The sequence below is a fragment of the Chenopodium quinoa genome, unplaced genomic scaffold (genome assembly GCF_001683475.1).
Source record: "Chenopodium quinoa cultivar QQ74 unplaced genomic scaffold, ASM168347v1, whole genome shotgun sequence".
NCBI classification, from domain to species: Eukaryota; Viridiplantae; Streptophyta; class Magnoliopsida; order Caryophyllales; family Amaranthaceae; genus Chenopodium; species Chenopodium quinoa.
Genome location: NW_018742204.1, coordinates 11428713 through 11500801, shown reverse-complemented (window position 1 = coordinate 11500801; position 72089 = coordinate 11428713). Strand labels below are relative to the sequence as shown.

At 35.7% G+C, this 72089-nt stretch overlaps 6 protein-coding genes across 6 annotated transcripts; 2 read left to right on the top strand and 4 right to left on the bottom strand.

Annotated features, from left to right (window-relative positions):
* Positions 1-36946: 36946 nt before the first annotated feature.
* LOC110725280 (auxin-responsive protein IAA32-like) lies at positions 36947-38063 on the bottom strand. Its single transcript, XM_021904799.1, has 4 exons — positions 37973-38063; positions 37327-37605; positions 37132-37240; positions 36947-37010 (listed from the first exon to the last, which is right to left on the bottom strand). The coding sequence occupies exons 1-4, from the start codon at positions 38061-38063 to the stop codon at positions 36947-36949; spliced, it is 543 nt and encodes a 180-aa protein (XP_021760491.1).
* A 1744-nt stretch (positions 38064-39807) lies between these two features.
* Positions 39808-49263, bottom strand: LOC110718457. The gene is made up of 9 exons (XM_021897285.1): positions 48703-49263; positions 48524-48601; positions 45408-46085; positions 45037-45139; positions 42985-43085; positions 42711-42885; positions 41875-42045; positions 40608-40708; positions 39808-40412 (listed from the first exon to the last, which is right to left on the bottom strand). The coding sequence occupies exons 1-9, from the start codon at positions 48994-48996 to the stop codon at positions 40359-40361; spliced, it is 1755 nt and encodes a 584-aa protein (XP_021752977.1). The 5' UTR covers positions 48997-49263; the 3' UTR covers positions 39808-40358.
* Positions 49264-50396: 1133 nt separating this feature from the next.
* On the top strand, positions 50397-50855 carry LOC110725183. Its single transcript, XM_021904701.1, has one exon. It carries the CDS (start codon positions 50397-50399, stop codon positions 50853-50855), a length of 459 nt encoding a protein of 152 aa, XP_021760393.1.
* A 389-nt stretch (positions 50856-51244) lies between these two features.
* LOC110718445 lies at positions 51245-53128 on the bottom strand. Its single transcript, XM_021897277.1, has 3 exons — positions 52822-53128; positions 52593-52736; positions 51245-52361 (listed from the first exon to the last, which is right to left on the bottom strand). Exons 1-3 carry the CDS (start codon positions 53098-53100, stop codon positions 51384-51386), a joined length of 1401 nt encoding a protein of 466 aa, XP_021752969.1. The 5' UTR covers positions 53101-53128; the 3' UTR covers positions 51245-51383.
* A 34-nt stretch (positions 53129-53162) lies between these two features.
* LOC110718434 lies at positions 53163-55515 on the bottom strand. The gene is made up of 2 exons (XM_021897269.1): positions 55074-55515; positions 53163-54769 (listed from the first exon to the last, which is right to left on the bottom strand). Exon 2 carries the CDS (start codon positions 54766-54768, stop codon positions 53443-53445), a length of 1326 nt encoding a protein of 441 aa, XP_021752961.1. The 5' UTR covers position 54769; positions 55074-55515; the 3' UTR covers positions 53163-53442.
* A 3747-nt stretch (positions 55516-59262) lies between these two features.
* On the top strand, positions 59263-60227 carry LOC110725092. Its single transcript, XM_021904590.1, has 2 exons — positions 59263-59443; positions 59578-60227. The coding sequence occupies exons 1-2, from the start codon at positions 59263-59265 to the stop codon at positions 60225-60227; spliced, it is 831 nt and encodes a 276-aa protein (XP_021760282.1).
* The last annotated feature ends 11862 nt before the right edge of the window (positions 60228-72089 follow it).

The following is a 72089-nucleotide window of genomic DNA, read 5'->3' as shown; positions in this document are numbered from 1 at the left end:
TATGTCCAGACGACATGCCCCTATTGTGAGTAAAATACTCAATGGAGAGTAGCCGACTGTAAAGTTACAGACGGCATGCCCCTCTGAAGATAGAGTGAAAACTCAATGGAGAGTAGCCGACTGTAAAGGTACAGACGGCATGCCCCTCTGAAAATAGAGTAAAATACTCAATGGAGAGTAGCCGACTGTAAAGGTACAGACGGCATGCCCCTCTTTAAGTAAGAATAAAAATTAAACATGGAGAGTAGCCGACTATTTGTTAGTAGGCGTGCCCCTTTTAGTACAAAATTGAATAGTAAGTGCAAACTTTTATTAAGTAGCTCTTGACTATTTACATCATTCAAAAGAAATATTTCTTAAGATTATCTACATTCCAACTTCGAGGCAACGGTTGTCCGTCTGGTGTTTCCAGACGGTAGGTACCGTCCCTCACTTCCTCATAGATTCGGTAGGGTCCTTCCCAGTTGGGAGTTAGTTTGCCAGACTCATTAGCCCTACCAACTGCTTCCATTTTTCTAAGTACAAAGTCCCCTACTTTGAGTGGACGCCTGTGTACTTTTTTGTTGTATGATCTAGTCATTCTCAGGCGATAGATTTCATGGCGTAAGACAGCATTGCCCCTCTTTTCAGGAAGTGAGTCTAATGCCAGGCGCATGGCTTCCCAGTTTGCCTCTTCGTCATATAGCATTACTCGAAGAGTCGGCTCGTAGTGTTCTATTGGAAGAACAGCTTCCGCACCGTAAGTTAGGAGGAATGGAGTTCATCCAGTTGCCCCTTTTTTAGTCGTCCTAATGGCCCAGAGAACATGTGGTAGTTCATCCGCCCATAGGCCGCCTGCTCGTTCAATCTTTTTCTTGAGACCGTCTGAGATGATTTTATTAAAGGCTTCTACCTGGCCGTTTGCTTGTGGACAACCGACAGATGCAAAGTAGTTTGCAATTCCTTGGTCACCCAACCAGCTTTTGTGAACATGCGTCTCAAATTGGGGACAATTATCAAAAACCATAGACATGGGAACCCCGAACCGAGTGATGACATTTTTCCAAATGAATGAAATTACATCTTTCGTCTTGATTCCCTTTACAGCCTCCGCCTCTACCCATTTAGTGAAGTAGTCAACGGCAACAAGTATGTACCTCCTGCCGCCTGTAGCAGGCGTATATGGACCCAGAATGTCCATGCCCCACTTAGCAAACGGTAGTGGGCTATGAATGGTAGTGAGGTCAGTAGCCGGACGGTGAATTAGTTTGCCAAACCTTTGGCACTTGTCACATTTTTTCACCATCTCCATTGCATCTGCTTCCAAAGTAGGCCAAAAGTAGCCCTGCCGCCTTGCCCTTTGAGCAAGCGCCCTACCGCCTATATGAGAAGCACATTAACCAGAGTGAAGATCGTCTAGTATCTCTCGTCCCTTTTCTGGAGTAACACACTTTAAGAAGGGTTGAAGGTACCCCCTTTTGTGAAGTTCTCCCTTTATCATTTCAAAACAGGTGGCTCGTTTTTTCAGTGCTGCCGCCTGTTGGGGATCATCCGGCAGTGTACCGTTGGTCAGATATGCCCTGATTGAATCCATCCAGGTTGAGCTTCTGTCTAGGATTCCAATAGGGTTTTCCTCGATGCTTCTCTTCTCCATTACTTCCCAAAAAACAGTTCGAGGAGTATCAGAGGAGGCGGATGATGCTAATTTTGACAGTGCATCCGCCTGGTTGTTTTCTGATCTCGGCACTTGGATCAGATGGAAATCTTCAAGGGAGCCGACTGCTTGTCGGACTGCCTGTAAATACTTGATCATGGCCGGATGGGTTGCTTCGTATTCGCCATTGTACTGACTCACTATCAATTGTGAATCGGAACAGGCGTCTATTTTTCTTGCCCCTGCCGCCTTGCACATGCGGATCCCGGCTAGTAAAGCTTCATATTCTGCCTCATTGTTTGAAGCCTGAAAACTGAAGCGTAGAGCATACTCGTACCTGTCGCCCTCTGGCGACTGACATATGACACCTGCTCCACAACCATTTGAAGTAGAGCTTCCGTCCACATATACCTTCCATACTTGGTCTGGAACTTGAGAGTCAGGAGGACGAGTCATCTCTACAATAAAGTCAGCAAAGGCTTGTCCCTTCACTGCTTTTCTAGGCTCGAAAGTAACTTCGAGGCTCAGTATTTCTATGGCCCATTTGATCATTCGGCCAGACGACTCCATGATGGTAAGGGGCCGCTTGATAGGTTGGTCTGTATACACGACGACTGCATGTGTCAAAAAGTAGGGCTTCAATTTTTTAACAGCCATGAAGAGTGCAAGACCAAATTTCTCCACTAGGGGATACCTCAACTCGGCATTTTTCAGTACGTGACTGACAAAGTAGACCGGGAGCTGACAACCGTCTCTTTCAGCAAGGAGAACAGCGCTTAACGCATGATCAGAGACGGCCAGGTACATGTAGAGTACTTCTTTGGGCAAAGGGCTGACCAGCCTCGGCAAGGAATGCAAGTGAACTTTCAATTTCTGGAAGGCGGCCTCAGCATCCGGCCCCCATTCAAACCTTGCCTTTTTCTTAATTGCCTGGAAAAAGTATAGGCATTTGTCGCCTGATCGGCTTAGAAATCTTCCCAAGGCCGCCAGACAACCTGTTAACTTCTGAACCTCTCGGATGGTACGAGGCGACTGCATGTCAATGACCGCCTGCACCTTCTCAGGGTTCGCCTCTATTCCTCTCTGATTGATAAGGAATCCGAGAAATTTCCCAGACTCAACTCCAAATACACATTTCTTGGGATTGAGCATGACATGGTGCCGCCTGAGTGTGGCGAAAGTTTCTCGGAGGTTCGACAGATGATCTTTCTGAAGTTTAGTCTTGACAATCATATCATCAATGTATGCCTCGACGTTTCTCCCAATCTGATCAAAGAACACAGTGTTTATCATTCGCTGGAAGGTAGCCGGGGCATTCTTAAGACCAAACGGCATGACCGTGTAACAGTATAACCCCTGATCAGTGACGAAGGCCATCTTCTCCTGATCTTTCTTCCATAAAGGAATTTGATGGAAACCATAGTAGGCGTCCATAAAGCTCATCAAAGCATGGCCGGCTGTTGAGTCGACCAGATTATCAATTTTAGGTAGAGGGTAACTGTCTTTGGGGCACGCCTTGTTTAAGTCTGTGTAGTCTACACACATTCGCCAGGTGCCATTCGGCTTTTTAACAAGCACCACATTTGCAACCCAGTCTGGGAAGTAACATTGCCGAATGAACCCTGCATCAAGTAATTTTTTCACTTCGGCGGCTGCCGCCTGACTTCTTTCTTCGCCATGGTTCCGTTTCTTCTGTCGTACCGGTTTCTTTTTTGGATCCACAGCCAGTTTATGTACCGCCAGATCAGGACTAATGCCTGGCATTTCATGGACTTCGAATGCAAAGATGTCCTTGTATTCTTTCAATAGTTTGTGAAAGTCGTCACCAAGGTTTCTCAGAGCAGTCGTTCCAACTTTGACTGTTCGGTCAGGACGTGAGTCGTCTAAGATCAGGTCCGCATGCTCACCAGCCGGCTGAGGGCGGAACTCATCCGACCGCTCCTCTGCCAATGATTGCTATTTTCTTTCTTTTCTTGCGGCCTTTGTCTGGGATGCCTTTCTCTTTTTGCCGCCTGCTTCTTGAACAGGCGCACTCTCCTTGACATTGTCAAGATCTGTTTTTTCACCGCTTGACACAGTGGCCATAACAATGGGCTTGATATCCGAGAGATAGCACTCTCGGGCCATCCTCTGATCTCCCCTTAGGGAGCCGACTGTTCCATTATCCCTCTCAAACTTGAGCAACATAAGAGATGGGATTATAACAGCCTTGGAATTATTCAGGGTTGGTCGACCCAGAATCATGTTGTAGGCCGAGAGTTCTTCCACTACCAGGAACCGGACTACCATGTGTCGACCTTCCCCTTTTTCACCCAGGCGGATGTGTAAATCCACTCGTCCCAGTGGATGGACGACTCCTCCTCCAAACCCTACTAAAGGGTGGGAGGCCGGATGTATGCAATCAGTCTGATATTTTAGTTTCGACAGACATTTGCTACTGATGAGATCTGAAGAGCTTCCGGTATCTATGAGGATTCGGCCAACTCTCTGGTTGGCCACTTTACATTCAATAACGAGAGGGTCGTCATGCGGCCCCCTTACCCCTCCTAGATCTTCTTCAGTGATGACAATCTAAGGAAATGAATATTTGGACGACCGTTCTTGGTGAACGGAATTTACATCTAACCGCCTGATATTGTCTTTGTTTCCCCTAATAGTGGGGCCGCCCCCTGAGAAGCCGCCTGCAATGGTGTAGACGACTGCATCATCTGTATCAGAGCTGTCGGCCTGTTGATTCTTTTTGGCCGACTGCTTTTTTGAGGAAGTGTTCCCCGTAGATTTCTTGACATAAGTGGCAAGATCACCTTGCTCAGCCAGGCGGTCCAGATACCGCATGAGACTGATGCAGTCATTGGTGTGATGACCAACATCATCATGATAAGCACAGAATTTATCTTGGTTCCGGTTGTTTGCAGAACCCTTCATGGGGACCGGCTTCTCAATTGAGATCCGTCCCTTGATTTCTTTTAGGATAAACTGGTTATCCTTGTTAAACGCATACTTTGGGGAGTATGGTTTGAATTCTTTTTTCCTTTTCTGGGCCGGCTGTTTAGAGGAATCAGCCGCCCAGACCTCTTTTTCTTTTCTCATCTTTGTTTGACGACTATTTCTGTCGTCCCACTCTTTTGTCGAACCTTTTCCCGTCCGACTGTTTTACCGTACAAAGATCAGTCGCCTGTATATAGGCTTCTGCTTCAATCAAGGCCTCTTGAAGAGTCGCCACCCTCTTTCGAACCAAATCAAATTTTAAGGTAGACCCGTCTTTAAGACCTCTGAAAAAGTCAGTATAGGCTACCTCATCCGGTAACCCTTGAATCTGTATTCTCATCAGGTTAAACCGCCTGATGTAAGAACGAAGCCCCTCCTTCTCGCCCTGTTGAATTGTTCCCAAATCAAGGGTCGTTTTCTTCGCAGGGATGTTCATGGCGAAGTTGAAGGTGAATAAGTAAGCAAGCGTCCTGAAGCTATTTACACAACCAGCCGGCAGGTTGCCGAACCATTGTTGTGCGATTCCTTTGAGAGTCGCTGGGAAACACTTGCACCAAGTGGGATCATCCAACCCTTGAAGGTACATCAGGTTGGTGAATGCCATCAGATGGTCTTCTGGGTTAGTAGTGCCGTCATAGGCGCCTACTAGTACATTTTTCACTTTGGCCGGCTGAGCGGCTTCAGTAATTTCCTTGGAGAAGGCCGACGGCTGTTCACCAAGTCTAAGCAACCGTAGCTGCCAGTCCATGGGTTGGACGTTTTTTGCTGCAGGTCCACCAAACGGAGGTGGCTGCAAAAATACTGTTGTTGCGGCACAAATGGTAAGTTTGGTACCGCCTGGTCGCTATGAAAGCCGGACTGACGGGAGGTGCCGCCTGACTGACTCTCATGATACGACTGAGTATGCCTCATCGAGGCATTTCGTAGACTGTCTTGAAAGTTTGAAGTAGAGGCCGACTCTGACAACCGGTCACTCTTCTTCTGCTCTAGCAGTAGCCGAGCGTCTGTGAATGTTTGCTTCGACCCGTCCGCCTGAATATGACGAACAGGTTTCCTATTTCCTGTAGGAAAACGGAATTTTGTGAAATCAAGGGCAGGTGGCTCCCGCTTCCTAGATTTAGGATGAGGAGTCGCCTCTCGCCCTTGAACTGGCTTCCTCTTCAGTGAAGTGGAGGGTTTCTTAGCCGACTGCCCCTGGACTGGAGCAGGCGGCTTCTTGTTGATCAACTCTTGAATCTCTCCCTTGAAGTCCCTCATGAAGGTCATGAGTTCGTTCCTTGTGATGGGAGCAGACCCATCAGTCGGCTGTTGCCGAACAGGCGGTGCGCCTGCTGGCTCACTTCCAGTTTGAAGAGGTTCCCGTTCCCTCCTTTCGGTATGACGGGTACGTCGGGCCCTTAGGGTCCCGTCTGAAGCTGTATGAGTTTCAACTTCAAATTCACTCTCGGTATCATGGTCCGACTGAACTTGAGGGTCGTCTAGGGGACGCCTCTCTTCAGGAGTCGGTACAGACTTGGATGCCATCTCAGAAGTACTCTCCCCACAGACGGCGCCAAATTTTTCGGGGTTTTCTGATGTCCTGCGGGAGAGTTACAATTCCGAGACTGGAACCGGACGCCTGTACCTGCAAAATAACGGAGACTCCTGGGAGCTCCGCCTCCAACGGTCAAGTTAGTACTTGATTAAGGAGTAATTAATGCGGAAATTAAAGTGATTGGGTCTCTCTAGGTGAGAGTGATTAATGTAGGTAATATGCTTTGTTAGCGAGATCAGCCGGTTATTACTGTGTGTAATTAATGTGTTTTTTTCGTAATGTGTTTCGTTATCCCCCTTAATGAGGATTAAGGGAGGTATTTATAACCTTGGGAAACGTGCCCATCCTAGGTTTAGGTTAACCTAGGGCTGATTGGGCTTCCCTCGGAAGTTGGGCCTGGGTGGCCGGTTTCCCCATTAGGCATGGAGTATGCCACATGTCATGACATAACAGGTCCAAGGTGGACGAATAAGCGCGTGCCACGTGGCAAGCCCTGACAATTCCAACTGGGGGACACTTGGCGGGACCTGATTGGCCCACGTGGCGCATTCCGATTGGTGGGGGAAAAATCCCCTAATCACTAGGGTTTGTTATTAATCTTGTTAGTATCATGCCTAGGATCTTGCTATTTTTATTATGCTTTAACATGATTTATGACTATTTTTATAATTGTTATGATTATGATTATAATTATCATTTTGATTATTATTTTGATGATGATTATTATTATCATGATATTTATTATTATTATGTTGCTTGATTATTTATATATTTATTGTTATTGCTTGATCACGCCTTTAATGCATGTTTAAAGGTAATTTGTACTTGTAATCACGCTTATATAAGATAATTAATAATCTTGTTAGGGTTAATGTGATTATAATTTCAAGTGATCGCCAATAATAGATTTATTTGTGCATTAATATTCAACCAACATAGATAAACAGGTTTAGGGTTAATCCTATTGATTGCATGTTAGTCAAAAAGCGCACATGAATACGATCAGAATAAAGTAGAGGCCTATTATTAGGGCAGATTCAATCTCTTTTAGGTTGGATTTGTACCTTCATCCCCGAACCCTTATTTGGTTCTAGACCTTATGGAGTTGACGATCTCTTGGATCGTTAAGGGGTGTAACCTTCACCCTGTGAACAGTTTACAAGTTGCTAAAACTTGTTGGCGACTCTTTTGCTCTATCTTCTTCCCTTTTGGACGCCACCGTACTTAAATGTATGATCACATGCAGTGGGGTTCAAGCAAGGGGTTTAACGCTTGAATTTATTCCCTACAACGACCGTTAGTCATTAATGGCATTTGGTGAATTTTTTAACACTACAAGAAAATAACCTTTTCATAGCGATTATTTTACCTTTATTATCGATTGTAATTGCAACAAAAAGTTTTCCCAACGAATGGTCATTCGATACAATATCCCTCGTTGCCTTAGCCTTTAGTAGTGGTTTTCAATATCGCTGGGGTCGGCCTCAATAATCGATACGAAAAACTACATCCAATCGTGGTGATTATTGTAGCGATTACAATCGCTATAAATGTTTAATTCATTATCTTCAAAACAAAAAAAAAAAAACATGCGTATGATCTTTACAAGATTCAAACATGCAACCTCAATTCAAACTCTTATATTAAATGTTTAACCAATAAGCTATGACATATTTTATGTATTCTTTGTCAAACATTATTTATATATCTAGTGTTGAAAAGGTTTTTCGTATCGATTTTTAGGATTTAGTGGCGATTGTAAATGATACGATTTCTCAAAATTATATAAACGTATAAAAATAGTGTGGATATGTATTATTATGTTTTCCATATCAATTTTATATAGGAAACCATGGCGATTGTAAAAATGATACGACATCCTTAATTATTTCACAAACATACTTGCATATTGTAGCGAATGTACAATCGCTACGAAATAATCGCTACGAAAAGAGATTTTTCTTGTAGTGTAAAAGCTCGATGGAATTTGGTGAATTTTGAAAACCTTGATGGTATTTGGTGAATTTTTTAATTACTCAGTGGCATTTGGTGAAATAGCCGTTTATTAAACAATAATTTACCAAATTTCAAATTTTGTTTATATTTTGTAGGAATAGCATATCAAATTCATGTGTGTCACTTGATGAGTTGGATCCTAAATTGTATTCTTTTAAGTTTGAAAATTAATTAATTGTAATTTGGATATTCAACTCTTTTCCTTTTGATGTTAACACAAAGCTAATGCAAGTCGTGTAACAAAATATCTAAAACTTGAACAATATTCACAAAAACACAATGTAAGTCATGACACAATACTAAGAGACATGGTTATGACTTGTGAATATAAAATTTAAGTTTTATTGTGGTCGTACGTATTGATAGGTAACAAATGATTTTAATATTTAACAACATAAAAAATGGTCGATGATGAGATTCATGGCATAATAATTAGGGTTTTTAAACCATATATTTGTTCCATGTGGACATGGTTTTATGTATGTACCTTTTCCTTTGTGAATATTTTTTATTTTTAGAAAATGTTATTTTGCTATATTATATAACATGAACGTTAATTAACTTTGGCGGAACTTGATTTGATATAATTTCTTGCTTACTTTTCCTCAACAAAAAAAAATAAAAAAAGAATATAACATGAATGAATTTTTATTTATTTTTAATTTGGAATAACAAGAATTTACCTAATTTCAACTGATATTAGTCTTTTTTTCATTAAAAAAAGTGACAGTATTTTGCCAACACTCTAGTACCACACTAATAAATTGACAATTAAGCTATATTTAAAAAAATATTTTTTTTTATAATTAATGGTATTTAATTAAGTAAATTTTTCTGTATATAAAAAATGAAACAAAAGGTTGTATTGAATGATGGTAACCTAAAAAAATATTAATTCAATAGGTTGTTGTTTTATAATGATGACTTAAACGCATACTTCAAAGCATCAATTAAATTTAAGTTTTGTGGGGAATAGTTTCAAGCTTTAAAAATCCCACTAGCTTGAACCCCACTATGATCATACACTAAAGTACGGTGGCGTCCAAAAGGGAAGAAGATAGAGCAAAAGAGTCGCCAACAAGTTTTTAAGGAACTTGTAAACCGTTCACGAGGTGAAGGTTACACCCCTTAACGATCCAAGAGATCGTCAACTCCATAAGGTCATGAACCAAATAAGGGTTCGAGGATGAAGGTACAAATCCAACCTAAAAGAGATTGAACCTGCCCTAATAATAGGCCTATACTTTATTCTGATCGTATTCATGTGCGCTTTCTGATCAACATGCAATCAATAGGATTAACCCTAAACCTGTTTAATCTATGTTGGTTGAATTTAATGCACAAATAAATCTATCATTGGCGATCACTTGAATTATAATCACAATTAACCCTAACAAGATTATTAATTATCTTATTAAGAGCGATTACAAGTACCAATTCCCTTTAAACATGCAATAAAGGTGATCAAGCAATAACAACATAAAATAATATGTATCAAGCAACATAATAAATAATCAACATCATTAATAATAATAATAATATCAATCATAATCATAATCATGTTAAAGCATAGCAAGATCCTAGGCATGATACTAACAAGATTAATAACAAACCCTAGCATGTCACTAAGCAATAAAAATCAAATCTTTAACCCTAACATGATACTAACATGAATTAATATTAGGAAGAACATAAAAGGCATCATACTTTTAATCATACTTAATATTAAAGTTACCCTAAACATGATACTAGGAATCAAAATAACAATCTAAGCATGATTTCTATATCATAATATCAATTAAACCATTAAAGTACTTACTTGGATGCCTCGTACCTCTTTCTAATAATAAAATACACACGTTAGTAACTTCAAGGAAAATAATAATCAAAACAATTAAATTAAATAATTGAAAGAGAGATTTGGGACCAAACCCTCAAAAATTAAACCCTTTCACGTCTAGGGCGAAGGCAACTTCAAATATGGCTAGGTGTTTCTAGATCTTGCGAATGCCGAATTTTGTATTTGAGAAAAGGCTAGTTTAGAAAAAGAGAGAGAGAGAATAATCAAGAAAATCTTGATGAGAGTTGGTGATTGAAAAAGGGGAGATATGACCTCTATTTATAGGAAAAAAGAGGGTCGAAGAATTAAGAAAAGAATCCAAATTCGAATCGAAATAAAACTCGTAGACAGCAGTTTTTGCGGATTTTGTTTTTATCATATCTTTTGATCCGGGAATCGGAATAAGATGAATAAGATGTCATTGGAAAGATCTTGAAGTCTACTTTCTAACCCAATTAGAATCAGATTAAAATATGTTTAAGAATAAAAGAAATGAACGAAATAGTGAGACGGTGTCAGTTTTGGATAGAGTTTGATATCTTATTCATATCTTTTCCGTTATAGCTCGGATTTAATATTATAATATATCATTGGAAAGATAATTTAAAGATCTATCTAACCATATAAAATTTTTATAAAAAATATGAGGCACGAAAATAATATCTGACTGTCTTTGAACATGTTTAAATCCGAATAGAATTAGGACTTTAAAAAAGGAAAGTTTTATAAAAAATGAAAGTTTATATTTAAATCAAATTCCTTAATCTTATCTTCTCAAAAAAGGATAATTAAGATATTTTAGAAACTTATAGAAGATTCTAATCAATCCTAATTAGTTTATGAATAGGATTAAACCTTTGGACCCTCCTCATGATCATTGGGTCGTAGGTAAAATCCGGTTTGGGCCCAGTTTAGTATTTTGGCCATAACTTCCTCATTATCCATCGGAATTGGGCTTATAATATATCGTTCGAAAGGTATTTTCAAGCCCCATCCAACTACACCATTATTGGACCCTTATCATGGACCAAACTAAACTAGAATGGACGTTTTCATAAAATAGAGTGGGTTTTCGAAAACAGAAAGAAAGAATTTTAACAAAAACTAACCGCAACACTAGACTTTTCACACTTTCACCTCATTCGATTATGGTTCGACGTGAAAGGTATTCATCACTGGGTTTGGTTTTGGGGAGACACAAATGGGTGTCTACAAGTTCCTTTTATTTGTTATTAGGGTAATTATTAGTTTTATATTATTTTCTTAGAAAGTTTTTTTTGATGATCGAATAGGTATGACATAGACTAACTTTTCATATGGTTTCCAAAAAAAAAGGGCTAACTATTTATATTATCTTGTCAACTCTATTTTCTTACTACATATCTTTTGTCTAAATACCAAAAACCCTCATTTTTTTTTCCGAAACAAAATATAAAACATAAAAATAAAAGTTAAACAAAGAAAGTGTTATCCTCTCTTGTACGTCTATTGTAATTGATCTTTAGTTGCTGTAAGAAAAAATAAATTTGATCGTATTTTTACTCTAATGAGCACAGTGAAGATTGTTTTGTACTAACCATCTACGATGCAAGGAGTTATGGATGCTTCATCGACAAAGTATGGGTTCGTTTGGCATCGTATTCAGTTTTTTATTTTTTCAAAACTGAAAACTGATTTCAGTTTTTGATTCTTTGTTTCTAAAAATTGTTTTCATTTTTCAGTTTTGAGTTTACAATCAACTCTCAAAATACTACCAAATCATTTATAGCTTTAATCAACTATTATACTACTGATAATTTTATTGAATAAGGTCAGAAAAAAATTTCAAAGGAACAACCACGGAAAAAAAAAGTAAAAATAAAATAGTCAAATGCAATGTAATATTTATTTCTCGTTGAAGACTTTCATTGTGAATTTTGTCTTTCCCACAATCTTGTTGCCAAACAATCTTGAAATTGAGCCAATCTTTGAAGTTCTTGTTGACTTACAGAAAGAGTCACTAGGTTCTCAGATCCATTGTTGTTGATTGCATCATCTTCTAGTTCGACATTTTCATCCGCATACTGTTTGAACAAAGGATCTCCGTCCTTGCACATTTTTATGAAATTGTAGATAACACTATACGACAAAATTATATATTTTTGTCGTTTTAAGTCATATGAAGGCATCTGAGAATGGGAAATCTAGATTTTAATACCCCAAAACATCTTTCAATAACATTTTGCAATGAAGAATGTGTATAATTAAATATATCCTCAGGACCTTGTGAGCTTGTTGCTCCTCTATATTCACGCAAATGATATCGTTCTCCATGATACTGTGAAAGAAGTCCTAACATATTTGTATATCCTGAGTCTACAAGATAATACTTTCTAGTAAGAGGCATAGGAAACTTGGTCTCTTCTACATTTGTAATTGTTTCCCAAAAGATTCTTGAATCATTTGCCGAACCTTCCCACCCACCCATCACAAGTGTAAATTTCATGTCAAATGAGCAAGCACACATTACATTCATCGTAAGATTTTTTTTTCTTTTCCACGATAGGGAATTTGATCATCTTGTGGCATACGTGCTGATACATGAGTGATAGGCCGTCGTCGAGCCTACCAAATATAAAAACCTAACTTGGTCTCTCTAATAGGTAGAAAGGGAAAGTAAGGGTCGATCCCACAAGGACTAAGGGGAGCACTAACAAGTATCGATTTGTGATAAGCTAAGTCAAGTCTTTTTGGGTTTTGAGTTATAAAGAAAAACTACAAAAAATAATAAAAAGGATCTTGGGAAGGTATCCACCAATTAAGTCATTCACAAACTACAATTTAACATACAAAACATAGCAATTTGGGGATAAATTAGGGGAAGTCATCTAAGGCACCCAACTACTCTCTCAAGCTAGAGGGATTACTTGAGTCATGAATACAACCTACTCTCGTGGTTACAAAGCATAAAACAAGTGTTAAAGCATAATCACGATGACATAAACATTTCCTTGACTGGAAATTCCTATTCTCATGGCATTTCAAGTCAATTAAGCATAAGGGAGCAAACATAAGTTCATCTCTCTATCCTTCGTTGAGAAAGCTTAGATAAATAGTTCTAGCGATGGCCACTTACAAGAACTAACAATGAAACCACTTAAGCTCAACTAATTAACATCCCTAATTAGCTAAATCAACACATGCAAACAAGTATTTGTGAATTCATCAATGGTTTCAACCATCCCAGGTAAAAGAGCGCTACTCACAAATCATTATAAATTGAAAAACTAAAGTAGTTAACAACTAAAAACATGAAATCAAACACTAATTTAACATAAACAAGTAATCAAAACTAGAAAAAATAAAAAAATAAGCAATTAAAGCAATAAAATAAGAGAGAGAGAATAAGAAATTCTCATTGATATTGCAAGAAATAATCAAATCTTCAAGTCTCCTTCCTTCAATTCTTCATATTTCAAGCTTTCACCAAGTTTTTCACACTTTATCTCTCTAGAAAATGAGAGTCTCTCTATAAAAATCCTAACCTAAGCTAAATCTACCGTAAGAAGGTCTTTTTCTTCAACAATCGGAGCTAAGAAAGTATTTATATTACCCCAAATAAAAAGGACGGAGAAAACGAGAAAAAGACCCGTCTACAAGTCGGCACGGACGTGCCAAAGGTTGCACGGACATGCAAACCTGTTAAAATACATACTGCCTGACCTTGCACGGACATGCCGAATTTTGTATTTGAGAAAAGGCTAGTTTAGAAAAAGAGAGAGAGAGAATAATCAAGAAAATCTTGATGAGAGTTGGTGATTGAAAAAGGGGAGATATGACCTCTATTTATAGGAAAAAAGAGGGTCGAAGAATTAAGAAAAGAATCCAAATTCGAATCGAAATAAAACTCGTAGACAACAGTTTTTGCGGATTTTGTTTTTATCATATCTTTTGATCCAGGAATCGGAATAAGATGAATAAGATGTCGTTGGAAAGATCTTGAAGTCTAATTTCTAACCCAATTAGAATCAGATTAAAATATGATGTAGAATAAAATATATTAACGAAATAGTGAGACGGTGTAGTTTTGGATAGAGTTTGATATCTTATTCATATCTTTTCCGTTATAGCTCGGATTTAATATTATAATATATCATTAGAAAGATAATTTAAAGATCTATCCAACCATATAAAATTTGGATAAAAAATATGAGGCACGAAAATAATATCTGACTGTCTTTGAACATGTTTAAATCCGAATAGAATTAGGACTTTAAAAAAGGAAAGTTTTATAAAAAATGAAAGTTTATATTTAAATCAAATTCCTTAATCTTATCTTCTCAAAAAAGGATAATTAAGATATTTTAGAAACTTATAGAAGATTCTAATCAATCCTAATTAGTTTATGAATAGGATTAAACCTTTGGACCCTCCTCATGATCATTGGGTCGTAGGTAAAATCCGGTTTGGGCCCAGTTTAGTATTTTGGCCATAACTTCCTCATTATCCATCGGAATTGGGCTTATAATATATCGTTCGAAAGGTATTTTCAAGCCCCATCCAACTACACCATTATTGGACCCTTATCATGGACCAAACTAAACTAGAATGGACGTTTTCATAAAATAGAGTGGGTTTTCGAAAACAGAAAGAAAGAATTTTAACAAAAACTAACCGCAACACTAGACTTTTCACACTTTCACCTCATTCGATTATGGTTCTACGTGAAAGGTATTCATCACTGGGTTTGGTTTTGGGGAGCACAAATGGGTGTCTACAGAAGCCCCCACTTTGACTGAGTTTGGAGAAACACAAGTTTTGAAAACGAAAGTCAAAGTAGCGATAGGGACGGAGAATGATTCAGAACGTTCTGCGATCCTAAATCAATCTTGTAACACCGATACCTGCAAAACTAGCGTTAGTTAAACAGATAAAAGAGTTAAGAAACACGTATCTTGCACCGTCGAGCACACGTCTTTGAAAGTAACCGATTTGTTGTCGCTTTACTGTTGTTTTGATGACCTCCTGCAAGCTAGAGAATGCCATCCCGCTTGAAAATCGCTACGCCTGTAACTGCTTCCAAATTAGAAGGTTGCTTCGCCTGAAACTATCCTCCTCCGCAATGATAATATTCCACGTCCAAGGGAATACTATCGAAGATTGCTTCTCTTGAAACAATCCTCAGTTGTTTGTGACAACTCTCCACAATCTAGGGAACGCCACCTTGCTGTTTCGATGTTCACTCGTCTCTAAACAAAGAGCTTCTTTTTTATATGTTCACGCGTCTCTGAACAAAGAGCTTGATAAGGATTGTCCACGCGTCTCTGAACAAAAGAGCTTGAAAATAGGAAATGTCCACGCGTCTCTGAACAAAAGAGCTTTGATGATATGCCCACGCGTCTCTGGAGCAAAAGAGCTTCTGATGGAAATGTTCACGCGTCTCTGAACAAAAGAGTTTCGGTGCTTGAATGTTTGTTGCGATAATAGTCTGAAGAAAAATTTCCGAAGACCAACGTTTGTCGATCTCTAAAGCTCGCCTGAACTTTGCTTTCGCTAAAACCAGTATGTCAGTGTCTCCGTGATTAGGAGCTTTAAGCTAAGTGAGACGATTTTTCATCAGGTCGATCACTTATTGCAATTGTAATCAAACTGACTACTTAATCATGTCAAATTGCTTATAGGGGCTAACTAGCGTACCAAGGAACCCGAAATTTATGTATGAGGTCGAAATCACCTTTCTGGGAGGCTTCGAGCTCTGTCGTTGCTGAGATATTTCTGGCGCCAAGAATTAATTCTGTCGCCGAACGCTGTGATAGGGTCTCCCCTGTTCTGCTATACCTGTATTTATTTTTTACTATAGAAATTTGCCAATTTCTTTAATTGTCTTAGGGTTTACCTAAGGCTTAATGTCGCTTGACTCATCGACTTGACACGACTCAAGGTATAAACTTGACTCGCTGTGATTGACTCAAGGTTGACTCGACTCAAAGTGTTTGACACATGTGTTAGACTCAAATCAAAGTGATATGACACGACATGACTCAATGTGTACATGACTCATGTGTGCATTGTAATGTGATCGTACGACTCGAAAATGCAAAAAGCAAAATTTTCCGTTTTCCATCATTTTTGTGGAGGGTACCGACTTTCTCCCGAAAAAAGAAAGACGTGAAAAAGAAAATCAAAAGTTTGAAGATGCATGTTGAATGAGCTTAGTCAAATGTTGTTCGATACTATCTCTCAAGGTTCAAGGATTAATACATCCTAGGCTATCTCAACTGTTGACTCCATAATGAAAGCATTTGGGTAACTTAGGCACGGAGGCTAAGCACTTCATACTTCGTGATGCAATGATGAATTATTAGTGATGAGTGATTTTGACGAAGCATGCTTCAGCGTTAAGATTTCATGACAAAGGGTTCCTAAGGGAAATATATTTGGTCATGTATGTGTGCAGTGTGTGAAAGTGACACTAAAGCTAGGCCGCAAGAGCTAAGTGTGTGGAAAAATATATTGTTAGAAGAGCCAAATAATGGTGACTCTTAGGCTAGGTAAGCTAATGATGTAGAGATCAAGCCCCCAAGTCTAGCTCTAAGTGAATAGGGATGAGCATAGGGAATCCCTTGATATGATCATGGTGTAAGTGTGTGAATGTGAATATGAATGCATGTTCATTACGGCCGCACCTCAATGTGAGGTTGCCTACGTATCCGTTAGGAATCAGGCCGAACGTAGCTCTAGCCGAATCTCGCACAAGTGTGTATACCTCAAAAAGGTCTTTTTAAGGGTTGTAACGTGGTTAGGCTAAAGGTTTAAAGAAGAAGGGGATAAAGGCTCAAGACCCTAGATAAGCCCCCAAGGTGTGCAACCTCGCTTTTGAATATTTGTATTTTCATGCTTGAGGTTCTACTCTTTTTTTTTTTAGCTCTTTCTTTTGCTTTAGCATTCATTTTATTTTAACAAGTGTGAGCAATCTCGATCATGCGTTCTATCACTCACTTGGCATTCATGTTTCTCAGGCACGGTACCGAGCACTCGATAAGAGACGCAATCTGAGATGTGTTCTTATCGAAGATATTTTCATATCAAAGACATTGGAACACTTACCCTTTTGTACACTTGTTTTGGTTTTTTTTTATTATTGCGTATTTTTTTCTATTGCTTTCTTTTGAATTTACTCAAGATTTCTTTAGAATTGCATAAGTTGCACACTATCCCATCCCAAGGTTAGGTAGATGTAGGTTAAAAAAAGAAAGGTCTATCGTAAGACGAGGCTCAAAGTGGTTTATGAAGAAAGGATTTGTATAATTGAAGGGCGAAAGGAGATATGATGTGGCTACAAGGGGTGCCTCAAATCATTAGTATACCTTGTGCTTAATTCGACATGGTTTTTTTTTTTTATTATTTTTTTTTTGATGCAATGCAATGTGATGATCATGTGCAAGGAAATAGATGCTCATTTTATTAGAAGAAAATAAAGAATCTACAAAGTTAATCTAAGGAAAGGAAAAAGGTGCCTATGCTAGACTTATTGGGGAAAGAAAAGATGAAAAAGAAATAGAAAAAAAAAGAGGCCATGAAATCTTGTCGTTGCAGCTCGCCTCTTGTCTTGTGTCATTCGCTTCATCATCACCCAGTCTTCTCGCTAGCTAAAGGCAATGGGACCTTGTTTGCTTCTATGAGGTCTTGAATGAGATTTTGAAACCTGTAACATTCATCAGTGGTATGACCGTTTCCTCGATGGTACTTGCAATAGGAATTTGGATTCCATCTCGAAGATCGATTTTCTGGTGTTAGATCCTCAGTAGGGCCAATAGGTTTGATTAATCCTCGATCATAGAGACGATCGAAAGCAGCATCGTAGGTCATTCCAACGGGTGTGAACTCTCGCCTGGGTTTCCTTTTAGATCCTTGATTGTGAAGACAGTCGAAAGCTTCATTGTAAGTCATTCTTATTGGTGTGTATTCTTCAATGATCCGTTTTGCTTGTGGCTTAGGAGCATTGAGTTCTTCATTAAAATCTTGGCGAGAATTTTGTTCGATGGCCATCACCCGATTTGCTAATCCTTCTACCACATTCAAGAGCATGGCAATGACATCTTGCAGTTTTCGAATTTCCTCTTTCAGACTTGACGAGTCTTCCTTGGTACTATCTAAGAAAAGACTTTCATCCTCCTCAATTATGGCCACTTCATCGAGAGAGGTCATATAAGCTGTCTCGATCATAGGCTCTCCTACATGTGTGATAAGAAGTGATGGATCAAAGGATGCTTGGTCATCTTCGATGGCTAGAATCTCGGAAGTTTCATTGTTATCGATCAGATCTTGAATAACTTCTTTGAGTTTCCAACACTCCTCGGTGTCTTGACCCTTTCCTTGGTGATATTTACAATGCTTATTAGGATCCCACTTAGGTGGCCTGGCTTCTGGAACTGGATCTTTGATGGGCCCTAAGGGCATGACTAGTCCTTTGTGATGTAGCTTCTCGAAAGCCGTTTCATAACTTATACCAAGTGGAGTGAACACCCTTTTTTATCTTTGGATTCGTGGTTTAGAGGTGTTTGTAGCATGTACCTCATTAGAGGAAGAAGAAGGATGGTCGCTCTTCTTTCCTCTCGCACTATTATCATTCAGAAGGTCATCTTCAATGTCAATGCCTATATTATAAACAGCTTTGAAAGTATTCAAGTTGTGTTGGTACTTTAAGTGCTTTGAATACTTCCCTTGGAGATTCTTGATAAACATCCTCACAGATTCTTTTTCGGTAGGAGCCTTGACCATATTAGCAGAAGTTTCCCTCCATTTATTGAAGAAAGAAGTGAACCCTTCGTTTTCCTGTTGTTTTAACATCTCAAGTTGTCTATGGTCTGTCTCGTCTTGAATGTTGCACTTATATCTATTTATAAAAGCGTTTGTTATCGACTCCCAAGAAGAAGTTTATTCTTTCTCGAGAGAAAAGAACCATTGTTGACAAACGGTTTCGAGAGATAGTGGGAACAGAGAGGGGAAAACCTTCTTATCGATACCCTTAATGCTCATTATAGTTTCAAAAGCTCTTAGATGGAAGTAAGGGTTATCTGTCGCTTTGAATTTAGGGATGTCAGTGGCGTTGAACTTATGTGGAAGAAGTTCTTTGTCCAGCGACACCCCTTGCGAACTCATGCCCTGAAATTTATAGTCACTAGATAGCTTGCTTAGACTCTCTTGCATGAGATTCATTTGTTGTTGTTTCACGGGATCATCAACCTTGAGGGTGAGTAGCTTCAGTGTTTCAGTCATGGTAACCAATTGGTTCCTAAGCTCATTGACTTCTTCTTGAGTTGCCATTATCTTCTTAGCCTTCCTCTTTTGACGAATCGGTTTATCAAAAAAGCGAGACTTGAATAAAAAGGTTGTCCTTGATTAATCTCCCTTCTCTCCTCGACCAAGTACTGTGGAAAAGGAATTTGGGGATACTTTTTGTTAATTATTTGACTGAAACTTTATTCAACATGCAATGGATGGAGGAGGTGAAGAAAAGTGGAAGAATTGGAGAAGAATGATTTAGGTGAAGGGGTGTGAAGAATTAGGAATAGAATGTACCCCCTGACTCAAATGACGGAAAGACGGACTCATGCATGGACCTAAGACATGGTCATGGTGATATGTGCTCAAAGTGTGTGCTAAGACTAGTGAGTGTAGGTGGCATGTTAAGACTCGTGTCATGACCATGTGGCTAAACTATGTGACCAAGACTCGATTAATGACTTGATAAGGTGTTATTGACAGCGAAAATTAACCGAATTAATTAGTAAACTGGCTAATTAGACATTAGGTGATGACTCGACAAATAATCCGAACTGTCGGCCAAGCGACAGGACTGGCGTCGCAATATGGTGATTGGCGCCAGACTTTTTAGTAAATGTCTGGCGCTACACACCATATAGTGGCGCTACAGCTCAGACTTTGGAACCAACATTGGAGCTTTGGTCTGGGACTGTTTTCGATATTATTAGTCAACTGGGGTATGCCTAAAGTCGTACTAGGTCAATTCCGATTAAAAAGAAACTTTATTGACTCAAATTAATTAATTACTCAAATTAATTAATTAATTAATTAATTAGGCAAAGTTCTTTAAGTCATTAATTTTAATCTCAACACAAATCAACAAACGGTTAAGAGAACATAGAATATATATATACACAACAATTAATGCACAATTAGTAAAGTAGGCACAATATGATGCAATGAGTTCGCAACCTAACCATGGCTCTAGTTCTCTAAAGTTCAGGATATGGTTTAGTCAAATAGGGTCCATGGTTAATTGTCCAGATGCACCGCGTAGAAGCCTAACCGTGAAGGGTTAACGCGTGTGGATAGGACACCGCGAGTTTTTAGAAAAAACTCACTTCCATGGTTTGGTGAACTCAACCTCTCAGATGTTCCCTTTGTTGCCAGGAGCGTTCAATCGGGTAGATAGAGCATGAATTCTCAGAGGGTTATGTCCATATTTAGAACACATATGGGTTTCAGATTAGTGAGAAAAAATTCATTCAAGAAGTAGGATCGAGCAAACAATACGAAAAAACCGGTCGAAATTAGAACGCATATTTCTGGCTCGGTATTGGGGGAAATTGGCGCCAGCAAACAGAGACTGGCGCCAAATTTTAACTGTAGCGCCTGGCTTGAACCCCACTGTGATCATACACTAAAGTACGGTGACGTCCAAAAGGGAAGAAGATAGAGCAAAAGAGTCGCCAACAAGTTTTTAAGGAACTTGTAAACCGTTCACGAGGTGAAGGTTACAACCCTTAACGATCCAAGAGATCGCCAACTCCATAAGGTCATGAACCAAATAAGGGTTCGGGGATGAAGGTACAAATCCAACCTAAAAGAGATTGAACCTGCCCTAATAATAGGTCTCTACTTTATTCTGATCGTATTCATGTGCGCTTTCTGATCAACATGCAATCAATAGGATTAACCCTAAACCTGTTTAATCTATGTTGGTTGAATTTAATGCACAAATAAATCTATCATTGGCGATCACTTGAATTATAATCACAATTAACCCTAACAAGATTATTAATTATCTTATTAAGAGTGATTACAAGTACCAATTCCCTTTAAACATGCAATAAAGGTGATCAAGCAATAACAACATAAAATAATATGTATCAAGCAACATAATAAATAATCAACATCATTAATAATAATAATAATATCAATCATAATCATAATCATGTTAAAGCATAGCAAGATCCTAGGCATGATACTAACAAGATTAATAACAAACCCTAGCATGTCACTAAGCAATAAAAATCAAATCTTTAACCCTAACATGATACTAACATGAATTAATATTAGGAAGAACATAAAAGGCATCATACTTTTAATCATACTTAATATTAAAGTTACCCTAAACATGATACTAGGAATCAAAATAACAATCTAAGCATGATTTCTATATCATAATATCAATTAAACCATTAAAGTACTTACTTGGATGCCTCGTACCTCTTTCTAATAATAAAATACACACGTTAGTAACTTCAAGGAAAATAATAATCAAAACAATTAAATTAAATAATCGAAAGAGAGATTTGGGACCAAACCCTCAAAAATTAAACCCTTTCACGTCTAGGGCGAAGGCAACTTCAAATATGGCTAGGTGTTTCTAGATCTTGCGAATGCCGAATTTTGTATTTGAGAAAAGGCTAGTTTAGAAAAAGAGAGAGAGAGAATAATCAAGAAAATCTTGATGAGAGTTGTTGATTGAAAAAGGGGAGATATGACCTCTATTTATAGGAAAAAAGAGGGTCGAAGAATTAAGAAAAGAATCCAAATTCGAATCGAAATAAAACTCGTAGACAGCAGTTTTTGCGGATTTTGTTTTTATCATATCTTTTGATCCGGGAATCGGAATAAGATGAATAAGATGTCATTGGAAAGATCTTGAAGTCTACTTTCTAACCCAATTAGAATCAGATTAAAATATGTTGAAGAATAAAAGAAATGAACGAAATAGTGAGACGGTGTCAGTTTTGGATAGAGTTTGATATCTTATTCATATCTTTTCCGTTATAGCTCGGATTTAATATTATAATATATCATTGGAAAGATAATTTAAAGATCTATCTAACCATATAAAATTTTTATAAAAAATATGAGGCACGAAAATAATATCTGACTGTCTTTGAACATGTTTAAATCCGAATAGAATTAGGACTTTAAAAAAGGAAAGTTTTATAAAAAATGAAAGTTTATATTTAAATCAAATTCCTTAATCTTATCTTCTCAAAAAAGGATAATTAAGATATTTTAGAAACTTATAGAAGATTCTAATCAATCCTAATTAGTTTATGAATAGGATTAAACCTTTGGACCCTCCTCATGATCATTGGGTCGTAGGTAAAATCCGGTTTGGTCCCAGTTTAGTATTTTGGTCATAACTTCCTCATTATCCATCGGAATTGGGCTTATAATATATCGTTCGAAAGGTATTTTCAAGCCCCATCCAACTACACCATTATTGGACCCTTATCATGGACCAAACTAAATTAGAATGGACGTTTTCATAAAATAGAGTGGGTTTTCGAAAACAGAAAGAAAGAATTTTAACAAAAACTAACCGCAACACTAGACTTTTCACACTTTCACCTCATTCGATTATGGTTCGACGTGAAAGGTATTCATCACTGGGTTTGGTTTTGGGGAGACACAAATGGGTGTCTACAAGTTCCTTTTATTTGTTATTAGGGTAATTATTAGTTTTATATTATTTTCTTAGAAAGTTTTTTTTGATGATCGAATAGGTATGACATAGACTAACTTTTCATATGGTTTCCAAAAAAAAAGGGCTAACTATTTATATTATCTTGTCAACTCTATTTTCTTACTACATATCTTTTGTCTAAATACCAAAAACCCTCATTTTTTTCCGAAACAAAATATAAAACATAAAAATAAAAGTTAAACAAAGAAAGTGTTATCCTCTCTTGTGCGTCTATTGTAATTGATCTTTAGTTGCTGTAAGAAAAAATAAATTTGATCGTATTTTTACTCTAATGAGCACAGTGAAGATTGTTTTGTACTAACCATCTACGATGCAAGGAGTTATGGATGCTTCATCGACAAAGTATGGGTTCGTTTGGCATCGTATTCAGTTTTTTATTTTTTCAAAACTGAAAACTGATTTCAGTTTTTGATTCTTTGTTTCTAAAAATTGTTTTCATTTTTCAGTTTTGAGTTTACAATCAACTCTCAAAATACTACCAAATCATTTATAGCTTTAATCAACTATTATACTACTGATAATTTTATTGAATAAGGTTAGAAAAAAATTTCAAAGGAACAACCACGGAAAAAAAAAGTAACAATAAAATAGTCAAATGCAATGTAATATTTATTTCTCGTTGAAGACTTTCATTGTGAATTTTGTCTTTCCCACAATCTTGTTGCCAAACAATCTTGAAATTGAGCCAATCTTTGAAGTTCTTGTTGACTTACAGAAAGAGTCACTAGGTTCTCAGATCCATTGTTGTTGATTGCATCATCTTCTAGTTCGACATTTTCATCCGCATACTGTTTGAACAAAGGATCTCCGTCCTTGCACATTTTTATGAAATTGTAGATAACACTATACGACAAAATTATATATTTTTGTCGTTTTAAGTCATATGAAGGCATCTGAGAATGGGAAATCTAGATTTTAATACCCCAAAACATCTTTCAATAACATTTTGCAATGAAGAATGTGTATAATTAAATATATCCTCAGGACCTTGTGAGCTTGTTGCTCCTCTATATTCACGCAAATGATATCGTTCTCCATGATACTGTGAAAGAAGTCCTAACATATTTGTATATCCTGAGTCTACAAGATAATACTTTCTAGTAAGAGGCATAGGAAACTTGGTCTCTTCTACATTTGTAATTGTTTCCCAAAAGATTCTTGAATCATTTGCCGAACCTTCCCACCCACCCATCACAAGTGTAAATTTCATGTCAAATGAGCAAGCACACATTACATTCATCGTAAGATTTTTTTTTCTTTTCCACGATAGGGAATTTGATCATCTTGTGGCATACGTGCTGATACATGAGTGATAGGCCGTCGTCGAGCCTACCAAATATAAAAACCTAACTTGGTCTCTCTAATAGGTAGAAAGGGAAAGTAAGGGTCGATCCCACAAGGACTAAGGGGAGCACTAACAAGTATCGATTTGTGATAAGCTAAGTCAAGTCTTTTTGGGTTTTGAGTTATAAAGAAAAACTACAAAAAATAATAAAAAGGATCTTGGGAAGGTATCCACCAATTAAGTCATTCACAAACTACAATTTAACATACAAAACATAGCAATTTGGGGATAAATTAGGGGAAGTCATCTAAGGCACCCAACTACTCTCTCAAGCTAGAGGGATTACTTGAGTCATGAATACAACCTACTCTCGTGGTTACAAAGCATAAAACAAGTGTTAAAGCATAATCACGATGACATAAACATTTCCTTGACTGGAAATTCCTATTCTCATGGCATTTCAAGTCAATTAAGCATAAGGGAGCAAACATAAGTTCATCTCTCGATCCTTCGTTGAGAAAGCTTAGATAAATAGTTCTAGCGATGGCCACTTACAAGAACTAACAATGAAACCACTTAAGCTCAACTAATTAACATCCCTCATTAGCTAAATCAACACATGCAAACAAGTATTTGTGAATTCATCAATGGTTTCAACCATCCCAGGTAAAAGAGCGCTACTCACAAATCATTATAAATTGCAAAACTAAAGTAGTTAACAACTAAAAACATGAAATCAAACACTAATTTAACATAAACAAGTAATCAAAACTAGAAAAGATACAAAAATAAGCAATTAAAGCAATAAAATAAGAGAGAGAGAATAAGAAATTCTCATTGATATTGCAAGAAATAATCAAATCTTCAAGTCTCCTTCCTTCAATTCTTCATATTTCAAGCTTTCACCAAGTTTTTCACACTTTATCTCTCTAGAAAATGAGAGTCTCTCTATAAAAATCCTAACCTAAGCTAAATCTACCGTAAGAAGGTCTTTTTCTTCAACAATCGGAGCTAAGAAAGTATTTATATTACCCCAAATAAAAAGGACGGAGAAAATGAGAAAACGACCCGTCTACAAGTCGGCACGGACGTGCCAAAGGTTGCACGGACATGCAGACCTGTTAAAATACATACTGCCTGACCTTGCACGAACGTGCTTCATTTGGCACGGGCGTGCAGGGACTTGCACAGATGTGCATCCCTTTTCTGGCGAAACATCTTATTTTCAGAAGGTCATAACTTCTCCATTACTCATCGGAATAAGGCATGTCACCAGTCGTTGGAAAGCTCTTAATATGAAATTTAATCTCTAATTTGAATCACTTCAAAATGTTGAGTAAAAAAAATTTATGGTCATTTGAAGTTGACCATTGTGCAAACAACCCTTCAAGGCTTTCCAAAAGCTTTTCATTTCTCTTTAAGGCACTCGTCCTTCTTCCTCCATTGCTCTATCAACCAAGCTTGCCTTTCTCCTTGTTCACTCATGCTTGATCACGTCCATATATAGTTTTAAAAATAGCTACATTACATCAAAAACTCAAACAACTCGTGAAGCATGGATGGTACAAAATTTGCATAAAAATAGGATAAATAATGAATTTTGATGTCGAATAATCAGGAAAACAAGGTTCAAAAGTACCCTAAAATCATACCAAATAACAAGTTATCAATGAGTTCCATCATCATGATGCTATGCAATTCTATAATAATTCGTTAAATTCAAACTACATACTTAATATATATATATATATATATATATATATATATATATATATATATATATATATATATATAAATTAGTTAAGTTTGATGACATAAATTTTAAATAACTTGTTCCAAAATTTTAATGTCATATATATATATTAGTGATTAAAGCTATAAATGATTTGGTAGTATTTTGAGAGTTGATTGTAAACTCAAAATTGAAAAAATGAAAACAATTTTTAGATACAAAGAATCAAAAACTGAAATCAGTTTTCAGTTTTGAAAATACAAAAACTGAAAATGATGCCAAACGAACCCTTAATTTTTAGTTTATATGATTTCTATTTAAAATTTATACTGCATGTTGTTTAAGTTGTTCTTTAGGAGAAATAATTTTGCAATATTTTCCCCTGTTTGACAGTTTATTTAATGTGGATTGGATAAAATTGATATGAATAGATAAATAAATTAATTAAAATTATGGGTGATGGAGTAGCATATTATTAAAAAAATAATTACAGAGTTATTCAATTTAAAATATTATTGAATTCTGTTTAAAATTATATAGAAATTAGAGGTTTAAGAGAAGAAGGTAAGAGAGGTAGAATTACTACTTGTATATATAACTCTTGGTAATATTTTTTGCGTGCTTCATACAAATGAACTTGCATGGACATTTATAGTAGTGAAAACTACTATTAAATTGTGAGCTACAAACACAGAGGGTGGGAACAAGGTTGTCTACTACATTAAATTCCATGAAGAAATGGAGTGTGGACATTCACACCATACTTGACGATCAAATTAATTAACTCTTAACACTCCCTCTTGAATGTCCATACAATATATGGTATATGTTGCCTCATTAAAACCTTGCTAGGTAAATCCTATTGGGATAAAAGCCATAGTTAAGGGAAAAGCGTACAAAATATTTTATTACATGCTTTAGTGTACTGCCTCACTAAAAACCTTGTCAAGAAAAACCCATTGGGATTAAAAAACTTGGTTGTAGGGAAAAAGAGTGCACTGCATATAATACTCCCCCTAATTTTAACGTAGCTCACGAAGACAACGCATCCCAATCTTGTGGACCAATCGCTCAAAACTCTTCAAATGTAGGGACTTTGTAAACAAGTCTGCGAGATTATCACATGATTGGATATGTTGGACATTTATCTTCCCTTCCTTTTGCAAATCGTGTGTAAAGAACAATTTTGGGGATAAATGTTTAGTCCTAACGCCTTTGATGTATCCTTCGGTTACTTGTGTGATGCATGTAGTATTGTCTTCGTAAACGATGGTTAGATTTTCAGTTACTCCTCTCATCCCACATTCTTCTTGTATATTATCGATCATTGACCTTAGCCATACACACTCATGTCTTGCTTCATAAAGGGCAATCAACTCAGCATGATTTGATGATGTTGCAGTCAAGGTTTGATTTGTTGATTTCCAAGAAATTGCAATTCCACCATAGATGCACATATATCTAGTTTGTGACTTGGCGTTTTGTGGGTCTGATAGATATCCAGCATTCGCATATCCGATGAGGGTGGCATCTTCCCTTGATTGATAAAACAAACCAAGATCTTTCGTTCCTCGTAGATATCATAGTAAGTGTCTTATTCTTTTCCAGTGTTTATTCGTTGGTGTGTTGCTATGCCTGGCTAATTAACAAATTCACAGAAAAAGCTATGTTGGGTCTAGTATTGTTAGCTAGATACATTAAAGCGCCAATTGCACTTAAATATGGTACTTTAGGACCAAGAACTTCCTTGTTTTCTTCTCAAGGTCTAAATGGATCATTTTTCATGTTCAGAGACCGAATGATCATTGGGTGTTCATTGGGTCGCTTTGTCCATGAAATTTTTTTTAACACTCTTTTAGTGTAGTTAGATTGGTGGACAAAAATACCATTATTTAAGTGCTCAATTTGCAACCCTAGACAAAATTTAGTTTGTCCAAGATTTTTCATCTCAAATTCTTTCATCAAGTATTTTGAAGCTCTTTCAAGTTCATTTGGAGTTCCAATGATATTAAAGTCATCAACATAAACTGCAATAATTGCAAATCCTGATTATGATCTCTTAATGAAAACATAAGGACAAATTTGATTATTCTTGAACCCTTTTTTCATAAGGTATTCACTAAGGTGATTATACCACATCCTTCCAGACTGTTTCAATCCATAAAGTGACCTTTTTAATTTTATGGAAAGTAAATGTCTAGGCTTGTGGTTTTCTGGTAATTTTAGTCCATCTTGGACTTTCATTAAAATGACTGTATCAAGTGACCCATATAAATATGCGGTCACTACATCCATCAATCTCATCTTTAGTCCTTCTGAGACTGTCAAACTTACCATAAATCTTAATGTAGTTGCATCAACTACAGGAGAATATGTCTCCTCATAATCAATCCTAGGAATTTGAGAAAAACCTTGGGCTACAAGTCTTTCCTTGTATCTAACAATTTCATTTTTCTCATTTTATTTTCTCAAGAATACCCATTTGTATCCAACTGGCTTTACACATTCTGGAGTAAGGGTTATTTTGCCAAATACTTTTCGTTTTTCAAGTGACTTTAACTCTGTCTGCTTGCCTTTTTCTATTTTGGCCAATCATGCCTGCAACGACATTCTTCCACTGTTCTTGGTTCAATATCATTTTGATCAGATGCCACTTAAATTGCAATGGAATATGCAAATGTTTTGTTTACGATAACATCATTTCTATTCCATTAATTCTTGTTAGAAACATAATTCATTGAAATTTCATTGTTATCAATGTCATGGTCATCTTGTTCACTCCCTTTCGGATTCTCATCGGTATTTTGTATTTCTTGACCTTCCGTAAGGGGAATGTTGTTAACCTGTAAGTTTATTTTCTTGGTTTAGAGTCTTTTGAACCAAGTGGTCTTCTACGCTTCCGGCGTGCTAGAGATTCATTTTCAATGATCTTATCACTAGATAGAATTTCAATACGTGCAGAGGCATTTTTAGCTGGTACATGTGATTTTGTCACTTTCTTTGTATCTATAAATGCATCATTGTAAATAAAAAATTTCTGAACTTCTTGTTCACACATATAATTTGTTCGTGGATCAAACATTGACAATTATGTTGCATTCCAAACGATTTCTATTTCTTTCTTTCGTGGGCCCACTTTTCTCTCCCTAAGGTTGGGAATACTGTTTCATTGAAATGACAGTCAGCAAATCTAGCTATAAATAAATCACCGGTCATTGGTTCAAGATATTTAATTATGGAGAGTGATTTAAACCCAACGTACATACCCAGCCTTCTTCGTGGACCCACTTTTGTTCGTTGGGGCAGAGAAATGGGAACATACACCGCACAACCAAAGATCTTTAGATGTGAGAAACTTAGTTCTTGACCAAAACACTAATTATAGTGGTGAGAACTTATGATAAGGTGTAGGTCTCAATCTAACTAGAGCTGCCGCATGTATTATGACATGAACCCAAGTAGATGAAGGCAATTTTGATCTCATCAATCACTACTACAAAAAATATAATAGAGAACGGTCAAAATAGGCTTTATAGAACGCCTTACAAACGTTCTTCTGCTAAGCGATGTATAAAGTTTACGGAATGGGTTAATGAGGTGCTCTATAAGTGAAAGAAAATAAAACAGTTACATTGGACAATCGTTCTCTTTTTCCTATTCGAAGCTAATAAAAAAATAGGAATAGAGAACGGTGATGATAAAAAGTTATACTGCAATTACACGGTGTCTGTTGTTAGTAGAGACTTAGCAAATACAGGTCGAATCCCATAGGGAGACATGTTCCATTAGTTTTTTCCCAATTATATAAACTATTTCAATAAATGAAGAGTGATTTGATGACCAATTAACTAAAGTATGACAATAATTAAAATAAGGTTGTTCTCAAATAAATAGAGATCTAGGGCATACGTTCGGTCCACCATGCTTATACCAATCCAAGAAATGCAAACAATCCATTAATAATAAACTAGATTGAATAATTAAATCACTTGTTAATCCTACGGTCGGGAATTAACACTTACGAATTAACATATGTAGTTCGATCGCTAACATAATCAAATTCGCCAATTGTAATTAAGCCTCTAAATATATGATCTTTGAATTTTATTTTTTATTACCTAAATAATCAACTCATGATATTGGCCAATTACATGAATCAAACAATAAAGCACAAATCAATTAGAATCATTCAAACCCTAATTCATGAATTCATAAATAAATAAGCATAAATAATCAGGGCATAAAGATGGTTTCCCTCACTTAGCCCTAGAAAATGACTACTCACTCCTAATTGAAATGAAAAAAAAAAAACAAAAGAGATAAATATACTTGAATTCATGATTAATAAAATAAAGAGCAAAAAAGAATATATGAAATACCTCGATGATTGAATTAATGGAGAGCAATAAACTAGGGTTTAACAATGGAGGAAGAAAACTAAAGAAACGTTCAATCTAGAAAATAAATCATCACAGAAGAAAACAAAATCCTCTCAAGTATTTATATTAAAGTCTAATCCTAAATAAAATAAAATAAAGAAATAAAAATAACAAAAGTCGTCATATGATTGGTCGCTAGGAGAATCAAAGTTGGTTGAGGCCGAAAAATCCAAGGTTCCGCATGCCAAACCAATCGCCCGATGGGTGGCCGATGGTCAAGTAATCAAGGGTTGCGACGAAGACCATCGGCCGATGGATTCCCATTGGGCCAAGCAGCTTCAAGAGCTCGTGTATGCGGCTAAGCCATCGCCCAATGGTTGGGCGCTTGACTGGCATATTTGCAAGACCGAATTTGGAAGGCTATAACTCACAATCTAGGAATTTTATGAAAGCGTGAAACCTACCATTAGAAAGATCTTCAAGTCTAGTTTCCAACCTAACTTAAATCAGCTCAATTCGATTTGTCAAACCCGAGTTATGGCTGAAACAGTGCACAAGGGTCCTTTTTGATACTTTGCAAACCTTCGTTTTCTTTTGTTTCTAACACAAATTCATTTCCGAAAAGTGCATAGGATGCTATATTCATTTCCCATGCATAAAATCCTTAGAGAGAACATCCAGGAGCATAAATCCCTCGATCAATGAACTCGATCCATCGATTTCCATTCAAATATCATCTGAATCATCTCCAAACACTTCGAAATTAAAGCGTCCAAATGACTATGAAATCACTTGAAACATTAAGAAATATATAAAAAAAAGCGTAATAGAGCGATAAATGATGACTTATGCAAATATGGCCCTAAAATCGACCAAAAATACTAAGAAAAAGATATAAAAACTAACATAAATGTGCCTAAGAACCCAATATAAATATGATTCATCAAATTCCCCCAAGCTAAACTGTTGCTTGTCCCCAAGCAACACTGGACTCAAGACGGAGAATAAAGACAAGCAAGACTTCCAGGGAACCAGAATAAGACCGACTCGACTCTTGAGCAAACAATCAAACCAAAGTTAACGAAATTGAAATTTGGCTCGGATACATATAGAACCACGTAGCATTCATAGTTCTGTAATTAAATCACCAATCTAGAGGCCGCCACAAACAGTCTCTTTCCAAGCTAGACTCTGCGGTTTTCTTGTAGATATGCTGAAGTTGAGCACGAGAGGTGCCCTACCAACTTAGGGTTATAACAAACACTCGACCTATACCATGTCGACTCGGAATGCAACAAATTCTCTTTAACTTTGACTCAAAACTCGGTTCACTCAATGTAACTTCTGCACGAAGATCAAAAGGTCTTTATAAGAGTTGTAAATATGTAATGGGGATAGGGTGAGAGGTAGGAAAAACATATTGGGAAATGTGAGAGTTGAACTAGCTGGGAGAGTGGTAATAATAGTCTATAATAACAACACAACCAAATGCATGTCGAAGATAATCTCGTTTTGCATCTAGCCTCTTCATACACCATAAAAACCAAAACAAAAATCATTATACACCAAAGTAATTTGATTTTCGGGAAATTCTACATGGTAGCCTCCTAGTTCTAATTTTTTGACGTGAAAGACAAACTTTTTTCCAATTCTCTTAAGTTGCACCCAAGTTTTGAAAAATTAAGTGTAGTGCCCTTTTTTAGGTTTTATGGCTAATATTTTTAGTTTATTGGTTAACCATAATTATTTTTTAAAAAAAAAAACTTAAAACCACCAAAAAGCCACCCATTCAGCCACCTGTTGAACTCCACTGCCGCCCGTCGCCGACGCCAGAACTCCCGGATCCCCTTCCCCGATGTCGGCGCCTTCCCTGATCTTCTAACCTCCCTTCCTTCCCTTTCACCAACGACCGTAGCTCTAATAAACCGACCCATACCCAATCGGCTAATCCCATAACCTACCCCCTACCCTTAAAAATCCAAATACCCCGCCAGTAAAGTCAAGCAACCCCTAGCCTTCCCTTACACCTCGAAAAGGCCGGCGCTAGGGTTTCGGGGGTGTGGGGAGGAACGACCAGACTTTTCAGATGATTTTTAGGAGTTTTCGATTGGAATGGGTAGGGGTTATGGTGGTTAGGGAGGTGGAAGAGAGGAAGGTCGAGGTGGCATCGGGGGAGGAGGAGAAGGTATGTGTGCACCGGCGCCGGGGGAGGGGGAAAATATGTGCGCGCCGGCGTCGGAGGTAGTGGCGTTCGGTATGTTCCGGTTGCCATGGGTGGTTGGCGTGATAAATTATTTTTTTGTAATTAATTAAGGTTAACCAAAAAACTAAAAAGTTATCCATAAAACCTAAAAAGAGCACTATACTTAATTTTTTAAAACTTGGGTACCACTTAAGAGAGTTGGAAAAAAGTTTGTCTTCACACTGAAAAATCAGAACCAAGAGGCCACCGTGTAGAATTTCCCTTGATTTCCTCTTCTTCCATTCTTTCTTCAACCTTTCTTATTTTCTTTTCTATATATTTTTTTTCCTTTTTTATTTCTTCATTCTCTCCTTTTAATACCCCATTTAATCAAAATTACTTTAAAACATATTTAAAATATTTAGAACATATAATCTCTGTAGAGAATGATAAAAAATAATTAATCAAGTCAAACCCGAAACCTTTTCAACCAAATAAAACCACAAAAAAAAAAAAACTAATCATATATATCTTGTGCTACACTTACATTGTCCTTCTTTAGTCCCGAATTCCATGGTTTTCCGTATTATCCTTCAAATGTTTCTATGTGATTTAATAGATATACTTTACAATCATGCTTGTTCGCATGACTCTTCCATTTCATCTCCAAGTTTCTAGTTTCATAAGAGGACACAATGTCATTATTAGGATTCACTAAATGCTTTCAACTAAAAAAATAATAATTTATAAGCATATAATTTAAACTATACATTTTCAGAAAATACGCATGTAACTTATTTATTTGAATATGTAGTGTAGAACGTAAACATATAGTTATTTAGAAAAGTTAAACTTTAATGACTTACCATCTTTGTAAAGTCATCTCCATATTTATTTTCAAAAGAAATATTTTGTTGAAAAAATCTATTATCAATCACATCAAGTGTTTTTTTCCAAAAAGTTGACACACAATAAATAATAGGGATCCGGGAAAACAGATGGAAAGAAAACCTAATAGATAAAAACAATTAAATAATAAATAAAAAAATTTAGAACTTAATTAAATACTTTTATATATATTCATGTAATTTGTTAATTTATGAATGATTTATATATAATTTGTTTATTTTATTTGAACCTACTTATAAAAAAATGCTAGATTTGCCATTGCCCAAATAAGTCTTTTCATTTTACAAATTTTGTTGTGGGATTGATCACAATCATATGTGATCTTCATCGGATCAGAAAACCAATCAAGAGTCGCAAAATTTTCGATACTTTCACATTTTTAGCCGCTCTTATATAACAAATTTTTCTTGATTTATCCAAAATCTTCTATTACACTAACGCAGTTAACGTGCGCGATGTGGTGTGAGGTACTTATGATATAAGTCGAGTTCGAGTTTGGGGTAGCTCGACTTGACTCGTTAACATATTGAGTCGAGGTTAATCGAGTCGAATTTTAACCAAGCTTTGATCAAGTCGAGCTTTGACTAAATATGACCGAGTCGAAATTTTACCGAGTCGATCTCGAGTAGTTTACAATTTGATCCGTCTTATTAAAACTCTCTATTTAATGTAACATCTCTTCAATTTTCTTTAATTTCTCATTTAAGAAATTTACATATGACAATACGAGTACATAAATAATGTTTTATTTATTAATTATTAATGTAAAAAAGTTTTTTTTATCAAAAAGATTTAATTTTTAGTAAATATAATATTATGTAAAGGAATTTGAGCTTCTCACGAGTTTTCGACTCATTAACATTTTTAGTCAATCTCGAGTTTGCTCGAGTCAAGCTCACTTAAGCAAGGTTTGACCGAGTCGAATTTGAGTAGCTCGCGAGTTGTCTCGTCTCATAAGCACCCCTATGTGTGTCATAGCTAGTCATATCCACCTCTATCGATTTGACCTTATGTCACAAGTTGTTGGCCGCATTAGTGAGAGAAATTATATAAATAAATATTTGTAGGGGTATAAATGGCTACACACTTCTTTTAACAGTTAAAAAAAGAGAGACAATTTACATTAATGAGGGCAAATTAAATAATTAAATAACCTTTTAGATGACAATTTTCTAAACACATTTCATAAGATTAATGACGAAAAATGAATACATAACTTTTTTAGAGGATATAATTATCCAAACACTGTTAATAAGAGTCAAATTTCTTTTTAAGGTAGGGATGCATACACATCCACTCCATTAAGACATTGGACCAATATAATTTGTGCCATACTTAATACAATCATTGTTATGATTTTGATAACCCAAAAATTATAAAAGGGCGTCTATAGGGAATAAATTTCAAGCGTTAAACCCCTTGCTTGAACCCCATTGTGATCATACACTAAAGTACGGTGGCGTCCAAAAGGGAAGAAGATAGAGCAAAAGAGTCGCCAACAAGTTTTAGGAACTTGTAAACCGTTCACGAGGTGAAGGTTACACCCCTTAACGATCCAAGAGATCGTCAATTCCATAAGGTCTAGAACCAAATAAGGGTTCGGGGATGAAAGTACAAATCCAACCTAAAAGAGATTGAACCTGCCCTAATAATAGGCCTCTACTTTATTCTGATCGTATTCACGTGCGTTTTTTAATTAACATGCAATCAATAGGATTAACTCTAAACCTCTTTATCTATGTTGGTTGAATATAATGCACAAATAAATCTATTATTGGCGATCACTTGAATTATAATAAAATTAACCCTAACAAGATTATTAACTATCTAATAAAGCGTGATTACAAGTACAAATTCCCTTTAAACATGCATAAAAGGTGTGATCAAGCAATAAATAAATATCAAGCAACATAATAATAATCATAATAAAATAATCATCATCAAAATAATAAGGAATAATAATATTCATAATCATCATAAATTATAACGATTATAATCATAAAATCACAACCATAAATCATAATTAAAATAATCATATCAAGATTAAAGCATAATAATAGCAAGATCCTAGGCATGATACTAACAAGATTAATAACAAACCCTAGCATGTCACTAAACAATAAAAATCAAATCTTTAACCCTAACATGATACTAACAATCATAAATATTAGGAAGAACATAGGAAGCATCGCAGGAATTATAATAAGCATATTTGATATTAAAATTACCCTAGAGATGATACTAGGAATAATAACAATATAAACATGATTTCTACATCATAATATCAATTAAAGTACTTACTTTGATGCCTCGTACCTCTTTCTAATAAAAAAATACACACGTTAGTAACTTCAAGGAAAATAATAATCAACAAACAATTAAATAAAATAATTTAAATAGAGATTTGAGACCAAACCCTCAGAAATTAAACCTTTCACGTCTAGGGCGAAGGCAACTTCGAATATGGCTAGGTGTTTCTAGATCTTGCGAATGCGGAATTTTGTATGTGAAAGACAAGGTTTAGAAAAGAAAGAGATGAATTAGAGAATTAATGATTGCGAAGAAAACTGATTGTAGGTGAATTGGTGAATGAAAACGGAGTTTTTAATACGTTATTTATAGAGAAATCAGCCAAAACAGATAAAATATCAAAACAGAGCACTTGGCGCACGTAAAACGAGATTGGCGCACGCAAAACAGAGCTGGCGCCAGCACCAGCTTATTGGCGCCAGGCGCCAATGGCTAGCACTAGGCGCCAATGCCCGGAGTCAGGCGCCAGGCCTGTTTTTGACGCGTTTTCGAAAATCAGATAAGTTTGTCGTGCTGGAGGATAAAATCGTATCTTTTCCTCGAAAATGCTTTTTGATTTTAATTAAAACTCTGAAAAGTCAATAAAAGTCAATTTATCAATGCTAATTGAATTAGGAATGAAAAGAACCTTCTAGAAGAATCTAGAAGCCTAAAACCATTCCTAATTGCATTGGGAATGATAAATCATATTAGACCCTCCCCTATATCATCGGGCCGCACATAAAGCTCAAACCGGGTCCAGTTTAGTAAATTGGCCATAACTTCCTCAATATTCATCGGAATTGGGCTTATAATATATCGTTGGAAAGCTCTTGTCAAGCCCCATACAACTACACTACCATTGGACCCATATCTTGGACCAACCAAACTGGATTGGCTGTTTTCTTAAAATAAGTTTTCAAAAACAGAGAGAAGAGAAAAGAAAATTAAAACTTTCCGCAACACTAAACTTTCCACACTTTCGCTTCATTCGATTATAATTCGACGTGAAAGGTACTCATCACTTGGTTTGGTTTTGGGGAGATACATTTGGGTGTCTACAGCGTCGCAAGAAAATTTAACTAATTATGACGTTACAAAGGATTATAAGTCACATTAGAATCAAGCATTTGCTGTGAACAAACTATTCACACGCCTCATTTCCCACACACCATAGTCAACATTATCTTAATTAAGAAGATTTAATGATGACATTACTAAGGATTAATAGTGGGATTAAGTAATCTTGATCAAAAGCTAGATAGATTAATGGAGTAAGCTATTTTACTTGAGTTCATTACAATTTGAAAGCTAGTGAATCTAAATCCTAACTCATATCTAAGTCCTGATAGCAGGCTCAAACGAGTTTCGTACGTTTATGTTATAGAGCAGGCATTGTTTGGACTTAAGAGAGTAGCACTTTGTTCTTTTGCAATATCCTTAACCTTTTTGCACAATCTACAAATTCTCTGCAACCACAATGTATAGTGAAATGAGGGTCAGAAAACACTAAATCTGTTACACTGAATGACTAAATTCATGTTAATTTTTGGAAAAAAACATGACTATTAGCTAATGAAGGAAACATACTTCCATGGAACATCACCAGCAGACCTCCACTTCTCCTCTCTGTCCTTGTAGAAGAGCATAAACTCCGATCCACGTTGAAACAAGCGTAAGCCATATGCTGTTAACCCGCCTGAACTCAAAATTAAGGCCATACTGATAAGAAAACTGTGCATGATTATCTCCTATTCTAGTGAAGTAATGCATTTGTGAGTTTACCAAACATGTTCTCTAGTTGAAGAGCAAGGTCAGCATAGCCAGCATGATTGACGAGGCAGATTTTCCTGCCTACGATAACCCCATCCATATTGACCTTAACATAAGTCCATCGTTCTTTGCTCTGGACTCCCTCCAGGTCTTCAGTAGAATTATCAGGGTTTGATTCTGAGCAATTAGGACTTTTGAGGCGTACCAAGTGACTTGGGTATGACCACTGCATCGGATCATTATTGTAACCCCCTGGGACTATTGTCGAATCCATTTGCAATCTTTGGTTACCTGCATCAGTTTTAGATAAAGCATTAGGCTCGCTTTGATGATTAGTTTTTTTCACTTTTTTTCTCTTCAGGTCAACGCTTGAGAATAGAGAGAAGAGGTAAGGGAAATCCCCCTACTCTCAAGCAAATGTAGTTGGTGGGAAACTCACCTTGTATCGTGTAAATGGGAATAATAAGATATACGGAAGGAGTACTTTTGTCCTAAGAAAGGATCTATTCCAAACAACTTCACTGGCTAATTAAAATTTATTTTTAAATCTTGGAACAGTTATCTAGTAGCCAAATTGGATGACATGCTAGATTTGGACCGACCATATGATATAACAAAAATAAACATAATTGAAAACAAAGTGTGTGAGAACACATACTCTGATCAGCATGATGACAAGCTTGGGTATGAAGAGTATTCAAGCTAAGCCCAAGATCAAGAGTTGATGCGTTCAAAAGAAAACCAGCCATGTTCGATTCCATTTAACACTATTTTACCTGCACTCGAGTCTTAGATCAAGCTACTGATGTTTCGATGAATTTTATGAGTAATACTAGACAGATACTGAACACGTTATATACGAAAACATAACATGCAACGAAGAATACGATACGAGTACTAACTTAATGTGGGAGCCTACCAAGACGATATAAAAATTTTGTTCCCACATTGGAAATGTTACCCATTTTGTGATCATCTATCTTCTGAAGAAAAGCAGAACACCATAAAAAATAACTAAGGAAAAAAAACAAGGGATGGGAAGAAATGAATCTTGACAGAAATGGTTAGATTTTGCAGCCTAAAATTGGTACAAAAAATTTATCTTTCTGAAGGTAAATTTCTAAAGATGACAAAACAAACTCTGAGATAACACTGTTGTTGGTTTTCTGCTGTTGCTGCATGACTTGCATTATTTGTAAGGGAAATTACTTGATTTATTGTAATTTACTAAATCTATCTATATGCCCATAATATTCTGATGCTTTCTGAATTTAATTTGTTTAACTGAAGGGAGACATTTTTTGTTGGTGCTAAAGTTGACCACTTTGTAGTTGTACCTATGTTGAATGGATTTTAAAAGGGTTGGATTTTGTTACATGTTTATTGTTGTAAACCATATTATTAGGGATGGAGGCATGGAGCCCAGCATAATACGAAGTAATTTCAATGTCATAAGCAAAGCAAAGTATAACAATTTAGGTAGTTGCCTACTCTAACATCAGAAATTAAATCCCGTCTACATCATTGCCCTTTATTAGGAGCTCTCTCTACACCCAAAAAATATAAATACTCAAGGTATAACAAGTTAGACATGGTGATTAACACGGTAACCTCTTTCTCGATATGAGGGAAAACCTTAAACTAAACTGACTGATTTGATCGTGTTAGGCTATTAGTGTCTTACAACATTACAATTACAAATCATCAAGGGGGCGCAATGATAAAACGATATGAGGTATTTAAAAAAAAAAAAAAAAAACAAAAACAAAAAAAAAAAAAAAAAAAAAAAAAACAAAAAAAAAAAAAAAAAAAAAAAAAAACTCTGATTTCTTATAATATGTTTTTTTAAAATACTCTTGATCAATAATATGTTCAAGTGCAATGCCATTGTAATTTCTCTTCAGCATCAACAAAATAAATACAGATTGTAGCACCAATAGTTCATTTAAGCATATAATTGGAGAAAAATCACAACTGATATATGAAATGAATTCTCTTTATTCATTCATCACCCAATTAACCTTCATATAATCATACTAAATGAATTTCCCAAGTGCTACTTGGACCAAAAAACAATTAAAGGTATATTCTGTTCAATGTACTTGTATGTTTATTATATACTTCGTATAAATTTAGATAAGTTAAAACAAATTTCACTACTTTACAATAAAGTTCCCACAAGTTTAATTCACGATAAAAACATGCTTTAATCAGATTGCGTACATTTCAGTTAAGTCTTAACAACTTATTTATCATTCAGCTTATTAAGTTATATTTAATTACTGATATAACCTAAAAATCTAGTTTATTTATTTAAAGCTAATTTCTTCAAAAAAATCAAAAATAATTTATCACCAAGTAATGGAGTTCCCTCCTCCCCCTCAACAAACAAAATCACACACCATCTGTATCCCAAAATAAAGACAGGATAACACACATCTATTTCACAAACAGTAAGTCTCATCTTATGCAAATAAAAAAGGAGACCATATAAACATTAACTCCAAAATATATAGATCTAAGATTTCCTTTTCAGTTTTGGCTCTTTGCTTTCGTTAATTTTTGGTTTGATACTGAAAAAGAATGACACCCAAAATCCATCACTTGACGTAATGAAAACGACAGGGACATTTTACAACAAAGTCTATACAACTTGTAAAGAAAATAATACAAACCTGCAGCAAAACACATTTTACCAGCATCTTCGATTCTATATACGAACTATAAACTTAAGAGTCAAGACTCTGAAAACCTTATACACATGTACAATTCTGGCCAAAAAGTATGGGAACCGAAAGCTTGGATATCAGACCAAACCCAGCCTGATAGCAACTCTTGACATCCTCAGTAAAAAGGAGAGATGCTTGGCTGCTTGCCTTGGGCAACTTTACTCTGCGTTCCATTTTCAAAATAATAAATTAACTGAGCACCGGTGTGAAAATAGCTTGATTTGGTGAAATGAGATGCAACTGCTTTGCTCTTTTTAGCCACAAAAAGAAATAAAATCATTTTGAGAGAGGGTCCTGTCCTTTTAATCCAAATCTCTAGTCATTACAGCTCAGAAACTCAACTATACGAGGATATATTTCTTCTACAGCCTGCAAAAACAAGAATAAGCATTAAGTTTTAAAAACTTATGTGGAAGGGGGAGGAGGTTGGGGACACTCACAGACTCAAAGCAAGCCACAAAGACTGAAGCAGAAGAATATAAAATATGCTGGTAATTGTATCAAGCATGACTTTTGGCTATATTGAGTAAATAATTTACAAAAGAAAGGTCAGAATATACTAACCAGTCTTCCTCCAACCAAATCATAGTGTGCATAATGTGGACCTCCAGGTTGTCCAACAACTTCATAAGTAACCATGTTTTCAGGGATAAACTTCACAGTTTCTGTTCCATAAAAGTGTCAAAATTAGATTTTGGACAATCAATTTAAAATCACTAAGCTAAAACTATTTCCTCTTGAGTTTTTGTTGGGTAAAAAAACATATTCCTTTGTTAGTGCAATCTAGTAGAAGAAACTCAAGGGGGTCGGAGAGCATAGATTTTTAATTTCCTAAAAGGGGTTGCAACAAAGTCCCTGTGTCCCCAAACAACATTTTCCTATTGCACATGTTTTTAGGAAGGTGAATAAAGAGTATAGTGGGGTTTGATTGATTATAGGCAATGTGAATAGTAAAAAAAATTGTGGACTAGTTGATTAAAGGTAAATATCACAAGAAAGATAGTGAAATTTGAATGCTTAAAAAAAAGAACTAGAAACAAGTAGGGTTTGATTGAAAAAAATAAACAAATAAAAAAAGTAAAAAGGATGCTGGGTTTGGTTGATTAAAGGTGAAAAATAAGAGAAAACAATAATGGAGATTTTTCCTTTTTTATTTTTGGGTAAATAAGACTGTTATTTTTGGACGGAGGGAGTATTGATTTGTAATCTTGTAAGGAGACTTCTTTTTTTATTTTAATAATAAAACAAAATATAATTCACAATAAAGCCAATTTCAAGGATCCACGTATTCGAGTTTGAGTATCATCAATAATATACAAAGTAACTTATCTAAACAAAATTAGTAAAAGAAAGTTCAGCCCAAAACCGCCCCAAAGTATGCTACTTAATAATAAGTTAAAATAACACAGTAAGCTAGCTTAACTATCACACAGTAACAGTATCTCCAAGACACCATTAACACCAGCCTCCATTCATTACCAGTATGTATGTATGTTTTCTCAAGACCAAATCAATGTTAATGTTACCTCTTAATTGGCACTGACCACCTCGTAATTAACATAGCATTGACATAAATTAGTGAGGGAGTATTAGTGAGAAAGTGCGAAGACAGAACAATACTTTGGAGGTCACTTTTTATAACATTTTCACTTATGGATGTCAGGAGCATCTCTACTGCTCTACATTATGTTATAAACCAAAACTAACAAGATTTTTAATTTGAAAAAAAAAAAAGTCAAAATCAACATCATGATGTCTCGGAAGCTAAAAGTCAAACATTAAACATGGACTAAGATGCTAAGAAATGAAATATAAAAAAAGTAGGGAATACCATAAACTGCTTCAGGTGGGCAAATGAGATCATGATCTCCCGCGAAAGCCAATACTGGGGTAGTAATTTTGGGCAAATGCTCCTTGTAGAAGAAGGTGCCACTACGGTCACGCAGTCCACCCTCTCGAAGAGCTGTTGTTAGTTGTAGTAAAAGTTTAGCTGATATAGTACCTGGAGGTATTATCATTGAGTTAAAAAGAAGATACTTGAGGAAAAAACTTATGGTGAAGAGTTCATAGTTGACATTCAAGCAAAATTTCACCTTGCAGTTAAAGACATTCTGATGAACACTAGCAAGTATAGCTGCTTGAACATCAATTATAACATAATGACAAATGTACAAGACGCAAAAATAGCAGTTTTTATAAACTTGGAAAACAGCATAAATGGGAACACCAACAAAAACAACAGTATAATAGAAGCAACCCAACTAGTTCAGATTGCACACACAGAAGTTGATTATTAACACTTGATACAAACACAGAAACAGTAATATATATAGCATTAAATGGTTGTCAATCCACATCTCCAATAAGAAAGCAGTTTTTAACTTCGAAAAGGATAGGGAAAAACAGATGGAAAATTCAACAAGAAACAACTATAAAAGTTGAGCTAATAAAGTAGTAATATATGTGCACCTAATCAACAGAATAGCAATCCATATAGTTCAGAGTCTATACAAAAAAGTTGATTCACACTTAATACAAGCAAAAGAGGAAAAAAAGTACTTGTTATATGTTGTGTTGTGAGTGCCACATGTACTATACTTCCTCATCACAGACTGCAGAAGAAAATACAAACCAACATTCAAAAGAATAAAAGGTATTTGTGCGTACAGAAATTGTTCAAAACAAGCTTCTTTAGCAACTCTGGATCCATCATGTCCTCCGCTGATATTAAATTATTTAGCCAAGACAAGACATATGGAGGACTTGATGTAAAAGGGTAAGCAGCTGATAGCATGGCTCCTAGTGGAACAACAGGGACATTAAGGACTTGTGCAGGATTTGCCTGAAAAAACAATAGATGCAAATAAATAAATTATTTTATATCACTTGTGAAAGAAGGAAAGGACCATAAAAAAGCAGAATTGACTAGTATTCCACTTACAAGGGGTAGGAGCATCTTAAGTGTTGATTTGGAAGTTGTGTAGTCAAGTGAAGACGCCAATGTTACAACAGCTGCTAATCTAGGATCTCTACCTTCATATCCTGATTTGAACAACAGCCAAATAGTGACTAACCAAAAGTAATAATAGTGATAATTAGTAACCAACATGCAGCTCTTAATAATAAGTCAGGCTAGCTCAAAAGGAGAACAGTAACGACGGGGATTGTTACAGAAATTTGTAGTCATAACATACCTCTCATGTGAAAAGGGAAATTTTAAAGATAAGTATTAGGCTGGTGTTAGTTTAAGGGTTAGAATGATGAGCTTTTAGGGAGATCATATTAAGAAAATTGGTCAAGCAGAGATGTGTATGTTTGAGAAGAAATTGCAGGAACACCTTGAAGTATAGAATAAAATACAATATACACAATAAGGTTAAACACATTAATAAGCTAAAGGATGTGTTTGTAGCTTATTAAACACATATGTATGTGCACTGGTCCTTAAAGGATGTGTTTGTAGCTTATTAATGAACACCTTAAAGGATGTGCCCAGCTACAAACTGATCTCATAGATGTATGTGCACTTGGCATTAAAGGATTGTGCCCAGCTACAAACTGATCTAATAGACCCTTTACACCAGTACATTTTTAATTAGACACGTGCAGGGAATTTGACGACCAACCCCAACTTTGGATTTGGAAGTCTCAAAAACAAGACTATAATCTCATGGTGAATTCATGGGGTGTCAAGAGCAACTTCAAGAGTTAAATTTAACTTTATCTTGCACTTTGATCTCTTAGGACTTGTCTTCAGTCAAGAATTACCAATAAATGCTAAAGATTAGGAGCACGAATGTTGTGAGAGAACCGGAAGTAAAAGTAGCAAAGGAAAACTGTACTTTTGAGGCCAGAAGAGTGCATAGACCACCAAGGCTTATTAATCACTGTTGTACATTCCTGCAGCCCCGCAATTATTGCAGTACAGCAAATTAAGTGCTGCACCCAGTACAGCCATGTGTTGCACAAAACATCCATCCCTCACTGTAGTGGCTGCTTTTGCACAGGAATTTTTCCAAGTAATCATACAGCTATATCCTTTCTTTAAAGCTTAAAGGCCTAGATGTAATCAAGGGTTGCTTAAGCTTAAGGAATCATTAGAAAACCACTCTATAAAAGTGTAAAGATACAAGAGACTCATTAGCTTTGGTTGATGTTGAGGATTGATAAGAGGAGACTGCTCTTGCTTTTATGACTTTGTTTAAAATTTCACAAGACTCCTCATTTATGCAACTTAATGTTTACTCATGACACAGTTTAGAAAATGGAGGTAAAATCTTATGAATTTAAGCATGCTTTAATGGAGGTTAATTCTTAATTTTAGGTATTTCAAGGGCCTTCTGTCTACTTGCTTTTTGGCCAATAAATCGTGTTGGTGCTCTGTGCTTATCATTATCTCATTATAGGAGACCATTTCTTCTCTCTTAGTATTTCCACTGAAACCAAAAACAAATCCCTGAAACACCATCTTTATGAACGAAGAATTTGAGTCAAATTTACAAGAAAAGCTCTTGGGATCCATTACACAACAAAATTTTGGTGTCAAAACCAACTTCATGGATTTAGTTTTAGAGATTTCCAAAAACAAAATTGAAGTTTGGGTGAGCTAAAGCCACAAAGTTTTGATTTTCCGTTTTATTGTAGTACTGAGTAATAAATACTTGATCAATGTTTTACAGATTTCACAATTCTGTAAGTGTTGTCTCAGGTTAAATTCAGAAATGCAATCTGGCAAAATCATGATAAAAACATGAAAAGTAATCCCATATCTCAATCTCGTTCTTACTGTTATGATTTCTAATAAATTTACTTTCTTTTCTTTGTCTTGCCAATAGATCTCTCCCTTCGTTCCCCCTTGATTCCTGTCTTTAGATTTTGGTAAGGTACTTAGTAGCTCAAGCTTTGACACTTTCATGCAATAAAAAAGACTTCAAGATGTGAAAACAAGTGATCAAAAGTCACAAAACATGTACACCAAAACGTCATAACTTACCATATTTGGACAGCATCCCATACAACAGTATACCACCCATTGAGTGTCCAATGGCAAACAATTTATCATCCTTGGGTTTGCTTTGAGATATTATATAATCCATCTGCATCACAAAGACACAAAGTGTGAGAGTATATATTAGAAGGGGCAAGATGCTAATTACAGAGCATAAAAAATTGGCAGAATGAGAGATCATACATATATCATGTTAGCTCACATTTAAAAAGATTTTTATAATTGTCATAGCATGAAGGGTGAGGGAGAGTTGAAGATCATCAGAAATCAGATGAAAGTAGGATTATCAAAAGTTAAAACTATCAAAAATATAATATCTGTTTTTAACCAACATTTAAGAAGAAAGGTCACCTCACCACAGCAGGAATATCCTCCTCCAAATAATGATCAAAATCCCAATCATACTTCACCATCACATCAAGCTGTTTCTGAAATTCCTCTATGGTTGTGAAGAAACGGGTCTGCAAATCAAAGAGTGGAGGCGAGACCGAGCGTTGACTTTCTTCAAAGATATTCACTAGCCTTTGGCTTAGATCTGATACTTGATTAGCTACAGAAGAGTTGTCACTAGTTTCTAACAAGCTCGAAAGCTTTTCCTTTATGTCATTGAAGCGGTCAAGTAAATAAGAATCTTCCAAGAGTTTCTGAAGTTGATCAAATAGTCTTGCAGACATAACTTTTGATTGACCTTCACTAAGAAAGCCAGAGAGCCTCTGAGACAAACGCATGAATGTTTCTGTTAATTTTGTAACAAGTTCTGATTCATCCCACATTGTCGCAACTGTCAATGGAGCTCCATTATTAATAGGGACGTCTGCATCAGCTAGTGCCCCATCCTCAACAGCCGCAGACTGCCTCGTTTGAGTCGCAGCTTCTTTTGCCTTTTCAGCTGCTGACTCCATCTTACTAGAAATTTCATGGGCTGATTGTTCAACATTTTTGGAGTGTGTAGCAGGCATGCTCAATCCAGCCCCTCTAACTTCCAGAATCCATGTATCAAATCCTTGTCCAGACATGTAGCGAGCAAATGAAGACTGCCACAAAAATAATAATAATTAAAAAAAAAAAAAAAAAAGAAACAAAGCCGCCTAAAAAATTTTAAGACTGCCAGAGACCATATTTCATCTTATTTACTTGCCAATCAACAAGCCTTTATTTGACAACATGATCCCAAGAAAAAGTAGACTCTATAAATCAAAGCAGAATTACTGAATATGAATGAACAATAATAACTAATGAATCTTGTCCTCCTTAACACCCTTAAGAGAGGGTAAAAAAAAACAATAAAAGTACCCCCAACTGCCCTACGGCCACCTTTCCATTCCATTCTATCCCAGCCATATTTGCAGCAATGTTTTACTTCTTTTTATGACACTCCCAGTTCACATTAAGGCATTTCTTGACTACGGATACATTAACCTAAATGTCTATGCCCCAATTCTTGACTTGGGATCATGTTGACCCAAACCCTATCAAAATCGGAGTGCCATAATGCTTATAAAGGCCGACCATATTTGATATTCACAGCAAATGTTATCAAGACTCGACAGAAAATGGCTGTGGTGTTACTGTGGGAGAAAAACAACAATTTTGGGATATATATTTAAAAAAATTGCTTTAAGGTTTAATAATGACAGTAGGATACTAGGATACCCCACTTCTACCAAAAGTTATACGTGTAGAGCTTATGTAGACTGAAGAAGTCCTTATATAAAGCATAACAACCAAGTAAACACAGAATTACAATGAAATTAAGTCTATCTTAATGCATCTTAGCTTTTCTAATATGGCCAGCTTAGATACTTCACGCCATGCATATATGAAGGGGATAAATTAATACCTTCACAGTACATTCTTCTTAGAATTCACTTCCAATTGATGCATATGGTGTTAATCTAGAGACTACAAGGCAAGGAATATGGAGACCAGCCAGAAAGCTAAACTTTCATAAATGATTTAAATCAGAAAGTAGTAGGTTACAAGCTAGAGACAGAATCACTGACTCTCTTTTAACTTAAGGTTGTAATAAACTAGAAGAAAAGCAAAATAAAAATAAAGTACACTATCTTTGGTTTTCAATGAGAATGCACCGCTGAAGATTAATGAGATAACAGGGACAGAAGCTTAAGAACAAAATGATATATGTTCAAGGAAAACTGAAACGAGACTATAGACATTTAGCCAAAATGAGGAATATAAAATTATTTGGTATTTCATATAATATCCAGCCCCGTCGATGAATGTAAAATAACTTCACCAAGTTTAAGATAACAAGCTTAGTTCAAACTAAGTCCCAAATACTTCCTCGTTTAAATTTGAGGCTAGGTAAATATCCTAGACAATCCTTTTTGACCAGGGATATGACCCAAGCAAGAAGAATAAATCTAGCTCATCACATTGGGAAAAAGAAAGCAAAATTCTGAAATTATAACAAAAATTTTAAATGCAATATTACTACTTTCTTCTTCAATCAGTTTCTGATTCAAAATAGTTCTAAGATCTACAGAGCATGTGTGTAGTGTATTGGTAGTTTGTTAAAGTAAGAAGGCATATTATCATTAGTTGAGTTAATGTAGTAGCTTAGTGGATCAATGTTTACCCACTAAATCAGTTTACATTACCTTAATTCTAATTAGTAGTCATGCTACAATGTTTAATAGAATTGAATACATGAATTTTCTTATTTCTCCTATCTCATCTCCAGTGGTGGACCTTTGTTACGCCGGGTCGGGGCCCGGCCTCCCTTAATTTTTCTAAATTGTTGGTTATAAGTAATATAATGTCTAATAATTACATTTAAAAAGTTATGGCATAGTGGTTAAGTATTGTTATTTTTGAGCAAAAGATTGGAGGATCAAACCTGGGCCCCCTAAATTTTTTGGCCCAAGATCCGCCACTGCTCATCTCTCTATATAATTTCTAACACATCCATGCTCATCACTCATAGAATCTCTTACTTTGTCGTTATTTACTTGGACACATTTTCCATTTAAGTCAATCCCTATGTATTTGACACACATCACTCTTTCCATAAATGGCATTGACCAGCTCAAAATTACAATTTCTATCACTTCACTTGGAGCTGCTAAACACTAACTTAAAAGGCTAATTGAAAAAACAACTAATTACCCACTAAATAATACGAAGTATAAAAGTAAAACCCCACGACTCACTAACAATAATATCACCACCGACAACTCATACACGGAGTACCCAATAATTTCCAGATAACTTACCAATAATCAGGATTCAGGACAACTCAACAACTCAATCATGGTTATGTTTCGTAGTCCTATCAACAACTAATAACAATAATAAGTTGCATCTATTACTCCGTCAAACTAAAACATTGATCAATTAAACACTAAAATTCCAACGGCATTGACAAACCAAATCATAAAATAACACCCAAAAAAAAATATAAAAAAAATAAATAAAATAATAAAAAAAATATAAGTGAAAATCCAAGTACGTCGGGAGATAGATCATAGCCAATAGCATTGGTCCCAACACCAGATAATAATAAAAGAGGATGATTCCTAGCCGTAGCCTGCACATTCATCAAAATCAAACACCCAAAAATCACAATTCAAACCCTAATAAAATTTTTTTAAAAAAAAAAACGGTAAAATTAATCCAAAAATTAAAAACCTGAGGATTAGGATGATAACGCCAAAGAGCAAGACGCCAATCAGAATTAGCAACATGAACATAATGAAGCTCATCAGCAGTACAAATCGAGGGTTTATCAACAACCTTCTCAACGGCGTCATTTGAGAAAGCTTTAACACTCAACCGCAGCGAAACACGGTGATGATTACCGGCAGTAGCCGGTGATAACCGGCGGCGATAATCGGCGGTAAACGGCGGCGAAAGGCGGCGGAAGAATGAGGAGAATTGGAGAGAGAAACGCATATCTGATTGAAACTGAAATGTAGTCGTCATTTTTAATGGTGTATTTATTTACACTGATGATAATTTGCTGCTTTGTAGGAAGCGGTGATACCGCTTAATTTGCGTTTGGCGCTAATTTCACAAGTTTTGATTAGGAATTTGAGATTGGTTTTTGTTTTTTTGGGATGTAGTTTGATTTGTTTGTTTACTTGTAATTTCATTTGAAGAATACATTTGGTGAGAAATATTTAAAACGAGTATATTGAGTTTGTGGCTAGTTGTTGTAATCATTGTCTTCTTTTTTGACTTTATCATGGGTCAAGTGACACATATCCTATATCCATAATCGAATTACTCCATACGGAGTACGGAGTTCGTAGTCTTCGTACCCGTTTTAGTCTAAAAATTTAGAAATCACCACCCCTTAAATTATCGATTTCGTGTCAAAAAATGGTCTACTAAGGGTTTGCAGGTCGCTTTGGACCTATGGGGTTGGTTCAAGGTCAAAACACCCAAAAAATTATCGGAAAAGTCTCATTTTGGTAGTTTCACACAATTTGAGCCTAATTACCAACATGCAAAACGATGCATTTCCATTACTTTTTTTTAAAAAAAATGTTGACCTCAAATTAAACCCATAGGACCAAAGTGACCCCCAAAACTTTAGTATGCCAAGTTTTGACACGAAAACCAATGTTATTATTTTAAAAAAAATTGAAATTTTAGTTAAAGGGTGGTGATTTCTAAATTTTTTAATTTTACGGGGTGGTTATTTTAAGGAAATTTTCATTTTTACCACCTTCAAATAATGACTTTGTCGAATTTACCACCTCCAAAAAAAAAACATTTACTTTACCACTTCATAAAAAAATTAAACATCAGTTTTACCACCTCATCTGAGCTCAGGTGACGGAAAACGCTTGTGGGGCCCAGCATAACGGCTAGTTTTTGATTTTTTTTTTCCCAAATTTCTCTCGATTTCCCTTTTATTTAAACCTAGCTCTTCATTTGTACACCAAATTCTTGCAGATTGGAGATTAATTTTTGCGATTTTCTTCACAAATTAGTATTTTTGGGCAACCTTAACAATCCCAAACCCTCTAATTATCAAATAATCAAATTGAACTCCTCGACAACAAGCATCAAAAAGGTAAGCCATTGTCGTTAATTCTCTAGCAATTTTCGTGATTTCTGTTGTAATTTTTTGGCAATTCGTTGCGTGATTATGTTGCATTTGCTAAGAGTAATTGAAATTGGGCGTTTTGTGAGGTCAATTAAACCCCAATTTCAATTAAAATACTTAGGGTTCATGTAAGATTAAATTAGATTGGGGGTTTTTGTTATGTGAATTGGCTACTGAAATTAGGGTTATATTATGGTGATTGTGTTCAAATACAATTAATTTCATTCTTGTTCTTACTGAATTTCAGAAGGGAATGTCTTCAGTTAGTATGTCACCCTCAAAGGAGAAAAAATGCCAATGTGGAGTTCCAATGTCTAGGCTGACTGCTTGGACTAGGGAGAACCCTGGACGCAAGTTTAGGACTTGCAAATTCTATGATCCTGTGACTGAGTCAAGGGGGTGTAAAGCTTTTGAGTGGGTGGATCAACCAGATGGAACACCTTGGCAAACAGAGGTGATTAACAACTTGCTGCTGGACAAGAAACTAATGAAGGGAGAGCTGAATGACATGAAGAGGGAAGTTGATGATGTTAGTGGACAAAGGAGGTGCTTGCTCAATGAGATTGACAGCTTAAAGATGAAATGCAAAGCTCTTAGCTCAGACAGGAAGAAGATGATCAAGGAAGTGCATGGCAGCAATGCAACAACAAAGAAAATGCTCACAGTACATGCTATTGTTGTGTTTTGTTGTTTTGGTTTGGTACTGGCTATGTATTTTAGATCTTAGGTTCATTTAGGAATGCTTAGAAACAAAAAAAATCCCCAACTTATGTTGTGTTTTGTTGAATTATTATGTGTGGATGTTGGGATGACATTTCTTGTACTACTTTTAACTAAATCAATGAGAAATGGAACTTTTTGGTAGAAACATATCACATTTCGTATTATTACTTGCAACACAATGTTTTTAATTGTTTTACATTGGCTGAGACAAAAGTTAAGGCACCTTTGTGCAAAATCATTGTTCAACTACCAAATATACTGCCTACTATACACATGTGTAGTTAATAAACTTGGCTGTCTATTACAAAATACTAATGAGTAGACCTAGGGTCACAGTTGATTGAGATCCTTGTCCTTCTTGCTTGTCACTACATGAAGCTTGGACCTTGTCTGTATTTTGACTTTGGGAGGAGTAGTTGTTGGCACTCTTGTGGGCTGACTCAGGCTCCTGTTGCTCCTGGTAACAGGCTGAGTTGGCAAAGGCTCTGTTCTTGTTGCAGGCTGGCTTGACACAGCAGTTGCAGGTGCAGCATTACTTGACCCAGCCTGCAATCACAGTATGACAAGACTCAGAAACAAAGCCACTAAATACACTCAAGTCACAAAATACACAAAATACCTGTCTTGCTGCTTTCTCTTCACTTTTCTTTCTCTGTTCCTTAAGCCAAGGAGTCTGCATCTGTGGCCTCCCACCCTTTGGATTTGTTGCAGGTGGGTTAGGCTGTTCTAGTGCTGCTTCAGCCTTGCATGTTTTGGCAAAGTGGCCAAACCCACCACAGTTCTTGCATTGTTTCTTCACCTTTGGCTTCTTGCCCTCAGGTGCTGCAGAAGTGCCCTCCCCTGGTTCAAGCTTTCTCTTTTTTGCCTTAGGTCTTCCTGGCTGCACTTTCAGCATAGGTGGCAAAGGCTGTCTGAGCTTGACCTTTTCCCAATTCTTAGGGCCAGGCATTGGCTGTATTGGGTTCTCATATGCAGCCAAGTATGTCACCCTATAGTAATGTGGGTGCACATACAACTCAGGATCATCCCTTTTGTCCATTATGCAAGCAAATGCATGGACACAAGGTATTCCTGTCAACTCCCATCTATAACAAGTGCATTTTCTCTCTTGTAGATCCACAATGCACTGATCATCCTTGTATTTCACCTCATAAATTTCATCCCTTGAAGCTGTAACCTCACATGTCCTGGCATACTTCTCCAACCCATCAAAGACTTTGTTGACAAATGGGGTTAGTAAACCTTCCCAAGACTTTGCTGCCTCCCATTTGTCATTACTCCTCTTCATCATATATCTTCTAAGCCATTCCATTTGAGTTAGAATAGGCTTGTCTCTGGCATCTCTAATCACTGCATTAAATGTCTCACACATGTTGTTTAACAACATGTTAGACTTGCAGTTTGTAGAGAAAGCATGCCTTGACCAGTGCTGGGGGTCAATGTTTGACAGCCACTGGTATGCTTCTTCATCCAAAAAATTGATACTTTCCATAGCAACTTCAAACTCAAACTGATACAACCACACACTTGACAACCATTCAACACAACATAGACACATGGCATACAGTTTTCACAAAATAGAAAGACATGCAAATATGTGCAAAACTAAATGTAGATAAATGGGCAAAATTCACAAGTATTTGGGCAAAAACCAAACTGATACAAGCTAAACAAAAAATCACCTAGCATACATTATAGTTCACCATAAAACTGACATAAAAGAACCTAAATAGAAGCTTACCAGAGTGCTTGCCCTAGCAGCAGCCCAGAACAATTCCTTGAAAGTTGCACCATGAAATTTCAGTTTGAAATTTGACCAAATATGCCTCACACAAAATCTGAGCTCAGCTTTGGGGGCCACATCTGCAAATGCTTCTATGAGACCCTACACACAAGGCAAAACTAACAAGTTAGTGTACAGAAAAGTCAAATAAAGCAAAGTAATTTAAACACAAACACAACCCACTTACTTTCTGTCTGTCAGACATAAAAGTCAAGCCATCTCCTTGGTCATACACACAAAGTGCCTTGAGCAAGCTCTCCAGAAACCAGCACCAGCTGTCCTTGTTCTCAATCTCTGCAGTTGCCCAAGCAATTGGGAAGATGGCATTATTGCCATCTTTTCCAACTGCAACCAAGATCTGCCCAGGGTATGCCCCTTTTAGATGGCACCCATCCACCCCAATTACTGGTCTGCAACCAGAAATGAATCCATCCCTAAGTGCAGCTAAGCACACAAACATCCTCATAAAAATTGGTCTTTCAATTTGACTAATATCATCCACCACCACATTACACTCACTCTCTGGGTTCCATTTCAGCAGTGCCTTCCCATAGTCCCAAACCTTTGAGTATTGCTCTGATGAAGAGCCATATATTATAAGCTTTGCCCTGCTTCTAGCCAACCAAGCCTTGGAGTATGTAATTTTGATCCCCAAGTCATTCAAGGCCCTGTCCTGAATCTGTTTAATCTTCCATCTGGGGTTGCCCCTGAACTCCTCCAAGTACCTGTCAGCAAGGAACTCTGATGTCACCTTGTTGTTCATTTTACTCCTAACACACCTATGCTTCAGCCTTAGTGTCTTAATTTGCTAAGCCTCTGATTTCACAAGCCTTGTTGCATAGAACTTGAACCTACACCTAACACCCTTACTACATGTACACTTCACTATCCTACAACTGTTCTTGTTATACACACACTTGCATTTCCTTTTGCAATATGCTGTTAGCCTCTTTGAATCATTGTGAAGAAGGTAATACTCATACCTATTTTCAATTGCATGTTGTCTCAAAGCTTTTCTCATTGTTTGCACATCACTGAACCTTTGACCAACTACAAATTTGATAGCCCTTTCAAAGTCTGTCTCAGGGTTAAACCAAGTAACACTACCCTGATCATCATCTGAATCACCTTCCACACTCTTTAGCTCATCAGAATCACAAGCTGCCTCCTCTTCAACCCTCACTTCAATTTTCTGTAGATTTCTTTCTATGTCAAACCCTGTGTCCTCATCATCACTTTGATCCCCTCCTTCAGTAACTCCCCTCAAACTGCCTTTCACCTCACTGTTAATATGGTCTAAATTTTTCTTCAACCACTCTTCATCATCATCAGAGTATAAGTCCTCCTCTCCCTCATCAACTTCTAACTCAAAATCACTCAACTCAGAATCAGAAGACTTTGTATCACCATCCTCATCAGTAAACACATCACTGTCATCCCTTAAGCTCCTCACTCTTTCTTTTATTTTTCTCACTAAATTAGCATGATTTCCAGTCTCATCCCCAACCTTAGCCTTACCCTTATCTGCAGCAGTGAGTTTACCCTTCCCTTTATGTGTATTAGCATTCACTTTCTCTGCCCTAGGAAGCCTCTCCTCAGCCTCTCTGTCATGTATAACAATGCCTTTTAACCTAGGGCTTCTCCTAAATGGCTCTTCTTCAGTGGGCTTACTAAGTTCTGGGCTGGGTTTATATACTTTAGGCCCACCAAACCTCTTTTTCAGTTCCTTCCTTTGTGCAGGGGTTAGCTCATTCCCAGCTATACATTTGAAGGGTGTTTTGTTAGTCCCTTCAATTGGCTCATGACTGGTAACATACATCTCACATGCCCCCTCTTTGTTCACAGACTCTAGGAAACCATTCACCTCACCATCAACAAGCTCCCTTTTACCATTCACCCAAGACTTGCCCTTTTGTTTATACCAGCAACTAAACCCCCTAGGAACCTTCACATTCACATACACAAACCCATGTATAGCTGCTTGCCTCAAAAAGTGTACATCTATCTTATTTTTTTCCACTTTTCTCATCCAATAAACCCACCCACCATCCCAAGTTAACACCCTCCTATTTTTACCAGCTAAAGAAGGTATAAAGGCACCCCCTACTGTAATTTTTAAGTCCACTGTGTCCATTCTGTAACAACACCAACAAAAGCACACACAACAATAACCAATTTCAGTAATTACAGTAAACAACAACAACCAATTCACCAATTACAGCAAGTAAAAGCAATTCACATTGACTATGCACTAAATTAACAGTAAACAAGTAAATCTAATTAACTAATTATTTAACAAATGCACACTCTAATTCAGTCAAAGATTCGCATAATTAGGGTTTATAATACTTTAATTCACAGATTCCCAAAAAAGGCATACTTTACCCCAATTGACAACCATAAATCCAACGAAATGTACTAATAAAGGGTTTAAAGTACCTCTTGTAGTCAGGAATCTCGATTTCTGTCAGCAAATTACCAAGTTTTTGGTCCCCTCACCCTGTGGAAGATGACAAGAGAAGCTGATGTGTTGCAATTTTGTGGTTCTTGCTCGATTTCAACCACCCAAATTGATCTAGGGTTTCAGTTTTTACAGAGAGAAAGAGAAAAATCAAAGGAGAGAGAAGCAGTTACAGTGAGAATCAAGAAAAATCAAAGGAGAGAGAGACGAAAATTGATGAGGAAGTGAGAAATTTGGCGAGACATTGATTATGGAAGGTGAGAAAAGGAGGAGACAGAGGGAAATCGATTTTAAAAGAATTAAATTGGAGGGAAGTGACAGTTAGCTGGGCCCCACAAGCGTTTTCCGTCACCTGAGCTCAGATGAGGTGGTAAAACTGATGTTTAATTTTTTTATGAGGTGGTAAAGTAAATGTTTTTTTTTTGGAGGTGGTAAATTCGACAAAGTCATTATTTGAAGGTGGTAAAAATGAAAATTTCCTTATTTTAAATAAACAAAAAAAAAGGGTGGTTAAATCAATTTTAGGTGATTTGAGAGGTGGTTATTAACAATTTTTCCTTTTTTTTTACGTAAATTTTTTTAAAATGCAATGGTATCTTTTGTGTATTATACGGAACGTACTCCAATATTTTATTGGAGTTCCAATGTTACTCTCAAATCTCACATTTATATATATATGAAGTATCATACTCCGTATAATAATAGGGCATGTTCTGATTCACTGAACTGAACTGAATTGAACTGAACTGAACTGAACTGAATATAGCTGAATTGAATTGAGCTGAACTGAACTGAAATTAAGCTGAAAAGAACATGTCCATAGAGCTGGCAAACAAGTTGTGTCATCTTATGTTCGTTTTCATGTCACATATTAATGGATTGAAAACCATTAAATACTAACACGGTCCATGTAATAAACGAGTTAGAATCACCGAACACAACATGTTTATTAAACAGATAACACTAACTTAACTCGCTATTTGATTGGGTCGTTTTTGTGTATCACCCCATTTAGTACCAAACAGAATTTCAAACCATTACTGTAATACCCCGTATTTTTAATGCATTTAATAGATTTTTTATTTATTTATGATATATATTTTGGGTCAAACTATTTCATTATGGGATTTAAATTATACAAGGTTTAATTTTTGGGTTAATAAGTATTCAATCCGAATATAGTCCATATTCATAATAAACCCAATCATTCTATAAATTACATTTGGGTTACCCATTCTATTATTCAAGTCCACAATTTTTATAAAACCGAAACCTACCCTAAATAACCCTACATTATAAGAGCACCAGCATTCAAGAGGATATCTATCCTTTTACTTCTCCTTTTATTATATTTTTAGCTTACTCATGAATGTTGAGTTTGCTAAAAGGATCATGTCATCATTAGGAAACCACCCTTTCCAAAAACAAACCTCGGCCCACGAACCAAAAAGTAAACAAGAAAACAAAAGAAAAAGAAAAAAAAAGTGCATGTTTGCCATAAATTGCCAAAGCAACAACCAAAAACACCAACGGTAACTTGTCACAACTTGACACTTGTCACAACTTTAGAGGTCACATAATTTTTGTGACTTAAATCTCTAAAACGGCTATAATTTGTTAACGGTAACTTATTTCATAAAACCAAAAGTACCAACAGTCATAAAAAAAATTTCTCTATAATATGAGTATAATTTTTTCATATTTTCATACACTTTCATTTTTTGCATTTTTCCACATTAATCTCATCTCTTGTCGAAAACATCAAATATCACTCAAAACAAAATTTTTTTTCTTCATTTCAAATACCTTTCAATATGGATCGTAATAATTCAAATTACGGGAATAATATGAATTTTCCAAATAATCCAAACTATCAATATAATCAAAATAATCCTCCTTTAGACCCAAATTTATTGAGTAATCCTCATTTTCAAGCTGCTTTGCAATGGCTTAATAGTCAATCAAGACCAATAAATGTCAATAATATTCCACAATGTCAACCTTTTTTCCCTTTTCCTCAAAGTAGCTCTTCATCTCAACAATCTCTTGGTAATATGCCGGGTTTTCCCTTTTTTAAACATTTCACTCAGAACATGGATCAATCATTGGGAGGTTTTTGTGGTAGCAATGCTACTCCAATAGAGGAGAGTGGTGATGAACATGTGGAACAATTAGTGGGGGCGCAACATCTAGAAGACATTAACAATGTTGATGTCGAAATTGTTCCCTAACAAAATGTCAATACCATCGGGCAAAGGAAAAACCAATCATGGAGCATAGCTGAAGAAAAAAACACTTGAATCAGCCTACATAAATGCAGGAGCGACGTAGTGAGAGGAACCAATACAAAGATAAGTGGGTTATGGGTTTACATCTATAACCGTTAAGAACGTTTTAGAATTGAAAACCCCGATGAAATAAAGGTAAGAAACATTAAATCTATGCAAAATCGATGGGATCATATCAATTTACATTGTAGTAAATGGGTAGATGCATATGGGTATCATTATCGAACCAAGGGTAGTGGTGAGTTCGCGCAAAATTTGGAGAAACTTGCTCACAAAAATTATTACGCAACTAACAACTAGATGTTTTGTTTATTGCACTGTTTTGAGAAATTGAGAAAAATATCTGAAATGGGATCCATCTTTGGCCAAAGATCAATTGAATATGTTACCCGGTGGCCAACTTACGTCAACCGAAAGTGGAGGAAGCGGTAAAAGATCACGACCTGATTCACCATCCAATGTGGAGGAAGAGGTAAAAGACCTACTGGCATAAAACAAACAAAGATGAAAGGTAAAGCATCTACTACTTCATCTTCAAGTATAAATCTTGAAGCGTTAAACACAAATTTTAACGAAGTTATAAGTTGAATGATTTGGGTGGGCGACTTCTGGATCAGTTGAAGAAAATAGATGAACTTAAAAAAGCACAAGTTGAAGAAAAGAAAAGGCAAAAGAACGAGGCCATGAAGATTAGAATGTTAGAAAGGTTAATGTAGAAGCCCGTTCTTGATGAAGTTGAATTAGAAATGTATAAGAAACTTAGAGATGAATTCAGTAGTAGAATTTCGATTTGATTTAATTTACCTGATTGTACCAAGTAATCATGATTTGTTATTACGATTATGAGTTGTATGTTTTATTATTATTGTAACTTTGTAGAATTATTTTCAATGTACCATTTTAATATGAATGTAATTTATATGTATTAATATGAACTTTATTTTTACTAAATTGATTTCAAGTCTGTTAATGTTACTTTATGTTATTGTGATAATGTATAAGATTGCTACTCATGACATTTAATCTAACAAAAATCTTATCTACTGGCATCCTTTGTTTTATGACCACATATCATTATCTGAACTCTTATCTTCTGACTAACCTTATCTTTTTTGTCTAGATAAATTATCAGAGTGCTTCCATGATATTTCATCTAACCAAAATCTTATCTTCTGACATCCTTTGTTTTATGACCACATATCATTATTTGAAATTTTATCTTCTGACTATCCTTATCGTTTTTTTGTCTAGATAATTTATCAGATTGCTCTCATGACATTTCATCTAACCAAATTCTTATCTTCTGACATCCTTTGTTTTATGACCACATATCCTTATTAGAAATCTTATCTTCTGACTAACCTTATTCTATTTTTATCTATAAAATTCATCATATTACTCCCAATAACATTACATCTATCAACCTTATATTCCCTTTAGCATTTTTTTTTAAAAAAAAAACCCAAAACCTTCTATTTCAAATATTGTTTGGAAATAAACACAATATGAATTTCGATTCAAACTCTTCAAGTTCTTCTTCTTCGTCTTCAAGTTCAACTGATGAAATGTATGATCAAATGGTCATGAATTTTATCAACAAGAGTCATCAATTACAAGTAATACAAACTTGTAGCTGTAAAAAATTTAGTGCAACAAAATGAACAAAAACGTCAAAGAAAACGAAGAATAACTGTGCCGAGAAATCGTGAAGCTGCTCACGACAATTTAGTTTCAGATTACTTTAGTGACCAACCTGTATACGTTGAAACCACATTTCGAAGGAGGTTTCGTATGCGAAGACCCCTTTTCCTTTGCATTGTTAACACATTAAGTGCAACTAATCGTTACTTCCAAGAACACCCACATGCTACCATGCGTCATGGTGTGTGCTTCACCCTTTCAGAAATGCACAACAGCGTATCTAAAGCTCGATGAAAGCACTGCTAGAGAATTTCTTGCACAGTTTGTCTACGGAGTAATTGCTCAATTTGCAACTGAGTACCTTCGCAACCCAACATTGGAAGATATCCAACGCTTCCTTAGAGAAGAGGAGGATAAAGGTTTCCCTGGCATGTAGGGAAGCATTGATTGCATGCATTGGTTATGGAAAAATTGTCCAATTGGATGGAAATGAATGTATATATCAAGGAAGATCTAAAACGGTGACTGTTATTTTAGAAGCGATTGCTTCTAGGGATTTATGGATTTGGCACGCCTTCTTTGGGATACCTGGATCCTGCAACGACATTAATGTACTTCAACGTTCTCCGGTGTTTGATGATAATTAATAATCGTGCTCCACAAGTTCTGTTCACTGTTAACGGAAATAATTACAAAAAAGGATATTATTTGACAGATGGGATTTATCTAAAATGGTCGACATTCATAGACTCTATTGCAGCCCCACAAACCTTAAAGGATAAATTGTTCACTACACGTCAAGAGAGTGCTAGAAAGGATGTTGAGCGTGTATTTGGTGTGTTACAAGCTCGGTTTGCAATAATTAGGAAGCCTGCTTTAGCATGGAGTGTAGAGTTGATGTGGAAAATCATGATGACTTGCATCATCATCCACAACATGATAGTTGAAGACGAGCGTGATACATATTTAAACTATAAAGAACCACTTGAATTCGCCGAACAACAGCCTGAAAATATGTCAGGGTTGTCCTTAACCAGAAATGCAACAACATTTACCATAACTCCCGGGCAGTATGATCCTGATAATTTTAGTAGATTGATAGCTTCAAGAGGGGAGATTCGCGATAGACAAGTTCATGAGGCATTAAAGAACGACTTGAGTGAGCATTTATGGGCAAGGTCAACGAGCTCAGTTGAAAATTAGCATTTTAATAATTTAAAATTATGTATGTTATTTTCGTTGCTTATTTTCATCCGTGTATTTCATATCTTTAATTTATGTGTTTTAATTCATGTATTTCGTAATTTACTAATTTTTTATATTAATGTGAAAATGTATTAGTTGACGTATTTTTGTTCGTATATTTCACGAAAGTCATTGCATCTGCGGAATCCACTTTCTCTTTATCTCCACACCAAGCTTCCTTATGGAAGTCCCAACAAGGGGATCACACTTCTGATTGGTTGCGAGCAGTCCCAATATCAGGTTTAGGTCAGATTATGAATGGTAAGACTTACCGTTGTGTTCTTTGCTACTGGTTGGGTGTTCCTTTATTCTCCGTTTCGACACCGTGTTCTACTTACTCAAGGGTTTTTGATGGGGATATTTATGAGGATCATGCAGTGTCTTATGCAGGGATGATGGGTATTAAACATCGACACAACGTTGTTCGTGACACCCTTGTTGATATTTGTTTTCGGTCTAGGATTCCTGCAAGAAAGTAGGTTAATGTTGGGTTAACTGGAGGGAACGACGGGGCTCTTCGACCAGCATATGTGTTGTTTTATTCATGGGATTGAAGCCTTGATGTATGTGCTGACTTGACGGGGTCTTTACCTTTAACACAATCGAGGTTGTCTGACTTCGTTCCTGGTCGTGTTGTGTCGGTGGTGGCTCAACGGAAGCGGGACAAGTATGGGGCGCGTTGCAAGGCTATTGGCTATGGTTTTCTTCCTTTATCCTTTTCATCTTTGGGGGAATTAGAGAAGGATACTATTGCGTTGCTGAAGCGGGTTCAGGATTTCTCTAAGACTCAGTATATTGGTGCTCATGCAGCTGCTCACATCTTCAACAGGATCGGGTTCGCTATAGCTAGAGGGGTGGGGCCCAAATTGTATCTCGGCTCCCCACTAATTTCTTGTAAATTGATTGACACTACTACAAAAACACCTTATGAAGTCGCCCTTTTGGAGTCGCCTCAAATTAATAGGTGATGCGTATAGTTTTAGAGTCGCCTCTTACAAAGCATGTGACACATAAAGCCTGATAAAAGACACATAAAAATAAATTGACAGGCATAAACATCACCTACGTTATAATAGACGACACGTAAACTATACACGTCCCATCTTTCTTTATGTGTGACTCATAAAGTATTACTTTACAAGTCGCCTCTAATCCTCCACTATCATAGGCGATACCTTTGCCAAATTTAAAAACAAACTAAAGCAGCTTAAAACAAAAACCCTAGAATCCTCATTCCCTTAGTCTTTTTTTTTTGTTCTTTCCTTTCCTCGCCTCCCTCATTCATTCCTTCATCGCCTCTCACCGACCATGAATAAAACTACTCAGGGACGGACCCACCTTTAGTCATAGTGGGTCCGGTGACACAGTATTTTTTTAAAAAATAAAATATCAAAGAGACCCCTTATTATAGATAGGTGGGCTCTTTGATGCTGCTATTGGTAACAACAAACAATATCAAAGAGACCTCTTATTAAGATAGGCGATCTCTTTAATGCTGCTATTGCTACAAAAGACTTGCTGTGGTTTTTTTTAAATATTAAAGAGACCTGTTATTTATATAAGAGGTCTCTTTGATGCTGCTATTGCATTTCGCAATTTTTTTTCGCAGTTATATATATATATTTAATAACTGGTCTCTTAAGTTATCTCACTTTTTTTTATATAATTTTTTAATAATTTTTTTTCCCTTTTTATATCTTATACTTGTACAACCAATTTTAATATTTCCCCATAAAGCTTATCAATTAACTAAAAAATCATAAAGTTAATTCAATATAATAATTTTATTGTACCATTTGTTTATAACATGTTATTGGTAGTATTTTCGACTTGTAAAATTGAATTCTTAAGTATTGTATTAGGTTGTGGTATGAATTTTTGTGTCCTATTTTTGGATTGAAATCAATTTGGTGAAATATATATATATATATATATATATATATATATATATATATATATATATATATATAATTTTTGGATTGAAATTAATTATGAACGAGACATGGAAAAAAAATTGTACTTTTACAAATGATCCATAATTGATGGTGACACACTATCTCGGAAATCTTGGATCCGCCAATGAAACTACTTATCTCCGTTTTCAGATATCCGCCGATCAATATCTCATCTTTGATCCCTCAACTTCATTGTTTTCTCTCTTTAATTCATCTTCAGTTTCTCTCTTTGTGATTTTCCCTTTTATGGTATTAGTTTAATTTGTTAATTTCTAGGTTTTTTTAGATCCCCAATTCCCTTTACCCATCCATGCGTTTCCTCGTTCTAATAGCAAACTCTAACCTCAACGCCCTAAATTACTCTCTCTTCTAAATCGAGCTCATTCAACGGCTCCAATGTCATTTTGTAAATGTGGGTGGTATTCTCGGCTTCTTGTCCAGTCGGTGGTGTAAGTCAAGTTCTTGACTTCCCGTCTGTCCTTGTTGAGTTGTTGACGGAGTCGGATGGTAGCAGCCTAGCCGTTTGTGATTCTCGGAAGGCAACATCCCAGTTAAGGTATATTAAGCTTTTGATTCATTTACTTATGTTAGATTAGTGAATTAGTTGGTCTGGTTATTTAAAAAAAACAATTGATTTGTTAGTTTTGTTTAATTGCTTGTAATTACCGACTTAATCACATATATGATAGGTTTACCTCAATTGTTGTCTGATAATTGTATTAAAATGGCTTATTAGTAAGTTGGGTTTTATTAAATAGATTAAGATTAGAATATTTGTAACATCATGGATGAATTCTAGTAAGTTGGATTTTTCTCTAATACTAGATAATTAGGTGTCTGATGTTCAACTATAAATGTAGAAAGGAGTTTTATTATTGTATTTTAATGCTTAATTGTAAGATAATAAATTAGTGGGTTTATTCTCAATGCTTTGTTTTTCGTTGTTCTATACAGATTATAATTTTTTTTCTTAATTTTTCATTAATTGCTAAATTTAAGGTCCTTTATTTGTTAAAAACCACTTGATTTAATTTTCATTCAATGTTTATTGAATGATGGGTTTGTTTGATTTTTGAATTTTGGTTTTGTTAATGGTGTGTATGATGAATATAAATTTATGAATTTTTTATTGTTGTTGTGATTTAAGTCAAAATTTAGGGTACTTGAGTATGAGTTGCAGCCGTTGGTGTGGCAATTGGCTTTCTATGTGTAGCAGTTGAGGTAGATATACCGTGGTAGATCTTGCAGCTGAGTAATTGATTTGGTGGCTAGTTTGTAAGGTATACATTTCCCCCCATCTTTGTGTATTGCTTGTTTTTGGATTTTTTTTCTTGGTATTGTGTCAGAGTATGAATCCTTCTTGTTAATTGCTTGCATTATGGTAGCTTGTATTAGTTTCTGAAAGACTATATTTAGATGTTAATGTGGCCATATAATTGTAATGTGATGATATCTATGGCTGGCCTTCGGCTTCTTCAAGTCATGTGCCATTTCGCCTATTTTCTCTACCTCATCTAGTTTCTATGGGTAATGCTTTTATGTTTAGAGTTTTTGAAAGGAAAATTTTTGTTGAATATTGACCGGTGATATCCAGCTCTCATCATACCATGGAAAGGGATTAGTTTTAAGATGTGGGATGTGGAAAGAGTTAATTCAACCTTCAGGCAGGATGGGAAACTTGATTTGCCTGATGCAATATACTTTGTATATCTCTTATTTTAATTTTATGCTCTTTCTTGAAAGAAATTATTACATTGATTTCACTGTTGGTTTTCTTGATGTTGTTTCATCATATTTTTATAATCAGTTTATTACTTTCAAAGGTTATTTTTCTTTTGTTGGTTCTAGCGTAATGAAAGGTGAAGTACTACTTTTGTCATTTCTTTATACGTTACTCATTAGGGTCTTTAGTACATACATGGTAATTAGTTTTCAATTTTAGTTCTATTATTTTGTTCAAACTATAATTAGTTTTTAAATTATAGGATGATAGTGGTTATTAGCCCAAAGTTAAAGATTTAATTATTAAATGATGTGTTCTGTCACTTACGTGGTCTACACAAGATACATAGACAAGGATAACTTTTCAAATTCTATTTTCGTAATATGCTGGGAAACAGAAGATATAAAGGATGAAAATATAGTATCTTGATGTCTCGGGATTAGAATACATTGAAATTGATTAATGAAAATATTTTATGCTTAATCAAAATAACATTACCCTTTGTTACTACTGCATACTTAAGATAACTCATTTTTTCTTGTAGCTTTTTGGTAAGGTGAATATGAATATCAATATAAGTGTTATGCTTATGAGTTTCAGTTTATTTTGATGAAGCTAGGGTTTGATTTGGTGTTTTTTGTCTCTTAATTGTGCTATGTAGATGGAGTTACCTTGCTAGAACGAAAGTTCAAGAAACTCGCACTATATGCCCCTGATTGGATTGTATAAGAACTAGTAAGTTCTGTTCCTAGGGAGCTTTGTTGTCATGTCTAATGTGCAACATTATATGAATTGTTTACCATAAAGTGACCTGTGCAGATCTTATGATGGAAATGCATGTCTGAAAGGTATATCTACCCATTTATGTGTACTCCCTTCTTTGTTAGTATAATGTAACTCAATTTGTTTGTAGATTGGTGATGCTTTTTGAAAATATTATAGTATCTTGAAATTACAATCAATTTATTCGTTTAACAGTAATGAAGTCTTATCAAAGGTATAATGGGTACAATTCTCTGCAATTGCTGGTGCATGATGGTCAAAGCTTATTGTCACTTTTCTTTGCTATTCTAGGATGTCTATGTTTATGTTGATACTTCTAATGTTAGTGTTACAGAAGTTTAGCCATAGAAGTTTTTCCATAGAAGTTTTCAAAAGCCTATTAGCTCAAATGGTAGAGCAATGTGCTATTGCACATAGATGTAGGTTCAACTCCTACATAGGTTGTAATTATAGCAGCAAGTGTGAATTTTAATGAGGAAAAAAAGAAAAAAAAATGTATTTTGGGCATCGCTATTGAAGAATTATACTTTTCAAAAAATTACTTTACTTACGCGTTGCCTCATAAAAAGCAGGGGACTCGTAAAATACACCTAACGTGTCGCCTATATGGAAAAAGGCGACTCATAAACCAACCTAACGCATCACCTGTAATGAAAAAGACAACTCATAAACCAACCTAACGCATCACCTATAATGAAAAAGGCGACTCATAAACCAACCTAACGCATCACCTGTAATGAAAAAGGCGACTCATAAACTAACCTAACGCGTCAGGTCATAGGCGACACGTAAAGGGGTACCTATTGTGTCGGTGCCTATAGTGTCGCCCTTGAAGCGATGTGTAAGATGGTTTAGAGGCGACTCGATAGGGGTTTTTTATAGTAGTGTGACTTTGTAGGTTTTTTTTTTGTTATTTTTATAATAATAATAATAATAATAATAATAATAATAATAATAATAATAATAATAATAATAATAATAATAATAATAATATTTTACAAACTTTAATAATAATTGTGTAAATAGGAGAGAGAAAATGGGAAAGGATACTCATTGATGTTGGAAATATTAAAGAAAGAGGATAAGTAAAAGGATTGAGATAGTGGGAAATGATGTGGAAGAAAGAGAGTGTGATGTGTCAAGTAGAGGAAAGGAGAGAGAAATTGGAAAGGATTGTATCATCCTTGTGAATGCTAGTGCTCTAAATACTCATTCAATCTCCAAAATTTTGTCACCCAAAAGGTCAAATGATCAAGGTAAACAATTTTCCCTTTTCTTTTCCTTTTTCCTTCTTTTCTTTCTTCTTATTTTTTTTCTTTTTCTCTTGTTTTGGGAAGTTCATGCGTGAACCCACTAGTACATAATTGAGTTTATGTATCACGTCTTGGTAACACTTTTTGATACAGAAGATTGCTAGATTTATAAGTAACACTTTGGTAACACTTTTTTAGAATGTAACACTTTTAACATAAGTAGCATTATAAAGCAACACTTTCATACTAAGTAACATTTTGTGGTAACATTAACAGGTGTTACCTTGTGTTTTTGGGAAAAAAATAATTTAAATTAAAATTTCAATTAAAAAAAGGTAGTGTTAATTCCTAACTTTAACAATTTCATTCATCTAACTAGGTTAATACTATTAGCGCCAAAGGAAAAAAAAATTGGGGCAAAATTGATTATGATATCGCCAAACAAAATCAAAAGGTGTATTTTATCCTCTTCCCAGGAGTATAACCTAGTTCGTTGATTGTGTAGCGCAATTTCATCAGAAAAATCAATTGAATCCTTGATCGTGTAGCGCAATTTCATTAGAGAAATCATTCGTTTCCTTGAAGTTGTGGGTATCATCAAAATCGTGCTCCAATTTAAGGTATTATCTAATTTACGAGAGTGGTTTTTAATTTTTTTTTGTTTATTTATTCATCAAATTTCAAGGATCTATAATATGCTTATTCATTAATTTCAAGAATCTATGAAATCAAGCTGCTTTTTTAAAAAAAAAAAATTGAACTCTGAAATAATTTATCGGTAGGAATCAATTAAGCGTTTACTCTGCATTAGTATAATTGTAGGAATTAAGCGTTTATTCATTAACATAGGTTCAGAGAGATTACATGCAAATTGCAGAGCTTATTAAATAGTGTATTTGATTGAAGACACTTTCAACTGATATACTGAATTATGAAGATGTGATTATTTGAGTGTTATTCTGTGTTTTGGTTCTACTTATTGAGGTATTCGTGAATTCCATTGCAATTTTAGAGGCTTTGATAATCCTCTTATTTTTTCCTCTAACAATTAATCTTCAATTCAGATGATTTGCTTAAGTATCAAATAAGATAACGAGGATTAGAACATAGTTACAATGATACAATATGTACCCTCAGCTGGTTTGAATAAAAAAAAAGTTACTAACTTCTTCAATTTTTAGAACATGTTACAATGTGAAATGCACTGTCAGATAATCTAGAATTTGATTAGTTTTAGGACATCATAGTTTACACATCCTTTTAGGATTAAGGCTCTGATTTACTGTTCTTAGCTGTTAGATTTTAGCATCTTATATGCTTTTTGTAGATGAGACTTTGATCTTTCACAAATCTTGAAGTAAAATTGGCAGGTTTTGCATTGCATTAGAGAAATTAGTTGTAAAGTGTATAGGCAATTTCCCTGATTTGCAAGCTTTTCACTTGTGGTTTTTCACTTTTTACTTTTATGGTCAATTTGTTTGGCTGGCTTGCAGGGTTTCAATAGCATAGGTTAAATATGGATTTTATGGATTCAAAAAATAAAAAAAAAACTTTTTATTAGTTAAATATGTTGACAAAAAAAGGTTTTCACTTGATGAACAGGGAGAATCTTTCACCTAAAAAGATTTGGAGTCTAGGGGGTGGGGGTCTTAGAATAAGGTGTTAACATTTGTAAATTAAATACCCTGTAGGATTGTGTCATTGTGTCTGGAGGTTCGCTAATGGCCAGTGCTTTTATATAGGGATCAACGTAAATTGAAGTGTGAAGCAGCAGTAACTGACTTTGTTTAAATTTAACTTATTTGAATTGAATTTGTCTAAACAAGTCCTAATAAGTTAAACCAAATGGATTGAACATAATTTTTTTTTTTTTACTTGTTTCATTTCTATTATTATTATTATTATTATTATACGAGGTTGAATATATGGGCGTTTGTTTCTATGGATATTGTCATTCCTTTTGAACATGTTAAATTATATGCCAATATTTAAAATCTTTAAATTTAATTATGTATAAATTTTTATAAAGGAGACAAAATGAGTAGTTGGACCAACTTCTTACAATCTAGTCACGGGTATGAGAAAGGTGTAGAGGATTATTTAGATAAAGCGTTTTCAACACAAGCAATTGGAGATCAAAATTCTTGCCCGTGTAAGGTGTGCTATCATTGCTTTTGGCATCATAGAGAGACAATTTTCAATCATTTGATTGAAAATGGGATCGAGCCTGGCACTAAAGGATGACATTGTTATGAAAAGGGCTTGTCATCAACATCAAATAACGAAAGGGATGTTAAAGACATGCATGATGATATTGAACATCTTATATATGATGTTCATATGGATGTGTCAGAAAGGTGTGAAGGGGTTGGAGATGAGCCAAATGATAAGGCTAAGAAGTTTTATAAGTTAGTTGAAGATGGAAAACAAGAGCAATATCTTGGGTGCAAAAAATTTTCAAAGCTATCATTTCTTATTCGTTTTTACCTTTTGAAGCGTACTCATATATCAAATTCAGATTTTTTGGAGATTTTTCGAGAAGTGTTACCGGATGCATCCAATTTGCCTAACTCTTTTAATGAGGCAAGGAAATTGATAAAAGACATAGGTCTTCATTATGACAAGATTGTTGCATGTCGTAATGATTGTATGCTATATTGGAAGGAGCACGAAGCTACCACGTCTTGCCATGTTTTTCATTCTCCAAGGTGGAAAGAAACACAGAGTGAAAACTAAGAAGATATTACTAATCAACCATCTAAGAAAGTGCATCAAGTCCTCGCAAAAGTTCTTTGGCATTTTCCTCTTAAACCAAGGCTTCAAAGGTTGTACATGTGTTCAGAAACAGCAAAGCTAATGAGGTGGCATGATGAAGAAAGAAAGAAAGATGAGTTATTGAGGCATCTTGCTGACGGTGAGGCGTGGAAAGAGTTTGACCAAAAGTACCCAGATTTTGCTAATGAAACAAGTAATGTTCGTTTGGGGCTTGCAAGTGACGGATTTAATCCATTTCGAACTATGAGCACACAACATAGTAGATGGCCTGTTGTTATAATTAATTACAACTTACCACCATGGCTGTATATGAAACTAGAATTCTTAATGTTATCTCTCCTTATTCCTTGGCCCACCTCTCCTGGAAATGACATTGAGTCTACATTCAACCATTGGTTCAAGAACTTACAGATTTGTGGGAGTATGGGTTGGACACATATGATGCGCAGAAGCGTTTAACATTTAAGATGCGTGCAGTTTTGTAATCAACGACCAACGACTTTCCAGGTTATGCTATGCTATCTGATTGGAGCACCAAAGGGAAGTTTGCATGCCCCTATTGTCACTACGAGACTGATCATCATCACTTGAATAATAGCAATAAATCCTGCTATTGGGCTCATCGTCGATGGTTAGATGAAAATCATCCTTAGCAGTATGATATGGATTCTTTTAACATGGAAAAAGAAGAGAGGACATCTCCAGATCCTTTAACAGGGGATCTAATTTTAATCTTGTTGGAAAATTGGGAAAACAAGTTTGGAAAGTTACAACCAAAGAAGAAATATGTAGATTGTCCATGGAGAACGTCCTCCGTCTTCCACACTTTGCCTTATTGGAAAGATTGTGGGTGTCGTCATCATTTGGATGTCATGCACATTGAAAAAAAACGTATGTTATAATGTGCTAGAAACTTTGTTAGACATACCTCGAAAGTCAAAAGATCATCATAAGGCTCGATTAGATCTGCAAGAAATGGGTATAAGGGAACAGCTACACCCTATATATGCAGGTGACAGGCGGTATGTTTTGCTGCCCAAAGCATCATTCTCAATGACGAAGGAAGAGAAAGCGTATTTTGTAGTGTTTTGAAGAAGGAAAAGCTACCCCAAGGTTGTGCATCAAATATTGCAAGGTGTGTGCAAGTGAAGGAGGGGAAATATCGGGGTACAAGAGTCATGATGCTCATATAATAATGCAACACTTGCTTCCATCAGCTATTCGAAAAACTTTGCCAAAGCATGTTGCTTTACCTCTTATGAGATTGAGTGGCTTTTTTAGAGAAATATGCAAGATAGTCATCAATCCAAAATATTTGGATCGTCTTCAAGCACAAATTGTTGAGACTCTTTGTGAACTAGAAAGAATATTTCCACCATCTTTTTTTGACATAATGGTCCACTTACCGATTCATTTAATTGGAAATAAAGCGTGGTGGACCATTTTGTGATTAGTGGATGTACCCTATAGAAAGGTACCTTGGAAAGTTGAAATCATATGTTAAAAATCGATGTCGCTCGGAGGCTTCTATAGCTGAAGGTTATTTAGTTGAAGAGTGCTTGATATTCTGCTCTAGGTATTTAAATGCAAGTGTAAGGAAAAAGAAATTGATGAAGAATCACCTTTGTTCCCTAAGGCAGGTTATCCTCTTGGGAGGAAAAATAAAGGGAAGAATAAAGGGAAGTCATACACTCTTGATTCAAACACAATGACTCTAGCACATCGTTATGTGTTGTTTAATTGTGAAGATGACCAAGTTGAGAATTACATCAAGTGAGTAATTTTTCAATTATCTTTTTCCGTCGTGTTTGAATTTATATTGTTTTATTATCTTACTTATATGGTTGTTTAATACTATGAAGGGAACATGAAGAGTTTGTAAAGAAAAAGACTAGAGATAGACGAAAAAGAAGGTGGAAAGAGGCATAATAGCATAGCAATGAATTCATGGTTTGGTTTAGAGGAATGGTTGAGGTGGATAATGTCCCGAATCATATCAAGTGGCTATCCAAAGGTCCTTCTAGTGTTGCACGGAGCTACACTGGATATTTTTGTAATGGATATAAATTTTACACAAGAGATCATGATGAAATGTGTAAAACGTAAAATAGTGGAGTCTCTTTGACAACTTTGACTCCAAACTTCGCGAGTAGCAAGGATCACAATCCCGTTCTTGGTGATGTCACATACTATGTGATTATAAGGTCTATAATAGAGATAGATTATTGGAGTGTGTAGACACCCAAATATATCTCCCCAAAACCAAACCCAGTGATGAATACCTTTCATGTCATTTGATTATCGAACAAAGTGAAAAGTGTGGAAAGTCTAGTGATGAGGATGTTTTTATTAAAATATCTCTTCATTCTGTTTTCAAAAATATTTCTTTTCTTACCTAATTTTTGAAAAATAGCCAGTCTAATTTGGTTTGGTCCATAATAAGGGTCCAATAATAATGTGTTTGGATTAGGCTCAAAAATAGCTTTCTAAGGATATATTATAAGCCCAATTCCGATTAATTATGAGGAAGTTATTGATTAAATTTGATTAGGCCCAATGATTTTAAAGGTGGCACAATGATCTAGAGAAGGGCCTATTAATTATTATTCCTAAAGTGATTAGGATTGATTTAAATATGCTAGAAGGTTTCTTTTTATTCTAAAAAGGTTAGGATTGATAATTATATTTTAAAGATGTTTTATTTAGAATAAAATATATTAAAACTGATTTCGAAAACTGCTCAGACGCATAATTACCTGCAATCGGTTTGTAAGGTAATTACGTGTGGAAAAACGCGTTGACTTTTCGACCAACGTGAGATGACAGAGTCGTCGCCAGGCGCTGACCTTCGTCACCTAGCGCTGGCCTGCGTCACCTGGCGACGAGCTTGTCGTTTGGAGCTGACTCCTATCGTTTGCGACAGGAGGTATTTTATTCTAAATATGATTTTCTTTGATCCTGTGATATTTTTTCTATAAATAGGGGTCGTATCTCCCTGTTTTCGAATCATCAACACCTAGAATTCTCTAATTCTCTCTCTCTCTCTAAAAGCTAGAAGCTTTCTTTTTATCTTCTTTTTCTAAACCTTCCCTCTCTCAAAATTCCTCATACATTAGCTGTAGAAACACCTAGCCAAGTTCGAAGTTGCCTTCGCCCTAAACATGAAATGTTTGTTATTTCTGAGGGTTGGTCCAAATCTCTATTTCATTATTTAATTTAATTGTTTGTTTATTATTTTCCTTGAAGTTACTAACATATGCATTTTGTTATTAGAAAGAGGTACGAGGCATCGAAGTAAGTAATTTAATTGTTTTATTGATCTTTTGATTTA

Coding starts and splice junctions, on each gene's coding strand:
- LOC110725280 (XM_021904799.1), bottom strand. CDS start 38,063: ATGGCTGGTTTTCTTTTGAACGCATCAACTCTTGATCTTGGGCTTAGC. Junction 37,606..37,972: donor TTGTCATCATGCTGATCAGA/GTATGTGTTCTC, acceptor AAACTGATGCAG/GTAACCAAAGATTGCAAATG. Junction 37,241..37,326: donor TCAACTAGAGAACATGTTTG/GTAAACTCACAA, acceptor TTTTGAGTTCAG/GCGGGTTAACAGCATATGGC.
- LOC110718457 (XM_021897285.1), bottom strand. CDS start 48,996: ATGACGACTACATTTCAGTTTCAATCAGATATGCGTTTCTCTCTCCAA. Junction 42,886..42,984: donor TTAAGATGCTCCTACCCCTT/GTAAGTGGAATA, acceptor TTGTTTTTTCAG/GCAAATCCTGCACAAGTCCT. Junction 40,413..40,607: donor ATTTGGTTGGAGGAAGACTG/GTTAGTATATTC, acceptor TTGTTTTTGCAG/GCTGTAGAAGAAATATATCC.
- LOC110725183 (XM_021904701.1), top strand. CDS start 50,397: ATGTCACCCTCAAAGGAGAAAAAATGCCAATGTGGAGTTCCAATGTCT.
- LOC110718445 (XM_021897277.1), bottom strand. CDS start 53,100: ATGAGGATGTTTGTGTGCTTAGCTGCACTTAGGGATGGATTCATTTCT. Junction 52,737..52,821: donor TTATGTCTGACAGACAGAAA/GTAAGTGGGTTG, acceptor CCTTGTGTGTAG/GGTCTCATAGAAGCATTTGC. Junction 52,362..52,592: donor CTGCTAGGGCAAGCACTCTG/GTAAGCTTCTAT, acceptor TGGTTGTATCAG/TTTGAGTTTGAAGTTGCTAT.
- LOC110718434 (XM_021897269.1), bottom strand. CDS start 54,768: ATGGACACAGTGGACTTAAAAATTACAGTAGGGGGTGCCTTTATACCT.
- LOC110725092 (XM_021904590.1), top strand. CDS start 59,263: ATGGTGTGTGCTTCACCCTTTCAGAAATGCACAACAGCGTATCTAAAG. Junction 59,444..59,577: donor TAGAGAAGAGGAGGATAAAG/GTTTCCCTGGCA, acceptor GATTGCTTCTAG/GGATTTATGGATTTGGCACG.